This window comes from Homalodisca vitripennis, unplaced genomic scaffold, assembly GCF_021130785.1.
Source record: "Homalodisca vitripennis isolate AUS2020 unplaced genomic scaffold, UT_GWSS_2.1 ScUCBcl_5450;HRSCAF=12168, whole genome shotgun sequence".
In the NCBI taxonomy this organism is placed as follows: Eukaryota; Metazoa; Arthropoda; class Insecta; order Hemiptera; family Cicadellidae; genus Homalodisca; species Homalodisca vitripennis.
Genome location: NW_025781561.1, coordinates 1 through 57,947, shown reverse-complemented (window position 1 = coordinate 57,947; position 57,947 = coordinate 1). Strand labels below are relative to the sequence as shown.

The following is a 57,947-nucleotide window of genomic DNA, read 5'->3' as shown; positions in this document are numbered from 1 at the left end:
TGCGATTAGGCTAAAAGCTTGATAAGGACCAGGATACTTTCGTAGTTTCAGTATAATAATTAAGTCGTTAGACACGCAGGAAGTACTGTTTAACTCCAGTACCTATGGCAGAGACCAGGATCGAGATCATGACTTATAGATCAGTTGCTTTAAATTTAAATTTACAATTTTCTAAGTTGTTTTCTCTAGCCATTCTTCTTACCTAAAGTAGTTCAAACTTAGATTTAGCGATTAATAATTACAGAAAAACGCATTGAAAACAGTTCAGATGTAATAAATGTAATTAATAACAGGATTTTAAGAAATATAAAATTATAATAATGTATTTGTTAGTGAAGTCTATCTTTAATCAAGAAATAACTTTCTTATATTTTGTGACTAAACTGAAAGAACCCTGGTTTATTTATTTAAATCCTTTAAGTACGATAATTTGTACAGAAAGAATCAGTTTACAATCCTATTAAAATCACATCTAAATGTCAAGTCAAGTCAAGTCGCTGTGACTGTAGCTACTGTGCTCTCGGGGTGGAGGACCTCTGCCAGCTTCCTCAAGGCTCGAGGTCAAGCCTTCTACCGAAGTTCCTGATGGTAGGGGAACGTTGGACGAAGCCCTGACTACGGTGTTCCCTCACAAACCAGGGCTTACCCAGTGTGCCCCGCCGGAGACAACACGCACTGGACAAAGCGAGCAACTGCCTCCTTGCGGTCTTGCAGGTGAGGTGGTTACCATGCTGGGGCCGCATATGTGAGCACTGGTCGTATCAGAGCCGTGTAGAGCAGGACCTTCGTCCTGGTCGGTAGCTTCGTGGAGTTGAGCAGGGGGCCGATGCTGCCGAATCCCTTCCTCGCTTGGCCGACAGATCCTCTTGACGAGGGTGTGAAGATCAGCTTGGAGGTCCAGGAGTACCCCCGGTTACTTGACTGAAGCCATCCACGGTATGTCGTTTGCCGTTGAGTGACCGGTGACGGGCGTCCGCTTGTCTCCTTGTCCCTCGTCAAGTTTATGGCTTTAAATTTGTTCAACGTTTGACCTTGATCCCTCCACTTAGTCAACCCAGGGCTCCAGTAGGTGCAGCGTGACGCTGGATCAAGAACCCAGCCCACCCTCAGGATGGCAGAAGTGGCCAGGAGAAGAGCATCCGTCCGCGTACAGGGAGAGCTGCACTCTCGGAGCGTACTCGGAAAGTCGTTTGTGTACCACAGGTACAGGATCGGGCCGAGGACTGAATCCCTGTGCAACACCATATGTCACTGGGCGTGTCCGTGGAGGTGGAATCCGGTCAACGGCTGACGGAGAAGGTCCGGAGGTGGAGATAGCTGTGGAGCAGCTGAAAAAATCGTGCCAGGCAATGGAGATCTAAATGTTTTTAGGTCCATTCATGCATATTTGATAAATAGTGTAAAGATTACTTAAGATAATTAGTTGGTTAAATATGCCAGAGAGACATCTCCAAGTCACTTTATTGTAGTGTAATATTATAAAAAATTTGAAAATAGTGGATTCTAGTTGCCTTAGGAATAAATTGAATAAATTAATTACATTTACATTGTTTACAATGAAAACATAAAAAAGGAAATTGTAACAAATTTTGAAAAGAAATACGGTCTAATAATTTTTAAAATAAGGTAATTAGTTGCTAAAATTACCACCAGAGTCCTTATAAATTTGCAAGACTATTAAAGAAATACAGCTATAGAAATGAACTTATTATAACACATTTTATCGCCTTTATTACATTTTTTAAAAATTAATAATAATACTATACTAATTGCAAGCCTTATTATAATGAATCGTTTTTAGAGAATATTTGTAAAAACATACTTTTAATAATTATAAGTCATGTTGTTTTATTGTAAATTTTTATGTTTTGATTGCAATAGTATAATTTGTTTTTTAAACTCATTATTGTGCGTTCATTATTTAACCACAACAATAATGTTTAATTGTTAATAGAATCGGTTTAAAACTCACCAAACCTTTTAAGCTTTGTTCACCCCAACATATTTGACCAATAGTATTGATTACTTAAAGAATTATAAACGTTAAATATGTCTAAATATGTCATTTTATATCAGTGTAATAATGAACAAATTTAAAAATATAGTGAATTTTTAAAATTAACATAGGATTAGAAATTCCATAAGCTAATTGTATTCGATTGCTTTGTAAACTTAAAAGGTAAATAACGATATTGTACAAATTTTGAAGAGAAATATAAGTCTATAATAGTTGATCTTTAATCAAAACCATACTGGAGCTACCACCAGAAGTCCAAAATTAAAACCTCACAGTCATTCTGAATGAAAATCAATTTCTAAAACTTTTTAGAGACGAAACGTTAAAAGTCCCTCTTTGAGTCAAACAAATTGCTGGACCAACACAAAAGCACTCTTATATATGTAGCAACACTTTAGCGTCAATTGGCGAGATTTTGTACTTTTAGTTAAAAACTTTTTAAATAATTATAATAGAGTTGGATATTGTTTTTTTCTTTACTGTTAAAAAATTACACTTGTAAATTCAATAATTAAGTTTTTTCATTTAAAAAACTATCTATTACTCCATTTACGTAAATAGTTGCCTATAAAAATCATTCATAAATTATCATTAAATTATGTTTATTTTTTTAGCGTGAAATTTTAAAGTCAAACAAACTAACATATAAATATGTATACATGTTAATGTGTCAATTTTTGTAAACATAATATAATTGTGCAAAATTTAATTTGAGATAATTGTGTATTTCCTTAGAAGATGGAATTATGAAATATTTAATAGCATTAAAGATAACTTTCATTTAAGTCACAAATGTCTACAAAACTAAATTGGACTGTAATAATATTACAATACTATGATTGTATGGTATGTTCCTGGAAATTCAGATCAACATTTGCTAAATATTATATTATGGGCTAAATGTTTTAAATTATGGCTATGAGAGTGGTAATGTTTTAATTAAACGAGCAGTACCGAATGCCTACAAATTTTTTTAAGATTTTAGAAAATTTTTTGAGATATTGAGCTAATTTATTATTTATTATGATTAATGATGTAAATTTTGGAAAAAGTGTTTCGTTAATCTTCTTGTAGAGAGACGTAGTCCGGGGCTTAATCATTTAATAGTTCTGTAATAATTATTACGAGGGGGCAAATATGTATAACGTTTAATTTTACAAAAACTCAAGGACATTTTTTATCTGACCAGTTATTGGATAATTTAAATTGCTTAGTATAGGTTTTGTCTAAAATTGATTGTAAAATTGAGTAATAATAACTTTGTGTGTTATACAACTACTTGAATTACGTAATTTTATAGATAACGTATTATGCGTTTACCAAATGAATACATACACCGACTTAATGGTAGAGTATTTTTAATAAGTACTGATTGTTCGAAGGATATTCAAATATAAAATTAATTGTAAAAAACTAATTTTCATTACTAATTAGAGCATTATGTTTAATAATCAAGATGGATGTATTTCTTAAAACTATAAAATTAGGTTAAACAATATTGTGGCCAATTCCTTTTTGCATCTTACAGTGTCCGTGTGCCATGTGTTCCATTCATTCGTTTAGATATTAAACGTGTTTTATCTCCAATTGCACGCTGAAACCATAACTACTACAATCTCCTCCGAGCAGCCTACACAGTAAAATAATGTCATTTCTTCAGTACTATTACAAATTTATATATATACCACGCACGCCGTCATGAAACACTGTGGATACATGCACCAAAATTTGAAGCCCTGTAGAAACATTTTTATCCCTTGATAGAGCCCTTTACCGCCGGACAACGCAATCACACAAAAAAGACATTTTTATAATCAATTAAAAAAAGAAGGGTAATTGTAACTGCGAAATCATTATCAAAAATACTTACGGATAGACGAGATCAATAAATGTGTAACTAAGTCAAATATTACAAAATTATGTTAATTTTTTTTACCAATTTTGTTTTGAACATTTTATTTATTTCAGTATTTCTTAGTTTTCATAGGGGTCAACTATTAAGATAAAGTAAACAAGTTCCCACATTCAGGTTTGAATCCCATCTAAAGACATACACTATAACACAACTCCCATGTATATGTATACAGAATTAAAGTCTCTACAAAACAAGTTATAAGTCAGGTCCCTCTCAGAGATATAAATCAATCCAAATTCTCAAGCCCTTAATTAGGCTTCACTAATAATCAGAAATAAAGATTATGGTGGCTCCAGCCGTTTTTTTAAAATATCATTAGCCGTATTTTTTACAAGGATAAAAATGTTAATCTTTGCATGCAAACTCACAGAATAGTAAATTGGGTTCGAAATTTGTCTTCATGTCTCTTATGAAATAGAACAGATAATTGGCAGCTTTTTTCTGCGAGTCAGCTGTACTTTATTCATAATGAAATCCGATTCATTTTAATAAAGTAAAAATGCCATTCATCACTCGAGGGATGTTGCAAAATAATAATTATTTGTCTGTCCTGTCTGTCCGCAGGATATCTAGAGAACAAAATGATCAGTTGTAGGAACCATTTTCACGAACCTTAATTTACATAATATAGGAAACACCGAGTTTCAATGATGGTAAATGTCACTCCATTATAATTTACCCTCGGCTTTAAAGAATATTTTAATGTTAATGTGTAAAGCTAAACCAGGACAGCACCATAACATTACAAAATAAATAAATTTCGTTTAACAAACGGGGAAAGTTATATCAAATTTTAAGACAGTTAATTTAAAGCATTTATGCCATTCATATTATATGTCTTTACTTAATTAATTTATCCCACACACCTCACTCCCACCATTATATCCATGAAAATCACCACTCGCGTTGGGCAATCTTTCCTGATAGTAGACAAATACTACAGATCTAAATACATTACAAAATTTACATTTCCAAATAAAATAAATCTATTTACTTAGAGGTAGCACTATTTATTATAACATAAAGATGAAAATTTTTTATGCATAAACCACCGTTTGAATGTAAATATTTTCGTATCAGAGCAAAGTTCAGCTTGTAAATCAAGAACCGGTCACAAGTTCCAATACGAAATTGCTACAGAGCACATGATTGAAACATGATTGTTACTTATGTTCTGATCCTTTGACATTTAGCCTGGTCTCTTTCATTTTGTGATGAACGGGTACCGAGAAACACGTAACGGACTTTCTGTTTGACGGTCATACAAGAAACCATAACTTGTATAAGACTTTCAATATTTCATTGCCTCTAATTTTTTATAAGTTATTAGAAAGGCCTATTTGTCTGTGGTTTGTGTTATTAAAAACTGTTTACAGTTTATGAGGTTAATATAAAATAATACTCCAATACAATTGGTTCTTCCAAAAATTAATTTATATTGATATAAACATACGGTATAAATTTCAAATGTACTATGTTAGCTGTTATTGTCCTTGCAACTAGGAAGTGTGACTCTTTTTGAACACTTAAAAACTCTGATAGCCATTACCTTCAGCGTTTGGGTCATTAATTGTCTATATTATATTTCCCATGAGATTTATCTGTTGTTGAAAAAAATAAACAAGTGGACTGAACTTCAGCGAAGAATATCATCATAGCAACTTCTGCCTGTCTGGTCTGTTTGTCCCGCGCTCTTGGGAAAAAATTAACTGATCTATACAGGAGTGCTGAAGGTCTTTAACACGGTTCTAATATCCTTCTGTACTCGTAAAAATTATAAACAAACAACCTCGTACCAGTGACAATAAAGCATAAAATTTAACTTTATCATGCAATTTGGTAGCTCAACAACCACAAAAAATTTGGGATGGCCATCTTAAGCGTCAGTAGATTTAAATCTTAAATTTAAAAACATATCGAAATCTTCCAATATTGATATTAATATGTGCAAGTTTTTAGAATGAGTTAATTATATAAAAATAAAACCATATCAGATGGAACGCTGCAAACATCACACGTTAACTTGTTGAACCTTAATTTGAGTGATATAAGTGGCGGAAAGATAAGTTAAGACATAACAAGATTTCGTCTGTAAAAATTAATTTGTTCGAGAAAATTAATTTTCATGTAATAAAAAAATGTGTTCACGTGTCAAATTCCAAATAATTTGAATAATGAACATGATTATGTGAAACGATTTGTGTTTTATATGAAATGTCTTGTTTATTTTGCCCACAGGACACCTTGAGGAATAAAAAAACGAGTCTATAGTTAGACATGGTGCACAACCTCAGCATACGGTGCTACGTGGATAACGTGATACGCGTTTGTTTGTAGAATTTACTATCAAATTTACAACGGTGCTGAAAGTAGGAACCTTATCCGATAAGACACCTATATCCAGAAAGCCACTTTGTAGATATCCGGAAAGACAACTTTGTAGATATCCGGAAAGGCTCTAGGTAGAGAATGCAGATACGTCTATGAACTGGCGGGAAGGAGATTTGTGATTTAAAATTCTCTCCTTATTAAGATGTATCCTACATTGCATTACGAAAAAGGTATTTGTATTATACAAGTTGGTTTTGGAAACGCTTTGTTCATATAAATATATAAAAGAGTACCGAAATTAGGCTCCTTAACAATTTAATTTCTATTTATAATTACTTGTTCCTGATAAAAAATTTTTAATATTTAGCAAAATCTGGTAAATGTTGTGTTTTAACATGTTTATCTATGTGTAATATACCTCATATCAATATCATAAGTACCGTAACAAAGACTCAATAAGACGAGGCATCTCATAACACAAATTAATACTAAAACCCTTGTAAGAAGCACTCAAGAAAATTGTGTTACAATCTGGAGTAATAAACATTTTGTTATAAATGTCCTACTTATAAATTCATAGTTATTACTAGGAAATATCTAAGTAGAATATTTGTTACGTAAATTTTAAAATCGTAGGACTTTGCTTTCTTCCGGGAATAAAACGTTATTCAGGTCTAACAATTTTAAAATGTATAATCTATATTATTCATGGGAACACTATGGGAAAAGTGATATATTTATTTTAGCACGTTGGAATAAGGCTTTAAGATTCCAAAATCCCATGAATACTGATAATTTAAAAACTCTCCTTTTAAAAATAAACAGAAAAACAAAATAAATTTAAAATAAATCAAGCTAAAAAGCATCAGACGTAACGACAGTCTAGTAACCTTGGACTAACAATACGATTAAAACTCTGTTTCCCAGCTCCGACATAGGAGCCGCTGCTCGCAGGTTGGGATTTATACGGTAGAGCTGATGTGTTGTAAGACTTGATGATGCCCCGGACTTTTCGTATTATTTTTAGAACTGTGGCAAAATTTTTACGACAGCAGAAATTAAAAATTATTTTTAATTAATTTTGAATATTAATAAAGTGTGAACTAGAACTAACTGTGAATTTACAAGTGTACGTAAACATATTCATAAGAAAAACAAAAATCACTATTTTTTTACAAATATAAATTTTTGTTGGCCCTCTCTTTAGCGGGATACAGTTAATTTACTACTAGTCTCGTGTTCCAGGTGAAAAAAATAGTAAATCTAAAATACAAATATATTAATGAAGGGTCAGGAGGTAAGCATCCACTTTCAACTGTATACACACATAACCTGGGTTCCTTGAATACAGTTTTGGATTTTTCAAGAAATTTCGTTAAACACCTATGTTTGGTGTAAGTTTGTGAAAAGGTTTAAACATACTATAAAGTTTATTTTTTTTCAATACATTTTTTTGCCTTGCAACACTTAAACAAACCGTTCAGAAAAATAGACACATCAACCGATAGACTACTATATATATAATATACATATCTAGTACAACATACAATATCTAGTATACAGTATATTATAGTATATATATATATATATTATATATATATAATATACATATATATTTAATGCTCTCATTGCATATAGTTAGCGGAGCGGATATCACACATGTATTTTCGTGTCTAAGGGATGATTTTAAAATTGTCAAATTAAAAATTAAAATAATTGTAAAAAAATCATTTCGTTAAAAAAAACAGAAAAAAAAATTTAAAAAAAAATAAAATTTTCACAACCCGCACCCTTTGAAAGCCGAAAAAACAAAAACCTTTTTCCCGCTGGAAAAAGGGGGTTTGGGGGTTTTGGGTTTTTAACGGGGGGTTTTTAAACTTTTTTACTAGTGACAATTTGATATCAAACTATTGAATAGTGTCCAATTTCCTTATTAGAGAAAATTTTTCAACTATATAATTTAAAACAAATCAGATTGTTTCTGAGTATACTCAATGCAAATTAAGCTCTTACCCTCCTGCGCTATGAACGAAATAATACATTCCTATCTTGAGGTAATTGTTATACAACGTCAACATTTTATATAAATAATGATTTTGAAAAACAAAACTGGATAAACCATTTTAAGTTAGACTATTTTAAAAAAAAACTCTAGCAGTTGACACCTTTTGGTGATAACGAGCGACAGGTATAGTGAATATTTGGCCATCCCCCCCCCCCCTTTCAAAAACTCCGCCACCCACATGTTAAGTGATGCGCTTATCCCCCCCCAAAAAATTTTCCTTTTTTAAAAAACAAAAAAAAAACACGAGGATACCCCCCTCCAGTAGCAGTCTGTGTTAAGGGTGTTACAGTTAATTTGACATAGAATTCTTAACTAGGTGAACCTAGCTTAGCAATTGTAAGATGAAATAATTCCAAACCCATCTTTTAAATATATTAATAAACCTATTTTATAGTAGATATAGTATAACATAACTAAAAATGGAGTGGTTAATATTTATCAAAAATAATTGACCTCTAGCCAGTTAACGAATGGTGGCATGTCAAGAGAAAATGACATGATTATTGGTTTATAAACAAATTTATAAATGATAACGTAGTATATATTGTGTATGTATCAATGACAATTGAGTAAGCGGTTATATGCGAAAGTTAACCCAAATCCTCTGTCTCCATGTTTCTAGAAATTTCCATCTTTATCACCATCTTTTCTCTGTTATATCCTAAACACTGTACGATCTCACGCTGAGAGTTATTTACCTTTGAATTACATAATCTTCGTGCACTCTGAACCTTTGTGACTATCTTAGCCTCTGAAAGCTTCCCTTAACTAGAATTCCCAAACTTCTGGGAAAAACTGAATCTTTGGAGCTCTAGTAGCATTACCACAAACATCTAATATTACACTTGGTCAATAGGATATACAAGCCTCTGTAACCATCTTATTTAAGAAGGACTCAACAATTTTAAAAGGACCAGCTTATGGGTAAAGCTATTTTAAAACTCGTAGACTCAGAAAGCTCCCACCTATGAAAGCCACGATCTGAGGAAATGTAAGACTGATCTAAAGTTGCCCCGTTATATATGCTCCATTATTTGACCTGTATATCTATATACCATATTATCTAAAGATATGACCTCTATTACCTCTTAACCTCTAGGATCCCCTGGAATATCAAAGCTCTAAACCATTTTCAGATATCACACTCCCCTCACCTTGACTGTTATTAGACATGAAGAAATCTCTTCATTTAATAAAACAGGAGAAACATACCCAACAGTTAATAGTTATTCAAATTATAGATTTCCATGGAAACGACAGGGAAAACATTACGAGATATTTAAATTTTGTTGGATAGTACAGTTTTGTTCTTCAAAATTAGTTCAACTTGCAATTAGCCAGAGGAACTACCTCCAGGAACAGGATGAGATGGCGAGAAGCACGAGCAGGACCAGGACCTACATGGATAAGTTTCTTTTATTATTAAGAAATAATACTTTCTGATCTTACTATCTGTTGATACCTAAAGCATTATACATCCTAGTGGTTGGTGCTGTGATTAATAGAATCGATATTAACCACAGCACCGACTATTCAATTAAAAATTAAACGGGATTTTTTAATGTCGAATTTGGGACTCCCATACTTGTTTTGTAAAGATTATTGTATTTTTAAAACTAAATGTATTTGTCTAATCAGATAGTTGTTGATAAACTTGTGTTTTGGGCTGTGTCCTTCCGAAAAAGGTGGTTACGGTGGGGGTAATAAGCCTGGTTTTAAAATAGTTATAAAAAAACAGTTTTATAAAAATAAATTCTTGTTACTTATGTCTAACAGCCATATCTTTGACATTTTCGTAATCTAAATATAGACAATTAAATTAAGTTGTTCAGATTCTACATAAAAACCGTTATATGACTCTTTAGCAGAGGAGCTTAGTTTACCGGCCTTACTACTTACAATATCGATAAAGTCGATATTGAAATGTATACCATAAATCTTTTTATTGCACAATAATTGAAGAGGTAGAGTTTTATACATTCAATGACACACTGGATTCCATTGTTGCTTTGACTAAATTTTTATTTCCCTTTCTTGTATTTAAAATTTTCTATCGTAAGAAATAATTAAATAGCTGTAATTTCACATATAAATGACGCTAACTGAAGAAATAGTTACCAGACATAGTCTTCCATCCTGATAGCTAAGTGGTTACTGTCTCAACCGTATCAACCGTAGGGCCCGAGTTCAAATACCGGTACGGGAACGCTGTTTTCGTACGCTACATGTTGTCTAGCCTTCAGTAGATTTAATCTTTAGTAATTCAGATATAATAGCAATAGAAATATATTTAATAATTTACCGTAAAGATTCCTTTTTTGAAATTTAACTCAAACATTTCCTAGTTCATATATCTGTATGATTCATGCCGACCATTGAGGTTTCTAAATATCTGACATTTACAAATTCACTAATACCGTAAACTAGTTATTGTAAGACGCACTGGCTTAAAAAAATTAGAGCTATTAAAACATTTTTGTAATATACAGGATCCCAGACATAATTAACACATCATTATCATAGAGAAACTGTAATAACTGTATTGATCATAATTTTAGTATATTTACATCTTTCGGAATAAAAGTCTACGTTTAACTGTGTGAAGGTTTTGACAAGTTCTCATTGTATTATAATATTACAAGATAAAATTGTAGAGACTAAGTTTAGCAAAGTTATATTTTTCTAACTAGTGTTAAAACAAAAATTCACTACCTTTTATATGGTCCTGGTAGCTTTACATGTTATATGATATTTTTATAAATATTTAGAAGAATAATTACGGAGTTTACCGTAAAACATTATTACCTTTAAGTTTTTATTCCCTAATCCAGCATTTATAATGTTTAATATTTTCACCACTTCTACTCCCTTAAGAACCTTTTTCATAGCATTGGTCTAGAAATGTCAAAGTCAGATATTTGTGTGATTATACATAAATACAATTTCTCAGAATGCGGAGATGAGTTTAAATGTTTTATGGAGAAGCAGAAAAATGCAATTACGCACGCAGGTGGCCAGCCTGTAGTGTGGGACTCCCCTAAAAACGGAGTTATCCACTAAAAAACCTCCTCTACTCTTTAGTTTTCTAACCTATGACTACGAACTGTTTTAGTAATCATTTCATCGAACCAACTTTTTATGGTAACCTGGAAATTATAAGAAATTATTGTAATACCCTTTGACTTACATACAACAAAATTGTAACCTCAGTACCTCATTTTAAGTTTTAGACAAGTATATACTCGTATAATTTATATGCAAGGCCTTTAACCTAAACGTTCTTTTCCCCTAAACATTTGATTCGTATTTAACCAGAAAATGTGTACCGAGTTACTAAAAAAGACAAAGGTAATTATGATAATTGAATAAAACTATCTTAAGCATTTTACAGCAATAATAAATGTTTTATATTCAAGAACAATTTAAATATTACATTTTCGTATACAGTTCTGATTGACATAAATTTTTAATGATCTACATTTTATACTTTATTGAAATAACGTTTTCCTTAAGCCTCTTATGTGCAGTTGTATCACTAATGAATATAATATACACGAGATCTTTCAAGATGGACACATTTGTTCATAATTCATTTAACACTCAGCACTTAAGAGAAAAATCAGCAAAATAAGATGCGGTGCCCAAAACCAGGTCCAGAACTTACATGGATTAGTTCGTTTTATGATTCTTAAGTCTAATGTTCTCCTTACAGTATGTCTCGTACCCAAAGCAGTTTAAATCCTAGTTTTAGTGGCTATTAATCACAGAAAAAAAAACACTGAAACAGTACATTTCTATGATAATGAGTAAATATAATTTTATATTTTAATACATTTTAATTTCGTAGTTTTCTCGTTTCGAAAAGATTATACTTAACCAATGCATTATGTTTATACTTTTTATGGTAATACTTGTGTTTTGGGCTGTTAATTCTGTGTGTATCAAAGTGTGCAAAAAGAATCAAATCAGAATTTTATGAAAAAAATCTCCCACTTTCCCGCCTCACTTTTAGTGTTCATACATATTCACTAAAAAAATGTATAGTTTAATATGATTTTCCTAAACTAAAAAAAAATATTTAACTTGAGTTAAAAACTGTTTATACTAGCCGTCTAAGAATAATATAGCAAACCAAATTATTTTTATTATATTTAATAATTATTTTTAATTGTGTTGATCAGTTTCAAGATTAATATGGTATATAATGTTCTCGTTCTTTACTTAGTTATGCATTTAACGCTAGAATTCGCTGTAAGAATACAAGAAATATAAAACAGATATTATTATTTAAAAATATATAAGTATCTTAATATTTTCCCAAGTCACTTAAAAGTATATTTTCGATTGTAATAAAAAATTGTTTAATTTTTATTTCATGACAAGGTTGAGTGAGTCATTTTGATGGAAAAAAGCGTCAGCAGAACATCTAAAATGAGTGAGTACTCTGCAGAATTAAACTATTTTAAATTTAGTAGGTATCTTTGTTAATAATGTAAATTGTCAGTATTAACTATTTATGTAGAAGCCACCAGTGAATTAAAAATTGTATTGGCTTATTTGGTATTCTAAGTAAGTAATTATGGGGTTTAGCTTTTAAGCAAATATTTAGATGTACAATTCCGTGGGATTAAAAAATTATTATAAGGGAGAAGAAAAGGTGATATTTAGATTTCAAAGCCGAAATTTGGTTTTTTCTTGCTTCTAAAGTTTGTGACCTGCTTCTATTACTGTATCCTTCTGTTTGAGGAATCCGTATCCTTTGCAATACGTTTTATTCAAAATTAATTGCATTGAACGTGTATCTAATGAAAGAGACTGCCCAAATAAAACTGTCTACGACAAGAACAGTTTTCTGTGTTGATATTCTCAGAGAACATACCGCCATTAAAACCAGTGATATTCCAACATGGCTTACAAACAAGGTAAGATTATACTACATCACGTGTTACGTAACAGGCTTCACTAAAATTGCATGCAAAATTTAAAGCCTATTTCAATGTTGAGGTGTCTTGCAGAAATGTTTACATCCCCAGCTGACAAAAGATACATTTTTTGTGTCTGGGTTAAGTAATATGTAGGCCTATCCATAACGCAATGTCGAATGCCATGTAGGACATGCACTGTCATAGAACTTGCTCTACTCTATGAAGAAACAATTAATAAATTATTCTTTCATAATTGTACATGTGTTATTTTTTCAAATTACTTGTAAAAAAACATATACAATTTTTTAGTTCAGTTATGATTTACAGAAAAAAAAATGTTCCCCTGTACTGTATCTCAACTATAGTATTTTAACACATAAATTACAACTTAGAAATAGCAGCTTGAATCTTAAACATTTTATTTAAACTATATGCAACTTTAATTATAAGTTATATACCCTTATGGAATAAATATTTTAAGTGTTTCTAAGTCAAGCGTTTCCTATTGTTTTATATCTGATTACATAAGTAATCTTTTCCTCTCTTACAGTATGCCCTCAAGAGATGTTTACCAAGGACTAATGGAAAGTTTCTCTTGTTACTCTTTGTTGTATTCATATGTTTATCTTCTGAAAAATTAAAATGTATGTATGTACAACAAGATAGATAGAATTTGGACTAACTGTAGTCGTGATGCAAAATAAACAAAGACAAATATTATAAAACCACAATGTTAAACAACACTGTATAATTTAAATGATTTAATATCTAAGGAAACAGAAAAGGATACAAGTTTTTACATGTTTATATTTAAGTTAAAAGTTTCATGTTTTAGCATTTTCAAAATATTTTCAACTAGCAGCACATCAGTGAAGCACCACCAGGAACACGATGTAATAACCAGAAGCAGGACCAGGGAGAGGATCAGGAAACGCATGGATGAGTGACTGTTATCATTTAGATATTGTTGTTTCCTCTATCTCTTGATACACAAAGCAGTTTAAATCCTAGTTTTATAGTCTAATAATCTGAACAAAAACACTAGAATAATTAGTCTTTTTTGTAATAATTTCAGTAATTTATAAACTATTTTTCCTTTCTTATAAGGAGTGTGCTTATGAGATGGACTTTCTAAACTATGTCTTAGAACAATATTTTTGGCATGTTCGAATGGGCTAATTATTAAAATTAGTTGAATTAGGTTTATGTTAGCTGACAATAATTCAAATGCCTTAATAAATTATGTTTGATTATTTAAAGTAAATACGTTTAAAAACATATTTTGTTGAGTTAAAAAAAATAAATATTGTCTATTGTTAAATTATTTAGATAGTTTCTTAAATTAACACCAGATATCTTTTGTACATTAAATCAAATAAAGGATGGGGATTCGAAGATACATAGTAATAGAAACGCATTGTTATATCCCGTATCGCTATTTAATTCTAATTTAAGTAATAACAAGTAATATAATCTTTTTTCATAATAAAATAAAATGAGTCAATGTGGAGAATAATACGTCAAGCTGAACGTTTAAATCGAGAGGGAAAATTGTTGGAGTAAACTACTTTCATAACGTTGTTAGCAAGTCATTTCAATTGAATAGGATTGTTATTAAATCATAAAACTAAACCAATGGAATTTGTTTTATGTATTACATATTTTGAGTTAATAACAAATAACCTCCCATTAGTTTTAGGTTAACCATTAAAGTTTTCTTTATCAAATATCTGATATAGAATATCCAACAATGGGGTAAACAAGTATAAATAAAATCCGTTACCTTCTTGAAAGTTGAAGGTAGTTAAAACGATAATTTAAATGATCCTTGACATATTTAATACTATTATCTTTTAAACCTTCCTCTTACGAAAGCGACAACTCTCACAACCATCTAAATATAAGGACAATTCACACCATGTTTCAGAACAGCCACACAATTAGCTTGTTTGTACTAAACTGCAACATTTTGTTTTTTCCAAGAGCTAGTGTTTCATTTCTCTCTGAAAACAGTCTGTTTCGACACCTGCAGTAGTGTATTCTCTTCCTTTTTAAGACTAACAATTATCAGGCTACCAATAAGTACATGGATTACTTTTAATATACAGAGTAAGAATTTTCAGAGTTGATATTGTCCTAAAAATACTAGTTAATGGTTAAAACTACTCTTTTTGGGCTACGATAAGTATAGCTTTACTTATAATCTCTTTTAAATTTTATTTGGACAACCTGCTAAAGTCATTGAGAATAAGTGGTCTCTTCGTACAAGGCTATGCAAAATCACGGGATTTCCCGTCATGAATAAGAACATCTCCATAGAATCAGCATATTTAGAGATGATCCGCTTTGTAGATTATTAACCCTCCTTCGGTCGCACCTGAAAACGTTACATGACAGGTCGCACTGTATCAAATTGATACATTTGTATTTAAACTAATTTCACTGGTATTTACTCCAGTATAATCATATAATATTTTTATATTTATAGGTTCTAAAAATATGTCTTATGCTTTTCAAATATCATAGTTGTTTTTTAAATGTAGTTTAAGAAATATTAAAAATATTTTACAAAAAGTGTGCACTCAAACCAAATTGTTATTGAAACGGGAATGGTCGCACTGTATCTATTTGATACACATTTGGTAAAGTACATGGATTTGAAGAAATAACACGCAATAACGATCAGGAATAATGGAATATATTTATATTGAAACTAGTTACATATATTTTGCCATTGTTTAGCCAAACAATTGCAGTACAAAAAGTAGTTGTTTCTGTCGCTAAAAATATAAGATATTTTTTAAAAGGAAAATACAGTACTACCACTTGCTGTATATATCTAATGAACTCAAGAACTTATGTACGAAGGAACACTGTTTTACATGTTCGGATAGCAGCGTACGCACACAACCTCTGTATGTTCATTGCAGATGGTTTTCTTACACTTTCTGCAAAGTTTTTTTTGTAAGTCGGGTTTTCTTATCGAGCTTGCAGAACTCACACCTTGTCCGCTTTCTCTAACTGTGGCCTCTCTCTATTTACATCATTTCCATCCCGGTCAGCGCTGCATATTTTCTTCAGTCCATGTTGAATGTGCAAGGGAATCCCTCCAACTGGTATGGTCTCACACCTTCGTTGAATGTGTTCAGCTACAAGGGAGTTACTGAGTTCTCGTAGAAACAATCTTCTAATTTTGGTGACAACGTCATTTCCAAAAGAAACTACTTGAGCATTGATGCCTGCTACATTCAACAAGGCATAAAAAATTACCATCGGCCATCGGCGGGTACCTCTGGCAACGTTGTACGAAGCACATAACTTGTCAACACAGTCTACACCAGACTTTGTGTTATTGTAGTGCAAGACAATTTCAGGCTTATTTGTGTGAGCATCAATTTCGTCACTGAAATGTAAGCTTGATATCAACAAAACATTTTTGTTTTTTTTTTGGTACATATGATACCATTGTTGAATTTTCACCATACACGAAATAGCTTGACTGCAAAGGTCTTCCTTTTGTACATGTCAGCTCAGAAGGAATACCAGTCCGGTTTTTTTTTTATCGTACCAACAAATGATAATTTTTTTTCTTTCAAATGGTCAACAAGGCTTACCGAACTGAACCAATTATCGGCAGTAATGTTCCTGCCGCTGTTATGTATTGGTTCAACCAATCGCTTAACAACATCGTCCGACTTATTGCTGACCCAGAAAGGGCCATCTGGCTGTTTAGCGCAGTACACTTCAAGATTGCTAGTGTAAAATGTTTTAGTGTCACAAAGAGCAAAGATTTTGATGCCATATTTTGCTGGTTTTGAGGGAATATACTGTTTAAAAGTGGCAACCACCACGAAAGGCTTCCAGTTTTTCATCGATAGTTACATTTTCTCCGTGAGAGTAACATTTTTTACAGTTACCTACGAAGTCTGTAAATATCTCTCTGATAGCGGCTAAGTTATCGATCTCTTTACGCTCGTCTCGAGTACTTCTATCATCAAATCTTAAGCATCTTAGGAGAAATATAACCGTCTGAGACTAAACGTCATTCTGCATTTTTCTATGCCGAAACCATCGGTAGAAAATATCTCATCCAGACTTTGCCTGTTTGACTTAAAAACTCCTAAAAGGTAAAGTATGCCTATGAACGCCTTTATTTCGATCAAGTCAGTGGTTTTGGCATCACGAAGTCTAGTGTACTTTAGCTGTACAAGGGTAATATACTGATTTGTATGCAAAACTATTTTTTCTAACATGGAATCTGTGAAAAAGTTGGACCAACAATCTAATTCGGATTTGCTTTGACGTGCAGACCCAATCACGCCAGGCAGACGTCGCAAAATGTTTTGTGGCTGTGTTCTTTGATTGTACTGCCGAGGTCTTAAGAACCACTTAATTGTATCATTCTTACCCCATTTAGCTGTCAAAAACAAGTTGTCTTGTGCATCTTCTTCGCGAACCTGACGTTGTAGAGGTGGTGGCTGGTTGATCACCTGCGGCTGTGGCTTGTCGATTACCTGCGACTGTGGCTGGTCGATCACCTGCGGCTGTGGCTGGTCGATCACCTGCGGCTGTGGCTGGTCGATCAGCTGCGGCTGTGGCTGGTCGATCACCTGCGGCTGTGGCTGGTCGATCACCTGCGGCTGTGGCTGGTCGATCAGCTGCGGCTGTGGCTGGTCGATCACCTGCGGCTGTGGCTGGACGATCACCTGCGGCTGTGGCTGGTCGATCACCTGCGTCTGTGGTTCATCCAACATCATTAGTTCGTCATCAGCACTCTGTTTCTGTATCGGAGTTTTTCTTCTCTTTCTTCTCAAACCACATCTTCACCGTCTATATCGCTATTATCACCATCAATGTATTCTAACATTTCATTCTCTTCTTCACTTGTATCAAAAATAAGAGGCGATGGACAGTTTCCTGACCGTCATCGGTTTCTAAAGTTCAAACTGTGTTTAGACATTTTTTTTACCTAAAAAGCGCAACAGAAACGATCGCACTGCATCACAATGATACTGTAAATATGATACGTGAACGGTCGCACTGCATCAAATTGATACCGTAAATCTGAAACGGGAATGGTCGCACTGTATCTAATTGATACAGCTCCGTAAACACGCTCCGTTCAAGGTCAGGCGTAGTACTGCCAGTTTAGTGATGAGGAGAGGGAAGCCCATTAGGGAGGGGATGGCAGTATGCGCGCGCATCGTGAAATAGCACGGAGGAGAACGTGCATGCGTATCAAATTGATACAGTGCGACCGATGGAGGGTTTAAGGGAACAGAAGGAAAAACTATCTGCTTCTATTTCACTACCTTGTAGAGTGGTTTATCATTTACATTGTGGTCAAATGTTTTGAACATTCTAAGGAGGCTCTACCTGAATGCCTCGACATGATTTTGAAACTAACGAAGTTAAAATCTGGTTGCCTTTTTATTCTCAATGCTTCAAAGCATACAAAAATCGACCGCCCTTTTATTTTATATACTAAGAAGAAAAAAAGAGACCTTATTATATGGATGCTTCATTACTATAAAATATTTTTACTTCGTTCCCGCTTTTCCTCACAATTATACATCCTAGATGAAAAGTGCCCTCGTTCTACGTAAGCTCCAGAAAAATTAAAAATTCCCTGCTCTACAAATGATCCACAAAGTTATGGGAACATCTACCACTCAACCTCAAAAATAACTGTACCTGACTTTATCAAATCGTATATTTTGTTTTCACTCTGAATACATAAGTAATCTTTCGCCTAAAAGATAAATGTTCAGAGGGATTTTTACAAAGTAACCATTCAAAAATACCATGATGAAATTATATCATAGTAAATAACTTATGACATATATGGTTTTCTATATATGATGTATGTGTATGGGAGATTAGACAAGTAGAAAAGTAATAATTTCTTTTTAGTAGTATCCTTGACATAAAAAGACGCCAAAAGATAAAAGAATAAGACACAAATATGAAATATGATTAACAGTTTCCACTGAAACATTATTTTATATTTATAGAAAAACAAAGGTCTGATATTGTAATGCTTTTGATCAATAAATAGTATTACGAGTATGTTTCAGCATTTTCATAGTCGTACAACTTGCAGCACGTTAGAAAATCACCACATGCAGTACAATGTGATGGTCAGTAGCTAGACAAAGACGAGGACTTACAAGGATGAGTTTACTTCTATTATTGAGTAAAATTACAATTTCTCCTTATAATGACTTGATACCCAACACAATTTACGTTTTAGTTTTAGTGACTATTAAATATAATACAAAACACGTGAACAGTTTATATAAAACGAAGACCGGATTCCAAAGCAAATAGAAGTTTCAAATATAATGTATTATTTTGTTAAATTACATTTATTTTTTCAAAACCTTTTCACGGATTTTCTTTATAGAAAGCTACTAATCTTGTTTTAGGGCTGTTTTAATCCTCTCTGTACTCTAAGCGTGCAGGGAGAATCGGGTTCAAGTATTTTCCAAAATTCTGAGCGTCCACACCAGATTTGAACTGCTTTCCATAGTTGATGACCAATATTTAATATTTTTTGAGAAGAATGTACCAAAAATACGTCTTCGTGCAACTTGTTCGACTTTATTTCGTTAGGCTAAATATTAAGTATAGTTTAAAATTAATGAACATTACCTGTCTAACATTATAAATACACAAATTCACCACGTTTAATGTTTAAAACTCAACAATTTTAAATACGGTTTCAAATAATTTTAAAGAAGGTTCGTAATTAGATATTATTCCCATCTTCTAATGGTATTCTTTCTATCTCTAATAATAAGTGAACTTTTGTGTCGTGGTAAACTAGAATACATCATGCGTATACAAATGCGTCTGCTGAACGTCTAAATTGAAAGGACACCCTTGTAAAGTACAGCATTACCAGAAAGACTCCAGTGCACAGCTTCTTTATAACGTGAATTTCTTACCAGTATCAATAAATGTTAAAAACTTTCCAGCGAGTTGTACTTTTCATTCATTTATTATATATTATACGTCGCCTATTACTTGTTTTAGTTCTGAGACTAACATTTTAATTACATCAGAATAAAAGGCACTTATTAATGGGCAGAATAAGTGATTATTAGTTCTAAACCTTTCCATACGTGTTACTTCCGTTAGTTATGATAGTTTTAATTCCTTGAAGCAATTGAGTTGAATAAAATTACCGTCCTGACTATTATATTTTACGAAATCTCCCTTAAACCATAAAAACCGCTCTAGTTTTTGTTGTCTAATAATGAAAACCATTCTCAGCCATGGTTTAAATTCCAAAAGAACTTTTGAGCAATAAACAATAGGTAAATTTAATTTCCTTTTTACAAATAAACTGATTCAAAATGTCTGGAATCTAATTGACACGTTACTGCAAGGTTTGTTTCATTTTTTCCAGACTCTATTTCCAAAACTAAATAACTACAATGTTATTACAGACATTTTTGGATCTTAAATTCCTACTAATAATTTATAAAAGTTAAACCCACTATTTGGTGTGAAAGGTCAGTGAAAAAACTACTTAAGGATCTCTTCAGGATGGCGTCCTTTCTCCTTGTTAAGGACGATATGTTTAGGTCTGTAACAGTAGAGGTCTTTTCGCACAGGTATATGCAGATGAGATGACATGCTGAATCAAGTATATTGTGTATTACACATGAGTTCAGAACACATAGTTTCAAGGAATTTCCTTCGATTTACTGAAACCATAATTAGTTTACGAAAAATTGTATCGAATGTTGACATAAAATCTAATTAATTTGCAAAATTTTTTGGAAGGTTTTAATAGTTACTTTTTAGTCGTGTTTTAACACACCACAAAATATAAATTTTTTGACAAAAGTATAGATTAGAACATTTCAATTCACAATTAATATCCAACCTAAAAGGAACACTACACTTTAGTCGTGTATAAAGTATCTAAATTCTGAACGTTGCTTTATTAGGTAGAAGTAGAATAAATCCTCTCTACAGATGTACAAAGATTGAAAATCTCGCTCAGCGAGTACACTTGTAATAACTGTGTGTTTAATGTATTACTACAGCTAATGAATTCATAACGATTAAATCGTGCCACTGTTTTAGATAATAAATAGATTGTGCAGTTTATTGTGCTCATAGATTTACCCATAAATACTACCATATTTATCATTCTACTATATATGCTGTTCTATTAACCATATATCGCGTTAATGTGCACTTGTCTCGTGTGTGCATGATAAACAGTCTTGTTCATATATTTTTTAATAACTTTAAAAAAGGAAAAAAAAATTATGTACTGAATTGATAAATTGCACCTACTTTAATAATAATTAGATAATTTAGCTTATAATGTTACACCAAGCAATACCTTAACGAGATTGTTTTAAATATTATTTTTAGATATCATGCTCATTTATGAGCTTCTATACTTTGAAGGCTTCGTAAGGAATTCATTAATATCGTACGACGATAAAACAATGAATAGGATTCTCTCACAATAAGCCTCTGTTACCTCAAATGCTTACGTAATAAGTAAATAATAATATCTCCGGTGTCTAAATTCTACTGTGAGGTACTATATTTATTTGTGACCCACTATGACTTTATTAATTTATAAGGAATTAATTGCTATCGCATGATGATAAATCGACGTACAGGATTGTCTCACAATGTGACTTTGTTGCCTATTGAGACACTTTAACGTTTTGGGAAAGGGCTCACAAGCTAATAATAAGCATATTATAAGATAGCAGAATATACAAATTGGTTTAAAATGTTATTGCTGCCATCCATACGAGTATAAAATTAGCATATCGTACTTGTCATTACTATTTTCCCTTACGTTATGACGTGTTTTCCCTTACATTACGTGACGACACATGATATTTACTCATGAAAATATAAAATTCTGGAATACATTTTTTACTGTGACACTGTTAAAGGTGGAATATTTGTTTTTTTGTTTGTTTGTTTGTTTTTTCTTTTAAGTTAGTTTAATCAAAATGTTTAGGGAATACTTTAAAATACAAATTGCTGTAAGTTTTCTTAGTATCAAATTAATAAACGTATCAAATTTAGTTCAAATATGCACAATGGGGTTAGCGTGATTATTATAAATGTAAAAAATTGGGATTTATAAATAAACTTAAATATCATTATAGATGCATTATATTTATGTTATTTGTGATATTATTGTTTAGAAATTTAAAACCACACTATTGTAGACTAAGTAGCTGTAGTATACAATTTCATTTAGAATTCTGTCCCTGGATATTGTATATAAAAACTAATAATGTAGCACAAATATCATAAGTTAAGACATGGAACTATCTCTTTAAACACTTTTTAATGTTTTATTCACACGTTTGTCACATTAAAATGTTTCTATTTGGATAATCAGATAACGAGTGTTCTGTTTAGGGTTATTAATAGTCGTGACGTCAGCAAATATAAGGGACAGCTAAAACGTAAGCAGAAGTTTACAGAAAATATTGCTTTATATCCATGGAAAAAAATGACATTATAATTTAATGTTTTTAAATAAGTCTAAAGTGTTATGTTTGCTTCATTTTTCAAATTTAGTTAAATTCACAACCAGTCCCGGAAGTAGCACCAGGAACACGATGTGATGTCCAGAAGCAGGACCAGGACCAGGACTTACAAGGATGAGTTACTTTAATTCAATATAAATCATAGTTTATACTCACTATTTATCGTTACACAAAGCAGTTTACATCCTAGTTTAAGCGAGTATTATTCACAACAAAAAGCACCAGAATAGTTCATATTTAGTGCTAACAGAAGTACATAATTCAATTTATTTTTATGTTTTTAAATAAAAGACAATAATTTGTGCTATGTTTAATCCTCTCAGTACCCAAAGAGCACAGGGAGAATTAGTTTACAATATTTAGTACCCAAACATATATTAGAAGTTTTCACGTAGTTTTATAAAAAATATATATATATATAGCTGGTAATGAAAAACATTTTCTTACTCGTTTCATCCAGCAATATTTCTAGAATTTCTATTAAGGAAACTTTTCGTAATGAGTTAATTAGTCAATGATTTTTATTTATCATATAAAAACAATAACTCATTTTTGGTTTGATTGGTATAATTCAATAATTAAAAACTTGGTGCCAAAAAATTGTGACATAATGTGTTCTACAAGTTTTAACTCATTATATTAGTTTCTAAAATTCACGCCAGAGCTCTCTTTCACAGTAAAACAGGTAATAACGGGCAAAGTAAAATTTTACAGTATTTTGAATGCCTAATTATAGTTTCAAAAATAAAATTATAAACACACAAACATTACAATTTTTTCCGTAACTAGTTTCATCAAGAATTAAAATAAGTAGTTTTGGAGATTAATGCGTCAGCTTAAACACCCAAGCACACATTTAAGATATACATGTGAGTTACACAACAGCATCAGTACATACTTCAGTACAAAAGGCAGAGCTCCCAGTGGCTCACACAATACTCTCCCGAACCCAAAAAGTGCACATGAGCAAGTCTCGTATCAAAATAATGCTAATAGTCTTCTTTGAAGTACGAGGTATCGTCCATTTTAATTTTGTACCGCCAGGAAAAACTGTCAACGCAGTCTTTTATCTGGAGGCGATCGAGACTGAAACGCCAGATCGCTCGCGTCCGGCCTCATATTAAAGTCATCTTTAAGCTCCACTACAAATATGCCCACAGCCACACGGCTTCGTCGTTACCATCTAACCTACCCAGAACAAGAATCCCGTGCTGCCCCAACCTTCTTACAACCCCATAGGTCCGTGTGATATTTTTTTACCACCGACTGAAGAGAGAGCTGAGATGAAAGGAATTGGAGTCGGTGGAGAACATCCAAGCTGAAGTTATAATGCTCCTGAGTGTCATTCCAGTCGAGGGGTTCCAGGGTGCTTTCAAAGCAATTGTCTACGCAGGTGTATTGCAGGAGGAGGCTATGTTGAAGTATTTTGTCCATTTGTACCATTTGGATGAATAAATCAGTTTTTTCCTGAATATGATCATTACTTTCATAACGCACCCTGTATCCTCATGTCTCATCAGGTACACAACTGAGAGCACTACGATGTTGACTGACACGATCCAAAAGAACGGCGAACCTACCTATTCTTTCATAACGCAAATGTGGTGGGAAGGGCTGTGTATGTCGAGTTTAGCTCCATTAACACAAGCCTTTAAATTAAAATTGTAATGTAGTAAAAGTACATTAAAGACTGAAGGTGTCTTAGGACTGCAACGTGAAACTATAGGACCAACAACTGCTCAGAGTATAGTTACGTGTAGATTCGCTCCCACAGAAATTTTACCGTTTTTTCTTTGAAATTAAATTAAGAAATACCTCCGTCAATTATTTTCTTTACTAAGCGAATTCATTGTCAAGTTTTCTAACTGATACTTGCAATAGTATCAAAAGCATTTGTTTCTTTTATATTTGACAAAATGATGTCAAAACAAATAATTATTACTACATATAATTATATTTTTTTGATTATTTAAAGTAAATTTCTGCGAATACGTTTCTTATGCGAGAGAAACCCTTGTCTAAAAGGGACATTCCAAAAAACAACAACTTTTGTTTACGTTACCAGAATAATGTCTTATCATCTTCCCAAGTTACAAAAGTATTTTGTAATTACAGTGAAAGGTTTTTACCTCACGTTCAAAGAACTGACGCAGGAGCTGTTAATTTAACTTCCGAGTTACACCCTGCATTACTGGCTTAGATGTTTAAAATTAAATGTATAATTCTACATACGTAAGTGATGCATTAGCTATAAATTTTTACAACTATAAAATATAATATATATTTGAATAACAAAGTGTGCATTGAGCCCAAGATATACAGCTTTGTAAATTGAATTCATTTTTATATTTAGAGGTTCTTTTTAAATATATGTGAGGTAATCCGTAGTTACAAAACATTATATTTCACACATGTAATAATACGATAACCACTGTTAAAATTGTCAAAAAAGTATATAGTCCTTATTTCGATAAAAGTGAGTTACAGTACAAAAAACATGTTCGAGAAGTTAAGATAAGTTTCCAATCCACATCTAGTCCCCTTTGTTGCTGTAGGGTGTGTAGTACTAATTAATTGATATAAACTCTGAGTACATATCAGACCAGGGCATGGTGAGAGAGATTGACTGAATGACTAAGGTTAGAGTAAATCATAAAGATTAGTGTACCAGCGTATTTTAAAGGTTTAAAGATTCGTAGTTCACTCTTTATAAAAATATAAAAATTGGGATGGTTGACAATATCGGTACTAATATTTGGCTGAAAATTGTTAATTTAGTCTTTTAATATCGTTGGCTGACGGTTATGTAACTAACATTTACGTGTCTACGTCTTGATTTAAATGTTTATAATAAATTATTTTAGATAAACACATGGCCTCAAATTTGTTTTATTACTTTTATTACTAGACCAAAGATAGTGTTGGCTGAAAAATGTTCATTTTTGGAGGAAAAATGTAATTACTTCTACAAAACTCAACCCTGTTATAGGTTTAAACACCTGGCCCCTAAAGTAGAAAATAAATAAAACGAAATCTCGTGTGGATGTTTCTAACATTATAATAAAACGTCACTTGCGTGGAAATACAAATAAAATATTTTATTAAAAAATCGAGCTGATATTTTCCTAACAGAAGTATTTATCTAAAATAACTTATATCCAAGGAAACAACAGTGTGTTGAAATGTTCAGTGATATATTTAAAAGTAACTCTAATAGCAGCACCTCGGAGAACCACCGAACAAGGAACACGATGTGTGGCTCAGAGAGAGAACCAGGACCTACAGTGAGTTATTTTTATTGTTGATAGATCATAGTTTCTGCTTTAACTATCCCATGACCTTCAAAGTATGCAGTTTACATCCTGCTCTAATCTAAAACTTGTTGCAGCATAAATCACGAGACCAGTGTGTATATTATTGGGTATACAAAATAATAACAAATACAAACATATAACAAAAATAGTAACGTGATTTAAAATAAATACATATTCATGTTTTTTGATCTTTTACATAATATCATATCTCGCATATCGATGGTTACTATACAAAATAAATCTCATCGGAATGATCTCAGTTAAATTTGCGTTTTGAGCTGTTTTTAATTATCCATGTACCTAAAGCGAGCATAAAGAATCAACTTAATATTTTCCAAGATATTAAACCGCCTTATGAATTTTGAATCTGATGTACACAGTTGATAGAAACAGAATTTTTTAAGAAAGCCATTTCCTTAGCTATGTCTCAGATAATTTCTCGGTATTCGATAGTAGCATAATACTAACTTTGAGGAAAGTAATGTATAATAACTGACAAATTCTAAGAAAGCCCAACTAAATAATTTTTAACTGTTTAAATGTAATAGTTTGTATACTTTTAAATATTTATGACATAAAAATGGTCTAACCCATTGTGTATGGTACTTTCCCATAGTATTTGATACAGACATCGCACAATATAAGTATTATAGTTATCAATGCCGTACTGGTATTCATTAAAATTTTAAAATGTTTAAAACATTCCAAATAATCTACATTATAATTTCCAATTCATGAAAAGAATTGTGTATTATAATAGAAACATTAATGCAATATATCAATATTAATTATGCCATATTAATTCAAAAGGTGCACATCTATTGGGTACATGCCGAAGAAAGAATTACCAGACTGTGGCTAGGCGACATTCTACAGTACTAGTTACTGTCTCAGCTTATCGACTTCAGGGTCTGAGTAAATAATATTCACCTCGCCTGAAGTATAATCATTCATAAATTAACCTACGTTGTTGGTATTTCAATTTCATTACTGAAAAAAAACTAGAACTCGCTTTAGAATTTTTATTTTTGTTTAATGTGTTTGTTTAATATTTCTTAGTTCAGGATATAATTCCTACATTATTTATACAAGTAAAATCACTGAGAATAATGTTCAATAAACATATCCTAAATAAAGGGCCTGATAGTAATGATAAGCTTTTTAAGAAATATAAGTTTAGCCTCAGTACATAATTATACGTGTTGGACGAAAATTTATTCATCTACAACGGCTGTAACCTAAATTTCCTCTTTCCTTACAAATCAATATTTATATCTGTATATGACAAGGAATTGTGCACCTAATTATTACAAACGATAAATTAGAGTTTTGATAATATTATATTTATACTATTTTGAGCTTTTACAGTTGAATTGCCTAATGTATCTAATATACACGAGTTGTTTAAAGATCAATATACTTGGAATATCCTGAATCAAGCTTTTTTATTAGTGATTCAAACGTGTAAAATAATTTTGATTAATTGTTATTTAAAGAAAATTAAAAGTAAAATGTATCGTACACTAAAATATAATTAGATACATAAAAGCGATTTTTTTTGTAGGTTTTATAGATGCAAAGAGACAAATTAGCTACGGGTTAAAAATGTCGTATATAAATGTCTCAGAGCTTTTTATCTGAAAAATAATATATTTCATTTACACTATAGCATAGACAGAGATATTTTTAAAATAATATTTAAAATTCATAATTGTTTCTATAGTATGTATATGGATAGGCAATCACGTGACAAGGACCTGGTTTAAAATATGTAGACCTACTTGTGTTTACGTAAAGAAGCAATGTTTGCGCAAGAGAAACACATGACATGCACGTAAAAAGACTAGGTAACATCAATGAAAACACAACAGAACAGTTAGTTTGATGGTTTTAAATCATTCATAATCTGTGTTCAGAATACATTCAACATGAAGTACGTAAGAGAACATCAGCTGGCATATGATGCGATGACCAGACCAAAAGCAGGACTTACATGGATGGGTTGAGGGTCTAAGTTTCTCCTCATAGTATCTACTGTTACCAAAAGCAGTTTTCATCCTGGTTAATCACTGCACAGAACACTGGAACAGGTCCTATGTAATGATAGTGGTGTAAATTAAATTTTTATCTTTGTATATGTTTGAATTTCGTGATTTTCTTGTTTCATAAATATTATTTTTTACCTATTAATTGTGTTAATAATTTGTATATAAATACTTGTTATTTAAGCTGTTTTTTAATTCTGTCTGCACTAAAAAAGTACAGAAAGAATCGAACCAGAATATAATTCTTCAACGTATTGCACTCCACATTAACAAGCAAGTCAAGTCAAGTCAAGTCGCTGTGACTGTGAGGGGGGGTTAACCCCCACATCTTTCAAGGCCTCTGCCGGTTAGGCTTTTGCCTTGTGTCTCGAGGGTCAAAGCCCTAGTAGCTTTCGCTACCTGTCAGTGGGGTGAATTGTCGTGGTGCAGTCGAAGTTGTAGTCGATGTCATCAGTCATCCATGGGAAGACGCAGTTGGGGGACCTCCTGGGCGCGAAGCTCAAGGATGTGATCCCACGGTGAGGACTCTGCAGCTTCCTCAAGGCTCGATGTCAGGCCTTCTACGAAGCTCCTGATGGTAGGGACGTTGGACGAAGCCCTGACTACGGTGTTCCTCACGAACCAGGGCGACCCAGTGGCCCGCCAGAGACACACGCTCTGGACAGCGAGCAACTGCCTCCTTGCGGTCTTGCAGGTGAGACCAAGCTATATAATATCCGTTCATACATATCTGATAAATAGTGTAAAGATTACTTTGAGAATTATTTACTTAAATATGTCTTAGAGATATCACTCGGTCATTTAATAACGGTACAATATTGAACATGATTTGAAATAAGCGAATGCTAGCTGACTTAGGAATAAAATTAAAATCTTAATAACATTTAATTGTTTACACTAAATAAAATAATAACTATATTATACAAATTTAAGTAGAAATATGGTCTGTAATTGTTGATTTAACCAATTAGTTTCTGAAACCATCACCAGAGCTCTGAAGTTAACCTTCACAGACATTCAGAATTAAATTTGTATTTTTTTTGTTTATTGTCATAGTACAAACAATTATTTTTTCATTTTGTAATACATCTTGTAGTTATTAAACATTTAGTTTCGGAAACAGTACAGTTTTAATAAAATTATTTATCTTTAAAAAACTCCTTTTTTTAAATGAATATAAAACGCAACTGAGAGTAACTTTGTTCCTATTAGTTCAGAGTAAATCAGAAAATAATTAATTTATTTAAAAATATTAATCGGAAATGAAATACTCTATATTATTATTTATGTTAAGAATTAATGTCAGATTACTACGTACAATGCTGCTAAATTACTTAACAAACAGTATGTATTACTAAGTCTCTCATAAAGAGGTTAACGCTATACTTCTAGTCGAAAAGTTGAGAGCTTCTTTGGGCCTAACAGGTTGCAGGAACAAAATTAAATGTCTACCAATGACTTCATGGAAACATAGAAATATTTTGATATCAATTGGGAGATTTATATTTTAAGTTAAGAACTTTATTAATTATACAAGACGTGGAAGTTGTTTTTGTTAGGTTTTAAAAGCTTAACCGTGTTAAGATCAACAATCTTTTTATGTGTCGCTATCTTTTTTACCATTTACGAAAATAATAAATAATAAATTTGATTATTTTTGTAAACGTAATATTATTTTACAGAGCTTAATTGGGATAATTATGTATTCCAGAGAATATGGAATTAAAAATATTTCAAATTTAAAGATAACTTCACTTAAAAAGAAACTCAACCCGGTTTGTGTACATTTGATTGTATATTATTACATCACGCCCCAGGCCTCATAGAGGGATTTGGTGATAGGTTAAATTTGAAAATGAGGTTTTCAATTTTTGTGTTCAGTTTTATCCTTTTGGTTAAATTCGGAAATGAAGTTTACAAATGTCATATCGTGTCGTGTATTGTAGAATAATTAGAAATAGTAAAAGATGTCACGTCGTACAGTTTCCCTGCACGTTGCATCCAAACACTAATAATGTTACACATCTATCAGAGACGGGGAAAAAAAACTTATAAGAATCTTTATAATTAAGTTTTATTTACCCGTTTGTACCTCTAAAATTTATGTGTTGGGGTAATCATACAACAAAAGTTTAGCGTTATTAGTAGTCGTGACGTCAGCAATAAGGGACAGCTAAAACGTAAGCAGCAGTTTTAGTAAAATATTGTATATCCATGGAAACAAAATAGCATTTATAAATTAATGTTTTAAAATAATTCTAAAGTTTTATGTCGCTGCATTTTTCAAATTTCCTTCAACTCACAGCTAGTCGTGGAAGTAGCACCAGTAACACGATGATTAGCCAGAAGCAGGACAAGGACCAGGACTTACAAGGATGAGTTACTTTAATTCAATTTTAATCATAGTTTTTACTTGCTATATCTCGTTATACAAAGCAGTTTACATCCTAGTTTTAGCGATTATTTAGAGCACAAAATGCCACAATAGTTCATATGTAGCGCTAACAGAAGTACAAATTAAATATAGTTAATACACTGTATTTTTAAGTTTTGTGTAAAAGCTACTAATTCGTGTGTAGTGCTATGTATAATCCTCTTATTACCCAAGAGTACAGGGAGAATCAGTTTTTAATATTTCGTATTGAATGGACATTAATAGATAATATTGAAGTTTTAGCGTAATAAAAAAAATATTTGTATATTGTTATGAGAGGCATTTTCTAATTTGTGTTTTACAACAATCTTTCTATCGTTGCTAGTAAGCAAAACATTCGTAATCAGTTCACATTATTCGTTGATGTTTATTTAATATATACAAAAATGATTATTTTTGGTTTGATTGCTATATTTCAAAAAATTAAAAAAATACCAAACAGTTGTGACCAAAATTTGTTCTTGAAGGTTTAACTCATTCTATTAGTTACAGAAATCCACGTCAGAGCTCTCTTTCACAATACAAGAAATAATAACGGGCCAATTTAAAGTGTGCAATATTAGGAATGCATAATTAGATTCTGATACTAAATTTAAAAATTAAATTCCTCTTTGTAAATTATAATAATGAAAGTTCTGTTTCATGACGAAATAAGTCGTTTTGGAGCATAACACACAATCCTCTCCTGAACCCCACAAATTTCACATGAGCATGTCTCGTATCAAAATAATGCTGATAGTCTTCTTTGACGTTCGAGAAATCGTCCATTTTGAGTTTGTACCACAAGCAAAAACTGTCAACCCAGTCTTCTGTCTGGAGGTGCTTGAGACTGAAACGCCAGATGCCCCCCGCCACACAGCATTCGTAGTTGCCAACTACCCTACCAAGAACAAGACCTCCATGGTGCCCCAATCTACTTACAGCTCTGACATAGCTCCATGTGATTTTGTTTTGTTCCACCGACTGAAGAGAGAGCTGATGGGAAAGCACTGGGATTCAGTGGAAAACATCCAAGCTGAAGTTATAAGAGTACTGAGAGGCGTTCCAGTGGAGGAGTTCCAGCGTGCTTTCCAAGTGTGGCAGAATTGTTTAACCAGGTGTATTGATGCAGGAGGAGACTATTTTGAAGTATTTTCACCATTTTATCAATCGGATGATTAAATAATGTATTTTCCAGATAATGGTCATTATTTTTATTATGCACCCTATACACTCATGTCTCATGAAGTGCACAACTAAAAGGACTATGATGTTGACTGACACGATCCAAAAGCACGGTGGAGCTACTTTATCTTTAATAACGCAGATATGGTGGGAAGGGCTGATTCAATACGTATGTTGAGTTTAGCTCGAGTTCACCTTCTTCTGAGTGCAGCGTCTAAAATATGATGCTGTTGAGACTTCTTAAATCTCGAGTCATGTTCATCGAAAGCGATTCAAAAATATTTTGTTGACGAAAGCGAAAAAGGCTAAAAGGAAACCCCCTCATCGGTTTAACCCTCACTGAATCATCCTTGTCACCATACCTGTGTACTGTTTAAAATATTTGGTTGCACGTAAGATTTGCTTATGTGGAAGATGATTGATTTCAGTTGCTGGACGTAAGAGAAAGGTAAACAGGAGCTAAACTAAACACTCACATAGAATTAAAATTTTCCAACCATAGCTGCGCTACTGCGTTGCAAAATCGTACGGATTTGGCTGAGCGTTAGGGAATATGTTTGGTTTTTGTTTGCAACCATAATTGGTGAATTATCAAACATGGCAACACACTGTGTACTATCATGCGATATTGTAATGCCACATTTATTAATAGAGTAAAAAGAAATTATAATATATTGTGCTCAATGTAACTTCCAACTTGCAATAGATGATTCCATTGCACACCTCTGTGGTAGTACCATCGTTTACTTACCAGAAATTTTATTTGAGTACCGATATAAAACTTTGCATGAGGTTTCTACAAAGGCTGAAATCATTGATGAATTATATGGTGGTACCTTAGAATTAGGCTAAGCGTCATAGAAGCCTACCACTTAGTAAGCTCACTCGATTTCTCTTTGGTCACCGTAAGTGTAAAAATATTTTTCCTGTGTGATTGTATGTTTCTCTGTCCACAGGATATCTCGTACGTAAAATAATCTATAGAGTTAAAATCTGGCATGCAAGCCCAGCGAAGCCTATTGCACAAGACATAACATTAATGTGAAGAATATTATAAAATATTAGTGTTAATTTCTCATTTTTTCTGTATCAGGAGTCTAACTTCACTCTCCTCTCCTAAATGTTTGAGCTATTCAGCTTCTAAGAACTGACTGAGAAGTTAGTAATTTAACGTCTATGTTACACCTTTTATTGGATGCATATCTTAGGTATTTAAAATTCAATGCATAACTCTACATACGTTAATGCTGCATTATCTATAAATGTATCAAGGTATAAATATAATATTTATTTTAATAACAGACCATGCAATAAAAGGACATGGTCTTATATATATATATATATATATATATATATATATATATATATATATATATATATACACACAAACACATATAATGTCAATAAACATTGGATTACAAAAAATACTTGCTCCGTTATGTAAATAAAAGATAAATGTAAATTCAGTCAAAAAAAACTTTTTTGCACATTTAGTAATACGAGATCCGATAATATATTTTTTGTATAACAACACTTGGTAAACACACAATGTTTTTTTAATAATTGTCACATTTAACGCCTTTACTCAGAAAAACGTGACCTACAATAGAAAAACTTGTTCGAGAAGTAAAGCAATAGAAGTGTACTATGAACGGCCAGTTCTTTTTGTTGTTGCAGGGATTTGTAGTATTAAGTAATTGATATAAACCCTTAGTTCAAGTCAGGGCACGCTGGGAACGTTTATTGACCTATGTTAGAGTAAAACATAAAAATTCAAATCAAATCAAATTACTCTTTATTTTCAAATATACAATAATTACAATTACATGATTATTATTATTAAAATACCGTCACATGGGCCGAGGCCTGTGCGTGACGGCGAGCTCTTATTTACAAAAATTTTAATAGAACAGACTTTTTTATAAATCCATACAATAAGCAAAATTTAGCTCACACAATCAGTCCCACAAAATAAAATAAAATAAAACTTACGAAAACAAATATCTAAGCAAGCGGTTGAACATATTGTATATGCTGACACGACGGCACAGCAACTGAAAGTAGTTATAGTAAAGTAGTTAATAACGGTAAGTGGGAGTGAAGAGCAGCGTTATCAGAGCCGCAATTAGTATGCAAGTGTATTTTACAAAGAAAGATTTACAGATTTAAATTGCCATAGGTCATCGTTATATAATTATAAAAACTGGAAAGTTTTAATAATATCGGTAACAAATACTTGGCTAAAAATGCTTAATTTAGTCTTTCCATATCGTTTGGTGACGGTGATATCACTATCACTTCCGTGACTGACCGTTATAATTAAATGTTTTTAATAAATCAGTTATTTTTTACAAACAAATCGCTTGATGTTTTTAGTATTTATTTGTATTTCTTTTCTTATATCCCGTACCTAATCTAAACAATTTAATTTTTGGAGAATAGATGTCATCAAATTTACAAGACTTACAGCTGTTTGCTTATACTCGTAAATGCATTAGTCCTAGAGCATAAAAAATACAAAAACATATTGTGGTTACGTCAATAATTATAAAAGAACGTCACTTGCGTAGGATAAAATATGGACATTTTCCTTGAAAGAATCCAGCTGATATGCCCCCTACAGATGTACACATCTAAATTACTTATATCCATAGAAACAACGGAAGAAAAGTTCGGCTTATTTCAATATTCTGAATTGCTCAATACTCTATTCAAAATCCACTCTAATCGCAGCTCCTCGGAAAACCACCGAACAAGGAACACGATGTGAGGCTCAGAGAGAGGACCTGGACCAGAAACTACAGTGAGTTATTTTTATTGTTTGTATATCGTAGTTTCTGCTCTCACTATCTCTTGACATCTAAAGTACGTAGTCTATATCCTAGTTTTCTTGACAATTTATCACAGCACAAATCACTGGACCAGTGCATATATTATTGATTAAAAATAAATAATAATGTCAAAACATTCTAAAATATTAACTTAATTAATATTAAAACAAATGTATGTTTTTGATCTTTCCATTACTTTTATGTCCTTGCACTAGGATGATTACTATGCAAAATAAATCCCTCTGTACGTTCTCCGTAAAAGTTATGGTTTGATTTTTGTTACATTAGGGTTATTAGCTGTTTTTTAATTTCTCATATACCTAATGCGTGCATGCAGAATCGGCTTAATATTTTTCTAAGTTATTCGATAGTCTTATGAATTTTGAATCTGAAATAGTTCATAGCATCATGGAATTGTTTACGAAAACAATTTTTCTTAGCTATGTGAAACATATCTTCCCTGATAGATATAGATATCTTCCCTGTATTCGGTAGTAGCATAAATTTAACATAAATTTGAAAGGAGTTTATAATGACTAATACTAAAATAGACCAATTAAATCATAGTTACTGCTACCAATATTTCTTGGCATCCAAAGTGCGTAGTTTACATTCTAGTTTTAACGACAATTTATCACAGAATAAGTCACAAAACCGGTGCATATATTATTGATTGTATATAAATAATAGCATATAAAAACTAATAGCGTGATTAAAAGCAAACATAAATATATGTTTGTTCATCTTTTCATTACTTTTCGATCATTTGGATGATTACTACACAAAATAAATGCCACTTGATAGTTCTCCGTAAAAGCTATGGTATGTTGGTTAAGTTTTCGCTTAGGGCTGTGTTTAATTCCCCATGTAACTGAAGCGTGCATGGAGATTAGTTTAATATGTAATAGGTATTTAAATACTGTATGAATTTTGAATCTGGTTCATACAGCCGATAGAATCATAGAATTGTTTTAAGTAAACCATTTTCTTATTTGTGTCTCACAGCTATCTTCCCTGTATTCGGTAGTAACATAAATACTAAGATAAAGCTGAAAGTAGTTTATAATGACTGACTAATACTAAAATATACCGATTAATTGTGTTTAAAAATATGCAATAATGTATATACTTGTAAATGTTTTAGATAAAAAAAATATTATTATTTATTTTGTTAGATACATTCCCATAGTACACGAAAAACATTTGGCAAAATAAGTATGACAGTTATAAATGCGTACTGGACATTTTCAAATCCTTAACAATTTTCGCTTAAAGTTAATTATAGTTTCAGTTTCAATAAAAACATTTTGCAATGAAACAACTCTAATGCATTACAGCAATATTAATTATAGTATGTTAATGCAAAAGGTTTAGTTGCGTATCTAGTGGGCAGAATCTACAGACATAACTACGAATGTGCCTAGTAGACACCGTCTACCGTAATTTTTAAGGGCCCGAGTTCGAGTTTTGGTTCGTCCATGCTGTTTTCGTATAGTAACAATAACCTTTACCTTGTCTGAAGTAATAATACAAAAAACGTCTTCGTTAGTATTTTATTTTAAATAACAGCATGTATATTATTAGATTTAATACGTGTTACTTTTAAGCTGGAGGCTTCTAAAACGTTTTAGGGTTATTCACTATTTCTTCACACAAAAACTCAAATAATTATATTGAATATGTATGTTACATCTCTGCCATACTAAAGGGAATTTTATTTCAAACGATATGAAAGTGAGAACAGTTTTGACCATGTATATTTACAGATACTAACAATAAGTGTTCTTAAGATCCGGTTTTTTTTCCATGAAACTGGTTTATTTTCTATGAAGATGTGTACTGTTTCATTTACTCTAAAAGATTCAAAGAATTCCCGTAATGTTTTTATTCCAAAACATCACAAAACCATCAGGTGTCTCTACTGCTGTAATCTTTATTTAAACATTTACCAACATCTGTAGATGTATATATTTTAACATAAAAATGCTACTTTTGATGTTTCTTCTCCTAATACAGCTACACCACAACCCCGTCATGATCTACATTAGTCCTACTTAATTTATATCATATGTAAATTTGGATTATATAAGTATAAACTATTACAAGCGAAAATAAACTCTTAATATAATTATACTGGTATCAATTTTCTATTACATAGTAAAAAGTGATTCTGTTCCTCTTCTTTAGATATATTAGTTCGTTTAGCTGTCAGATAACGACATAATACAGTTATGTAAATATGTAACCGTCATTATGACAGTTACATATTTAACATTAACGATTCTTCGCCCTCAACATATTTTGGAACGGTTGAATTCTTGTTATTATGTTAACAACTATTATGGTACGCAATGGAATATGCCTGTTTTAATCTAAGTCCAAAATAGTTTCTGGGTTTATTTTCTTACATCGTGATAGGTATTGTTTAGCTACTTATCTTCCTCCAGATAAAGGACTGTGATGACAGTTTTCCTTGCGGTACAAACTCAAAATGGACGATTTCTCAAACTTCAACGAAGATTATTAGCATTATATTGATACGAGACATGCTCATGTGAAATTTTTGGGGTTCGGGAGAGGATTGTGTGTTATTCTCCAAAACGACTTATTTTATTTCGTCATGAAACTGAAATTTCATTATTATCATTAAAAAAGAGGCAGTTTAATATTTAAATTTAGTATTATAATGTAATTATGCATTCCTAATATTGCATAATTTAAATTTGCCCATTATTATCTCTTGAATTGTGAAAGAGAGCTCTGGCGGGGATTTCTGTAACTAATAGAATGAGTTAAACCTTCAAGAACAAATTTAAGTCACAGCTGTTTGTTATTGTTTTTAATTTTTGAAATATATCAATCAAACAAAAAATAATCATTTTTTTATATCTTAAATAAACGTCAACGAGTAATGTGAACTGATTACCAATGTTTTGCTTACTATCAACGCTAGAAAAATTGTTTGTAAAACACAAATTATAAAATGCCTCTCATAACAATATAACGCGAAAACTTCAAATATCTATTGGTGTCGATTCAATACGAAATATTGTAAACTGATTCTCCCTGTACTCTTTGGGTACTAAGCGGATTATACGTAGCACCAAACACGAATTAGTAGCTTTTACACAAAACTTAAAAATACAGTGTATTAACTATATTTAATTTGTACTTATGTTAGCGCTACATATGAACTATTGTGGCGTTTTTTGCTGTAAATAATCGCTAAAACTAGGATTTAAACTGCTTTGTATAACTAGAAATAGCAAGTAAAAACTAATATTAAAAGTTAATTAAAGTAACTTATCCTTGTAAGTCCTGGTCCTTGTCCTGCTTCTGGCCAATCATCGTGTCCCTGGTGCTACTTCCACGACTAGCTCTGAGTTGAAGGAAATTTGAAAAATGTAGCGACATAAAACTTTAGACTTAGTTTTTAAACATTAAATTATAAATGCTATTTTGTTTCCATGGATATCAAAATAATATTTTACTGAAACTTCTGCTTACGTTTTAGCTGTCCCTTTATATTGCTGACGTCTCGACTACTAATAACGCTAAACTTTTGTTGTATGATTACCCCAACACATAAATTTTAGAGGCAAAAACGGGTAAATATAACTTAACTATAAAGATTCTTATAAGTTTTTTTTCCACGTCTCTGATAAATGTGTAAAATTATTAGTGTTTTGATGCAACATCCAGGGAAAACTGTACGACATGACATCTTTTACTATTTCTAATTATTGTACAATACACGACACGACATGAGATTTGGAAACATCATTTCCGAATTTAACCAATCACAAAATCCCTCTATGAGGCCTGGGGCGAGTTGTAATAGTCTACAATCAAATGTACACCAACCGGGTTGAGTTCTTTATAAGTGAAGTTATCTTTAAATTTGATATATTTTTAATTCCATATTCTCAGGAATACATAATTATCCCAACTATGTTCTGTAAAATAATATTACGTTTACAAAAAAATCAAATTTATTATATATTATTTTCGTAAATGGTAAAAAAGATAGCGACACATAAAAAAATTGTTGATCTTAACACGGTTAAAGCTTTTAAAACCTAACAAAAAACAATTTCCACCTCTTGTATAGCTAATACAGTTCTTAACTTAAAATATAAATCTCCCAATTCATATTAAAAATATTTCTATGTTTCCATGAAGTCATTGGTAGACATTTAATTTTGTTCCTGCAACCTGTTAGGCCCAAAGAAGCTCTCGACGTTTCGACTAGAATTTTAGCGTTAACCTCTTTATGAGAGACTTAGTAATACATGCTGTTTGTTAAGTAATTTAGTAGCATTGTACGTAGGAATCAGAAATTAAGTAATATAAATAAGTAAGTAACATAAATAATAATATATATATAGAGTATTTCAGTTACGATTCATATTTTTAAATAAACTAATTATTTTCTGATTTACTCTTAACTAATAGGAACAAAGTTACTCTCAGTTACGTTTTATATTTATTTAAAAAAAGGAGTTTTTAAAGATAAATAATTGTATTAAAACTTTACTTTTTCCGAAACTAAATGTTTAATAACTACAAGATGTATTACAAAATGAAAAAATAATTGTTTGTACTATGACAATAAACAAAAAAAATACAAATTTAATTCTGAATGTCTGTGAAGGTTAACTTCTGAGCTCTGGTGATGGTTTCAGAATCTAATTGGTTAAATCAACAATTACAGACTATATTTCTACTTAAATTTGTATAATATAGTTATTATTTTATTGAGTGTAAACAATTAAATGTTATTAAGATATTAATGTTATTCCCAAGTCAACTAGTATTCGCTTATTTAAATCATTTTCAATAGTGTACCGTTATTAAATGCCCGAGTGATATCTCTAAGACATACTTAAGTAAATAATTCTCCAAGTAATCTTTACACTATTTATCAGATATGTATGAACGGATATTATATAGCTTTGTGGATGTGTCGAAATTGATTGTAAACTGATTCTTTCTGTACTCTTATAGTACTGAAAGGATTTAAAAACACAAATCTCAAGTTCTAATTTTAGTTCACATAATAAACAAAAATAATCCTTCAAATGATCTTTACACTTTTTATGAGATATATATAAACAAATAGTATATAACTTGACGATGTTTTGAAAATGATTGTGAACTGATTATTTCTGCACACCAAGAGTACTGAGAGGATTTAAAAACTTAAATCTCAGGTTTTTCTAGCTCACAAAATATACGAAATGTATTTGTTGATCAAGCTAATCTTCCTCATTGTATAAACCCTGTTAATTGCAAACGCGTTATAACTAAATAAAACTGTTTCACTGTCCACTGTACATTTAAACTGCAAATATGTAATTCCTTAGAGGAAGAAAAATACTATTTTTATAACTTATAAGAATTATTTGAAAACTTGTGGTCAAATTAAAGGTTAAAAAACTTTTATTGGTTTTTCAAATATTTTATTTTGATTTGTTTGCAATTATTGCATCCTGTTTACGACTAATAAAATGAAAGCTTTAACTATTTTATAACCATTTCGCAATGTCAAACCACTACCCTAACACTAATAGGGTAGTCACACTAGATTAATTAATTTTCCTAATTTATTGCATAGTTGACTTAGATTACTCTCTTGTAGTTTAAGGAATTATAATTTTAATTTTACTGCGCAAGTTACGTCAACAAACTATGTTTCATATTCAAATATAGAAGGTATTTTGCTCAATACCACTGTAAAAATATTAGAGAAGTGAAAAAAATAAGCTGTTATATAGTTTATTTGGTGCTTAAAGAGGCCTCTGACCGTATCTGCACAAGACTTAAATTCTTTCAGCAAATGCATTCTCTCTTTTTATTTAGAAACCATTTTAATTCAGTTATTTTATTTGGAATATTTTAATCGAGTGTTCTACAATACGGTATGCTATTGAAGTTACATCAACATTTAATTAAAATATGAAAATATAATTATTGAAATTTTCATTTATAACTAGCACCCGTGTATATTAAGATTAATGTAAGTGAACAGCGCGTCCGATTCGGTACTCAAACTCTGACACTTTACGTGGTATAGCCGACTCGGTTAATACATACTACCAAGACAGTGGAATATGTCTACCAGGCACATTCTAGTAATATTTCATCAGCGTGTGCCTAATAGATGAGAAGTTGCAGGTATTGTAATACTGTCCCGAAAAGAATATTTAAAATTATTTAATGCGTAAGTTTTTAATCAATAAAAGCCATAATGGTGTCCAAACTGAGAGTGAGTGATTAAACTCTCGACAGAAGAGAGTTCTAGTGTACGATTCAGTAACTATTTCATAAAAATTAAAGTCATAGAATATTTTCTCTTTTCAAAACTACCCTATACTGTTTTTTATATGTAATTGAAACAGTGTAACATGATATAGTCGATCACTGATATTATTATTCAGCTAGCATACACTTATATTACTTAAATTTCAATATTTATCCATGAAAATACGTCAGAAAGAAGGCGGTTTGACGTAAGTAAGAAAATATTTCTCTTATATAAGTATTGGTTTTTTCATGAAATATTTAAAAACAGGTACAATTTTACCATGCGTAAAAATCTTCTTTATCTTATATTACAAAACGATTCTCTTTGTATTCTTTGTGTACAGAGCGGATTATAATTAGCCTAAAACACAACATTTGCAGTTTTTAAACAAAGCTATGACAACCTTAATAAGTCAAGAAATCAAATCAACGAAATAATTAACACGTATTTTAATGTTGCTATTTAGTACTAGTGTTGTCACTAACTATTCCGGTGTTCTGTCACTAAAATAGGGTGTGTAAACTGCTTTGTTATTGAGAGATAGAAAAGCAGATGCTGTGAATTCTAAGAAAATATTAAAAGTAACTCATCTGTAAGTTCTGGTCCTGGTCCTGGCCATAATGTATCCTGGAGGAGTTTCCCGGCCGTACTCGAAATAGAACAATTTTCATCATAAACTGAGCTATAGAAAAATTACTGAACAAAATGTTGTATCGTTTCGTTTCTATAGATATACATAATTTTATATATTTTAACTGTTGAGTAAGTTTCAAATGTTTTCCTTCTTTTCTTTTAATCATGAATCGTGCAGGCTTGTATTCTTTATGCCACGTCTCTTACCGAAAAGGAACAAAATTCCCGTACAAACAAGTCGTACATTCTTTAGTTACAAGTACACCAATAAACATATTTATATCATGCTTGTTTCGAAATCCAAACCACATGCACGTTTGACATGGCATGTTAATATACAGCTACATCTACAAAACCTACATAACATCCTATCAGATTCAAGTAGTCTGCCATACAATGCACTTTTAAATGTCAACTGTATATTATGCATCTGAAACTTATAGATTTAAAGTAAAGCATACATAATTCAGGTTGAACAATTATAGTGCAAATAAATGTCCATCCATATCAGAAGAATAAAAAACAATTTACTTTATTTTTATACTGATTTTTTAAAGTTAATATGACTTTACTCTAACATTCTTGTAAGCTAACTCACATTTGGGCTAAGTAGGTGTTTATAATTTTTATTTTTCTGCAAGATAAAAATATGTAAACGTATGGCTAGTTAATTAATCAAGAAGGTGTTGTTGCTACTGTGTCGCCAAACATTTAACAAGTATGAGTTTGCTCATTTTTAATGTTACGTTCCAGTGGGATAATACTTGTATGGGACTTCTAAAAACCTAGAGTTCTAGAACCTGGAATGTCTGGTTTAAAAACGATTCTGGCTCAAATTATTTATATTTTTAGTTGCAAATTTTAATTTGCCTAAGTGCATCGTTTAAGAAGATACAGGCATAAGAAGGTCGAGAAACCTATTAAAAAAAAAACGTATATTTCCGACCTTTATAATTCATCTATGACCACGACAAAACATTATTTCCATAAATCCCTCACCATTGAAGATAATAAATTTGGTGAAATTTATCCAGCCCCTAGAGGCGTGCGCGTAAGAAGAGAAAGCCAGCTCTGAGCCAGCCTCTCCAATCAAAGCCGGTCTATTTACGTGTGGCACACCCTTGTCTAGGCTGGCAAGTATCATTGACTCATAGGGAACGAACACTACAAACTCCAACAGTCATCTCCCGCAGTAGATCAGACCTATCGAATTACCTTGCAAAATCTCGACATTTTAAGTTAGTCATGTACTACTCCTGGATATCCATAAGGTTGTACAGATTTAAGTGACATCGGTTTTTGCTGTACCTAGTGTGTGTTCAACCGGAAGGTATAAACCAACCAGAAGTGAACCCTCTGGGGAAAGTAAATGTATAAATAAATATTACTGTGTTAGAGCTAGCAGATACATTACATGAATTCCTCACATTTTTTCAAAGGAAATGAGTACACATCATCAGACTAAACTAAACAAAATTTTCATGGAAAAAACGAGATCTTAGGAACACAATTTATTTTATGCTCTCTAAATAAACATGCTTGAAACTGCTCTCACTTTCATATTTTCTTTATAACATTCCATTTATAGCATGAGAGAGACGTAGTAACTCACATATTTAATACAGTTATTTGAGTTTTTGTAAATCAATAGTTTTAGTAGCTTTCAGCTTAAACGTAACAGGTATTTAATAAGTATTGAAATCTATTATTTGAAGCCATTCATAAATTTAATACCTATAAATTCAAGTATATGAACAGTTATAATTACTGAACTGGAAATAAATTAAACCAATTCAACAAAAAGTTTAATTCTGCAGCGAGTTTTAGGTTTTATTGATACTGTTATTTAAATTCAAATACTAACGAAGAAGAATTTTTATGTATGTAGTTTGTATTTTTTACTATGCGGAAACAGCGTGTACAAACCAGAACTCGAACTCTGGCCCTTGAGTTGATAAGTTGAGACAGAATTATTCAGCTACGTTAGAAGACGTCTACTAGGCACATTGTAGTAATTTTTCAGCATTAGCCAAATAGATATGCAAGTGCACCTTTGCATTAATATGCTATAATTATTATTGCTATATAATGGAAAGTTCTTATCATGAAAAATAAATTATAATATAGTTCAAGCAAAGAGTTGTCAAATTACAGATTTAATATTTAAGTATTTTAAAATAGCAATGGCGTCCTGTACAGAATTACTGGATTCATTGATTTTTGTTTTGTGCACAAAGAGAAGTACGAAAACAATATGGGTTAAAATAATAATAATAATAATTCTTTATTTTGTCAAAAACACAGAATATACATTTTGCATATAAATATTCATGCATAATAAAATACATACATACATTTACATAGTATAAATCAAAATAAATGTTCTTACATTAAGTAACTACAATATGTTCATTTTAAGATGCAAAAACAGTCTCAATAAAAGATAATATAACTTTAAAAAAAAACTGTATTTAAGAGAAGACAAAATAGGAACCCCATAGGTAAAACCAGTATTGGGATCTCCATCACTTAACTAAAGCAAAAAAATCGGCTAGCAGCGACACGCAACTCGTATTAGGAAAAAAAAATTTATTTTACTCAAAAAATAATCTCTGTTTAATAACTCTGTGCTTTAAATTACACAACTAAATTTATCCCTTCAAAAAAGTAACTGTACAGCAATAACAAAATAAACTATTATTACAGAGGGAATAAAAAAAAAGATAATAATAATAAAATCTACACAACAAGTCTACACTAATTTAAATTGTGACATTTAACCAGTTGTCTATATTTTGTTGCTCAAACAACCAAATTTTTAGATTTTTTCAAGAACTCATTTAGTTTTGTAAATTGGTTTATTTTCGGAGTTATTAAATTAAACAAACGCGGTGCCACACTAGTATAAAAACTTTTGATGTACTGTTAAATGAGACTTTGGCACAAACACTACTTGATATTTTCTTAAATTATAGGTCATTTGGCGAGCCACGGAAAATGAGGTGCTTCTAATGTAAAAGATTTTTAGTACTTTAAAAATGTATAAATGACGCAGTGGAAGAATCTTTAGGTTTGAGAAATTTGGCCATGTATGTTCAAATTTTTCTCTACGCACGATTAGTCTCATGAAACTTTTTTGAAAAATTATAATGGTATACAAAGTTGAGCAGTAGGTCCCTCCCCAGCATGTAATGCCATAAGAAAGCCTAGAGCCAACGAGAGCATGGTAAACCCCAACCAACACTTCAACACTCCTACACATCTGCTGAAGTAAATACATGCTCCTTAGACTAAGATACAACTCTTTTTTAAATTTGTTTATATGTTCTTTCCAGGTTAAACTGCTATCAATAACCAAACCCAAGTATTTTATACTTTTAACTTGTTCTAATTGTAAGCAATTACAATCATTACAACGTAAATGAAAACATCTGAAATCATGAAATTTCAATGGTATGTTAAAAGTTAAAACATTTTTCAGACTAAATATTATAAATTTGGTTTTTTCACTAAGAATCATGAAATGTTTATCAAACCACACCCTTAAATAATATAAATCTCTTGACATATCACTATGCAAAGCCTCAAGGTCAAAGTTATCATAAATAAAAGCAGCATCATCCGCAAAGGCAACGAGTCTGCCCTTAAAGCGTCCATCGCACAACTCATTAATGTACATTAAAAAAAGGATAGGCCCCAGGACTGAGCCCTGAGGCACTCCAAAATCAACAGAACCTGCATCACTTAGGGTATTGCCAATTCGAACCCTTTGCTCCCTCTCAGAAAGATAGCTGGAAAACCAGTCATGTGATAATCCCCTAATACCCGCTATCCACAGCTTCTCCAACAATATTTTATGATTAATGGTATCGAAAGCTTTTGTTATGTCAACGAATAATGCAGAAACTTTTTTATTATTGTTAATTGAGCTATAAACAGCCTCCATAAAATGAAGTAAGGCATCATCAGTAGACATGCCTTCTCGGAAACCAAACTGGTGTTACTGAAAAAGTTATGTTTATTTAAAAAGTCAACTAAACGCCTTTTCACTATCTTCTCAAGTACTTTAGCAAATACTGACAGCAGGGATATTGGGCGGAAACAATTGGGCTGTGTAAAATCCCCCTTTTTAAAAATTGGGATCACAATTGCCTTTTTTAAGCAAAGTGGAAACTCCCCAGTTGACAAACTAAAATTATACATGTATTCTAGAACATTTACAATATTAAGTGCTATACATTTAAGAACTGTAGAGCCTATCATATCAAAACCTGGTGCTTTATTGTTCTTCAAGCTCGCAATTATTTGTAGGATCTCTACAGTAGATGTTGGACACATAAAAAATGATTCTAAGGTAATCCTTTGAATGAATGTGTTGTTATAATCAGTGACTAGATCAAGATAGTCATTATTTACTTTTGTTTGTAATTTATGTGTAACACTTAAAAAATGATAATTAAATTCATTAGCTATTTGAAAACTATCAGTGACCATACCATTCACTCCAAAAATTTCATTTATATCCCTTCTATTTTGTCGCTCTCCAATCAAACTATTCACTACTTTCCATTGAGATTTCATATCATTTGAGGCATTGTTAAACTGAGATCTATAGTAAAATTCTTTGGCAGCTCTTATGTCTAAGTTTAGTCGGTTTCTAAAATTAATATAATACCTTCTTAATTTATCATTATTTGGATGGTTCATTAGCAATCTGTATATTTTTTCCTCTTTTGTAACCTTATCAGTAATCCGTCAGTAGCCCGAGGTTTTAGTTTAGATATTTTTTTTATTTAATATCCTTTGGGACTTTGAAGCTTCTAATTTTGATTCTAAAATATTTAAGAAAAATTGAAACGCATCTGACACATTATTCTTAGTAAAAACATCAGCCCCATCCACTGTACTGAGTTCCACCACAAGCCTATCCATGTTTATTTTACTGTAGCATTCTGCAAACCTTTCTTGAAACAGACTTGATAAAATTAATAGAAAAAACAACTGTTGAGTGATCCGTGATGTCATAGTGAAAAACTTTAGCTTTATATTCAAAATTAATGGAGCTATTATTTAAGAACCGTACAAAAACATGGTCCAAACAAGTAGCCGAATTTCCACTTATGCGAGTAGGCTCATTAATTAAACTAATCATACCCTTGCTAGCTAAAAGGCTTAAATAATTATCAATATCTACGGTTCTGACACAAAATGTTGCAATTAATATCCCCAGCATAAACAATATTACGACCATTCAAGTATGTTAAAATAGTATCTAAATCATTAATAAATTCAAATTGTGATTTACTATGAAAGCGATAGACAGCTAGTACGGTGAATCCTTCCCGGTCATTGACCCTGACGTCCAGCTGTAGAATGTCAGCTGACTGAACAGCTATCTCTCTCACTCCACTGCACTGATAACAGTCTCGGACAAAAATTACTGTACCCCCTGCCCTGTACTCCTCATTACACTTTGCAAAAGCGTTGTAACCTTCTATTTTGTATAGATTTAATTCTACTTTACTAATCCACGTTTCTGTTAAAATAATCATATCAGGGAATAGGCTAGCTGACTCCAGGTCGCTTAAAAAGATATTAAAGTTTTGCCTCATACTTCTAATGTTTTGATTAACTATGGTAAACATGCTATTATCAGTATAAAAATTTTAAAATAAACAAAAAAACTTTAAGCCACTTGTTTTGGAGCCTCAGTATATTAAAAACAAGCTTTAAACAGGAATAAAAAATATGTAGGCCTACCCACTACACAGTAAGCAGAATATATAGGCCCACTTTTGTTAATTAATACAGAAAACAAAACATCAAACAGTATTCACCCCTTATATAATCCAGAATAAACCTAAAACCTACATCTTTACCAGACTTATATAAGATAATACATGTGAAAAAATAAGTTAACTTACAATACAACAGAGAAAATAAAACTAAGCTCACAGTTTGGCTAGATCTGCTTGAGAAGTTATCACTTTCACAGGAGCTTTTTCGGGCTTTCTCATAAGGATCTTGCCTCCCCGTATCCATAAGTATGTGTATTGTTTTTCTCCTTTCACAACTCTAGCTGCATTCAGATGTCGGCGCCTTCCGGGACATAGGCTTTCATTTATGTAGATAGGCTGAGCAGGGCTTGCTGTTAGGCCTATGTGGTGAGTAGAAAAATTCCTCTTCACACGTCTTCGTTGCAGCAGAGATTCAGCGTCCATACGTCGAGTCATCTTAACTATTATTCCGGGAGGTTTGTCAGTTCCATCCCTACTTCGTAACCTGTGGCAAGCACTAACCATAGAAGTTTCAATGGTTAGATCTAATGCCTTCCCCACCGACTTGACTACTTCCAACACTTGTTCGCCTTTTTCAACTGGCACACCATGTATTTCGATAGTGTCCCTTCTCGAATATTGTTCACTGTCCTCTATACGGCTTTCGAGCATAGACACTCTGTTCTTTAGTTCGCTATTTTCAGCAGTTAGTTTGTTTACGAGCTCTAGCAAAGCCGCCATTTCTTCATTCTGTTTACTGACTAAACTTTTAGTTTCCTTTATTTCCTCAAAGGCAGTGTTGATTGACTTACCTAGGTTAGTTTCAATCCCCTTTAAGTCCTTTCTGAGGTCAGTCACAAGACTGTAGATATCGTCATACGTTATTGACGATCCGGATCTAGACTCAATAGCCATACTCTTACGACGCTCCTTCGAGCAGGGAGAGCACCGCCAGATAGATTGGTTATCTTCATAATATTTAATGTCTTCAGGAGTCAGATCAACACACTTGCCATGAAAAGGCTTTTTACATTCAACACAGTCCACTTTAACAGAGTTCTTGCCAGTCTTAGATATGGGCTTCAAACACTTAACACAATCTGCCATGATGTAGGCAAATATTAGACTTAGGCTAGCAGAAATTGAAAAATAAACAAGCAACAATAGATAAATAGGTCACAAATAAAGTATACTTCACAACCGATATAACGAGTTTTGAGCTCAAAACATCGCACAGAACACAATGACTTGTAACTTTTGAGGTTATGTTAGCGAGCACTGCTACACACGTCTGTCTGCTGCCGTGACTGACTCATGACTGAATAATGTTTATTTGCTAACCTGTTCACAGTTATTTAAATTATTACACGTAAACACTTAAACAATAAACATAACCTACTCAGGTGATTATTGGTCAGACAGAAAAGTGTATTAGTTGCAAGTATTAAAAGATTAGTTACAAGAACTTTTGATAAAACTTAAGCTAACTAGTAACGAGTAATAGACTTGCGAAAATATGTAGTATTTAAAATAAAAATTATAACGAGACAGTTTTATGACAGTCAGCCTTATTCCGAGATTGGACCTGCACCATCATATATAACTCATTTTTCTTCATGTAGAAATTTCATTCAAAGTTTTATACCAGTTTTCTGGTAAGCAAGTGAAAGGCGAGAGTGCGATAAAGTCCAATATTGTCACTAACGTTTAAAATTGGCTGCAATATATTATAATTTATTTTTAAACCGCGAATAAAAATGTAACTTCTTAAAATCTTACATAATAGTACTCAATTTTTTACATATTTATTTCTTCAATATTTTCTCGTTTCCATCATGGTTACCTATAAGAACTTTGCAAAAGTATTAGCTGATGCTCATCCAAATCCAATTGTTTAACAGGTACTAATATAAAACACAGTGTTCCTCAAATATAATATATACTTCAAGAATTTTTTTAAATCTAAAACGAGTTCGTTTTGGGGCTATCGTACAGACCGACAGACAGACAAAATTAAAATATTTCAAGCCTCACGAGTAATGAGTTTCACTAAAGCTCAGCGAATTATTTAATTTTTAAAAATATAACAGAACTAACATAAGTGGAATACAATGAGTCAATATAAGGACGCAGAGCTGAACATAACGTATAGCTATACTATTATAACTTAATTTAAATCGTGGAATTAAGGGTTTAAACTCAAAATATGTGCTTTATGATAACTGTTAATTTTGAGTAACACAAACATCACATAAAACCTCAACCTAAGCTCTGAATTTAATTTTAAGAATAAGATTAAAACATATTTTATAATAACCCAAAAAATGTCTAAGGACCCATTCTATTAAGTCTATTAATAACTATTTTATTACAATACAAACTTAATTTTAAACTTATAGCTAATATAAATGTTAAGCCATCATGCGAGTTACTTTATCTGCATGTTTATCGAGCCGTTACGTTTCTCAATGAAATTCACCGTTACAATGTTCCAGTTAGTTAGGAACCATTTGTGATATGTCTGTGAAGTAGAGTGATAACTATATTATTTATTCAATATTGAGTATTTGTGTACTTATTGAAAAACAGTATTCATCTCAGTTTCCAATTGGAAATGTTTGAGATTCTTCAAAAATTTAGTTTACAATATACATACTTTATTTCAAAAATATCTTTAAGTAATAAAGTTTATAGTATAACCACGTTATGGGCTTATTAAACAACACCAGAAATACTGAATATCAAACTTTACTAGCATATATTTAGTTGAATGTAATATTTTTGTGTATGTGACAACCAGTGCCTCAGTTACCCTGGTCCCGGTATCTGGACCACAAATTAGATAGCTTGTGTCTTCTGAACAAACATTTTGATTGTTCCTATCTGATTTTGCAGCAGGTTGGCTTTCCTGTCAGTGTGTGATGAAAATTATATTCCGATAAAAAATTGTAGTGGAAAATGTCATAACAAGTAGGAATGGGCATTATTTTCAAATATAGTATTTTTGACTTTTTTCAGAGTACAATTATTATTAATAGTGTAAGTGAACCATGTAAAGGTGACAAAGGAATCTAAGGAGTTGTTTCTATAACTGTATCATAACAATCGGCAAGATATAACCTCTTGTAAAGTAAAAGAAAGATCTCGTGGTAATCTCATCAACTAATTGAATAAAGTAAAAGATATAGACTATAATTCTCCTCAAATCTGTACAACAAAGTTTTTAGAAATGATTGAGTTTAAACAAATTAACGCAATACGTTATGAGTTTTAATCTGAGGTCAGCTAAAATTCACTAGTTTTCAATTTAAAAAAAATTTTACACTGCTATATAATGCCTGAAAAATGTCTCGTCACATAGAAGTAAATAATTCTCTTAGTACTCTTTTAATTTGTTAAACTATGTGATAGTGGACCATAAAACATTTGGATTTGGTAAATATGTAATTGTAGACTGATTATTTCTGTACATTTATAGTACTGAAGGGATTTTAAACTATAAAAAACAATTTTTTTCTGCTTACGCGTGAAACATAATTATATGTTAATCAACTTAAGTATCACTTCACAAGAAAATGAGTTCATTGCCAAAGTCCTTAACATTAAAATCCTCTTAAGTGAAAATGCGTTATAATAACATAGGAACTGTTTCACTGTTTTTTTTGTGATTGATAATCACAAGATTAGAATGTGAACTGCTTTGGGTAAAAAGTTAGAGAAGATCTTTTAATTGTAAATTATTAAGCAACTCGTCCATAAATCTTTATCTCAAACCTGGTCTTCGCAAGCGTACTCCTGGTGTAGATTTTCCACGCCCTAACGTCTTTGAACATTAAGGGGCGTCCGGGGGCCATATGCTGCGCATGTTAAATTAGTCATTATAAGGTACACATATCTCTAAAACCTTACGACGTAACCTACTATAATTTTTTTTATTTTGTTATGTATGTCTTTTAGAGTATTTATGGCACAGAAATTTCTAAAATAACTTTATTTAGGTATTTTAACAAATTTTTCTAAAATTTACTTTTTTTATTCGAAAATTTTGACTTTGCAACCATGTAGAATTGGTTTTAGGTTTTAAAACCAAATTTCCTGTGCTGTAAATAAAAACCATGAAATTGTTAACAAAACAAAACAAAAACTATACTAATATCTCGAGTATTTTAGAAGATATGGGTACCGAAGTGTAAAAAAACAAGTTTTTCGGGAATTCCATTTTTTCTAGGCTATAACCTAAACAATAGTGACTCATGTATCTCAGTGCATTCCAGCTGCATAGGCTAGGTTATCTGGATCCTCCTGCTGCTCATATATATCCTACAGACGTATTTTAGCTGCCTCCCGCTTCTGCCGACACTTTTCAATCTATTATTTTGCGCCTTTCTTATGCGCATCCTGTTGAATCGCTTCATAACCTCAACACAGTTTTTGCCTGGCATTATACCTACTTTCTTGAGTACTTCACATTGAACAATGTTTCCTTTGTTAAAACAGGGAATGGCTTCGTAAACACAAACTCAAGGGCCTTTTTCATAACTAAAGTTGATTTTGGAATACGCGACCACACCACACTGTTTAGCGACTCGCCCGGATTTTGGGTCTGTCCATGAAGACATTTCTCCAGCAGCGTGGAGTTAGCTAAGTCCTTGAAAATTTGTTTAACCTGTTCCATTACTACAGGGGCAATGTGGAAGTGTTCATTGTGGTCATAGGCTGCTTTCTTCTAGATAGCTTGTTGGTATTTGCACCACGTATCAGCAGTTTTCGGACACAAACTGAGCGCTGGTTCTTTATTTGTTGAAATGAGATGGAAATACTCCGCCCAAACAGCCCTCTTCATATTTTCCAGACTGTAAAAATTTCTTCTAATGGCCAGCCCATAGTATAATTTAATTTAATTTATAGCCTCAAGAGTCAACCTACCTTTCCCCCCAATAGTTTTATCATCAGGAAGTGTAAACAACACAATTCACAAAGCAAATAACACAGAAAATTTGGTTATAACAGATGACAACAAATGAGAAAAAACCATATGACAGTAAAGAACAAACAAAGTTACCAACACAACAAGTATGTGTAGCTTATATTATTACAACTGTAGTATGTATAAACATACGTCCCTCGCCCTAACGCCCCTGCCAGCGACAAACACAGTACATACCATTACAAATAAATTAATTACATAAGGTTGCACTCGTCCAAATTGTATGTATGATATGTCAAATTACTCGTAAGATTCCAAAGTATACAAAAATGTCAAAAAATAAAAATTGAAATTTTTACCCAAAATGGACCCCGGACGCCCCTTAAACTGAACAATTAAAAAAGTCCTGGTCTTTATCAAGCTTTTGGCCATTGTACTTGTTCCTGGTCGCGCTTCTTCAACCTAATGTAGTAGGTATAAGTTTAAGGGAACTGTTAGCCAAAAAATAAATAAAATAATATTTTTTTTATTTTTCTTATTTTTCTTTGGAATATAATGATTTCATTGCAGTAATTTGTTTTTTTCATATGATTACTATAAGTTGGTAAAAAAAGTATTATTGAAACCCTTTCATGTCATTTTTCGACACTAACTGAACATCAGTCATGTTCCACTAGCTAACACTTTCATATATTTCATTGTTTTGCTGTATTTAAATTTTTATGTTGGCTATACTGTCTAGCATCTTTATTTCAGGTTACTATTATTGTTACTACTGTCAAAAGAGGATGGGAAAGCGGCTTTTAAAATTAAAATCTGTCTCGGGTAAAGTAAAACTTGAGGATGGTAAGGTATTAGGTGGGCAGGGTAGGCTAAGTGAGCCTAATATTCAAAAACTGCAGACCTATTATGGCCTGGCCATAAGGCGAAATGTGCAGTGTTGAAGAGATGAGAAAGGCAATATGGGCAGTGTACTTTCACACGATGTCATCAAATGATAAACCTACTCATCAGCTATGCCCTAAAGACAATGAGACATGGTGTAAATATAACCTGAGTTTACTTACCAATGAAATGTATGACCATGATAAACATTTTCACATCCCTGAGTGTCTTATGAGTTTTTATAAAACCCATATTCAAAGACCTTTCAGAAACCAAACTGTTGGAGCGATGTTTGAAAGAGAAAACTCAAAACCAAAATGAGTCATTGAATAGTGTCATTTGGTCCCTAATACCAAAAAGAACTTTTGTAACTCTGCCTACCCTTAAATTTGGAGTTTACTCTGCAGTTTATAGCTTTAATGACGGCTTTTCTAGTAAATTACAAGTTTTGGAAGCATTAAAACCTACGTCCAGGGAAAAGTTTTGTAAAAGCGATGCAGCGCCTAGAAATAGTGCGAGTGAAGGAAGCGGACAAGAAAGTTCAAGAACTAGAAAAGTAAATAAGGAACAAGAGAGCTTTGAAAATAAAACGCCTTGAAGACATGTTTACACAAAGTGAAGACCCAGATAATCCATCCTACAGCTCAGGAAACTACTAGGCTATTGAAGTTAAAGATATTTTATCGATTCCCGTAAATTGTTTTTTTCTATTTAAATGCAAGTTTTCTCAGCCATTTATGAACTTAGACCTCTCAAATTGTTACCACTTGTACTTTGTACTATAATCTAGGTCCTGACCAAAGGGTTTTACAAAATAAAAAGTATTATCTTAGAAATAAAATATATTTTGTGATTTTTTTAGTTTTAAAAAGGTGAATATTTTTTAATTAGTTTTTTAATACTAAAAGATGATAAATTGTAATTTTGGTTGGTCACGAACTATAAAAAGTGTGCTTTAAAAGACAAAAAAAATCAAAGCTCTCATGACTCATTATTTTAGAAACCTGCTTTAAGTTTATATCGACTAAGATAGGCGGTAACAGTCCCCTTAACGAACTGTGTAAATAAAACATATGTATTTATCGAAAACTGTGATACCTGTCGTGTGTTGTTTCCATGGATAAAAATATTAATAAGTACACTTTTGCGTATATTTCACACCTTTTTTCTCTTTGTTTCAGTTTTTGCCTCTACTTGCTTGTTTACGTTATGACTATTATTAGCATTAAGTACATGTTATTATTTCATGTTCAATGAAATCTTACGCATTAAATATATTCCAATATTTATGGATGTTATAAACGTGAAATGAATTTTACTTTAAAAATTATTTATTCATAATAATAACCTTTTCCAACAATTCACCTATACTATGTACTGTTTTCTTTCATCATTGAGAAATCTTATACAGGTGATTTTTGCAATGAATAAACTTTAAATATTCCGAGTCATGTTTTAATATATTTTTATTTCTGTAATATGGCCTGTAATAATTTTAGGAGAAGTTTAAAAGTGCAATGTTTGGTATACTACGTAAATTAGGTAATGTAAAAATCTACAATCTGAAAAATCAATTTTTTTGTTAATAGAGAAATTAGCAATAGCTTAAACGGTTATATCGATAAAGATTTCAGGCTAATATGTCTTACAGCAATATATTGACACAAACAAACATAATCTGATAAGGGAACAAATCTTTAATATAGGGTGTTATTCAAATGTTTACATGGTAGGTACTCATATTAGTATATAATCCAATAGCATGTATTTCTTTAAACTTTTAATACTACAAATGACTAATTAAAAACATTATTACAGGTAAAACTACCTTTTTCAGATCAGAAATGATTGTACACCGCTTGCCACTATATCTTTTGGGTACAAAGAGGATGAAATAAAGTACAAAACAAAAATTAGCAGGTCTATACAAAACGTACCTTATAATGTTTCAACTATAATATAAACCCAATAAAAAATCTGTATAATATGTAAATTTTTCTAGTACTATATGATGTGATAAATATTCGATAAAACTAAGACCTAAACTGTTTTAGGTAACAAGTGATATTGCGATGATAAACTGTAATGAAAGTACCTCATCCATGTAAGTACTGGTCCTGGTCCTGGCCATCAAATACTGTTCCTGGCTCTACTTCCCCGACTAGTTGTGAGTTGGACGAAGATTAAACACGGTGCGACATTTCACTTTCAAATTATTAACTAAAATATAAAATTATATACCTACGTTGTTTCCATGGATATTAAATAATATGTTATGTATCCTTTTGCACGTTTCTCATATGCTTTTCTTATCTTTGCGACGTCACGACTGATACTAACATTTAAACCATTTCTTGTTTACACAAACACATGCATTCTAAGGGGACAAACGTTTGAATAAAACACAATAACATAAGTTATAATATGTCTTTCCCTGCCTCAAGTTATGTGCTAAATTTATATTTATACATTATTATCTAGGGATAATATTCGACATGAAATTTCATACTCTTGCTAATAATTAGTCTACATAACGTGCTTTTATATCTATAAAAAAATTATATAACTAATCACATACAAAAATGCATCACTAACCATATAAAAATGTATGCTTGTGTTAAAATGCGAACTTTTTAGAAGATTTTAGGATGAATATACCTCAAAGTAAAAGTGAGACATCGGAGGGCTTATTACTTACTTATTATGTCAGAGTCTCAGGTAACAAAGGGACATTGTGAGAGAATGTATATAGCTTTAATATCAAATACTTGCAATGAAAGGCTTGAAAAGCTTGAAAACCTATAAATGAGTAAACCTATAATAATTTAATGTTAAATTAGGGCAATATAGTTAAGGTATTACATCATGTAGGTTTGTTAGCGAAATACCTTAACTATTAATTATGCAGATTAAAGGTTAATAATACATTTAAGTAATTCAATGAAACATTTAGAGGATCCTTTGTTTTTATTTCCTACAAATAAAGGAAACAGGCAGTTTATTTAGTATACACAAAATCCGTGCACATGAACCACAGATGGATGGACTGGGTATACGGGCAAGTAACGCAACGGTTTGATTTACAAAATATTATATTTTTATTTTATGAGTATTCCATATAATAGAGTTAATTACAAAATATCCGTATTGCCTAAACCAGTGAAAGGAGTATATGACTATTGAAAAACTATTTAATGATTTTAATTCCTCGGTAGTATTAAACAAATTCTAATAACTATAAATTTAAGTAAATTTAGGAAAAATATAAGTATATTTAGGTAAAACTCGTCTTTGCTGGGCATAATTTTTATGTGTTTTTGTACATTTACTGCTAGAAAACTATATTTTTACTTGTTATACATAATTTTAAACAATAAATATAACAAATTTAAAATAAATTTAAAATTTATAAGCAGCTGAATGTATTTGAGCTTTATGTCCCAGATGTTTAACAGATATTTCGTGTGCTAAATTTTATTTTACAACTCTTTATTAATTACAGAGTTTTAATATTAAAAATTAAGTATTAAAAGTGTAAATAATCATATTTTTTTTTAAAGAACCCTATCATACATGTCCTTTAATTTTAATGCGTTACAATTAATTGTAAAATACAAAATTAATTGGTTTTGAAACATATTATAATGTTTATTCGAAATTTTTTTAAGCCAAACAATTAGAATCTTACAGGACAAAAATATCAAAACTTAAATGTATCGAATTCTTTTTATATCCTTGTATTCTTAATACGAAGGAATTACAGAGCTCAAGTGTGGTGTTGGCCTGCGAAACAGAATGAAGTATCCCCTAAAATTAAATTTAGAAAAATTAAGTATATCTGTAAAAAATTTTACTCTAGTACTCTTATCCCGAAATTGTTCATGGATCCTCATGAAAAGTTTTCCACGTTAGTCTAAGCATACATACATGCATGGTCGTGCTTTTTCGGTCGCTTGAATGCTTAGTAAGCTAATTTAATTTGTCATTTTTTAGTTTTTATTTTGTGTAGTATTTATAGGTTTCAAAAGGTTGACACGCTAATATATTTCTTTACTTAAAACTTAAAATTTAATTTGTGGAATTGCATTGGTCTCTTAATCCAATATTTATAACAAAAACCTGATATCATATTTTTCCTTTAAATGTATATTCAATTGTAAACTATAATTAAAACTAGGGAAATATTATTTAATACAAACATATTTTTAAATACATACATACGTACAATAATACATTAACATAAGGTATTTTAGCTAACTAACGAACTATTATCATCATAAATTCCCTCACAAAAATCAAAATTGGAATGAACCCCGCCTTCCCTACAAGGAAGGGTTTTAAAGCAGATGTTACAATCTTGATTGTGTGTCCTATTAACTATTGTTTTAGTGTTTTGCATGGTTACTTTTTACTATGTAAATATGCATGAGCAGTGGCTAAAGGATACAATTAAAGAGTATGTAGCATCTTGCACCTGAATGAGTGAATATATTCATGTCGTTAAAATGGTTGTCCTAAAAAGAGAAAGTTAACGAAAACCTATACATTTTTTTATTTAGCGTAAAATAAAGGCGCATATGTATAATACATTGATACAATTGTGTTTCCGGAAATATAAATACTTCTAAGAAAAATGATCGTTTATAGCCTTGGCCGGTCATAAAATTATTTCATTTAGAAGCCTATACGTGTTTTTATAAGTCATAAGATTTCAGTTTACATTGTATAGCACATAAACCTGCTTTTTTCGATTGAAGGGATATAGGAATTTACCTTAAGAACAGAAAACACACTAAAACTTTCTGTGGCGTTGTTATGAAGGGTTAAAA

General features: G+C 31.6%; 1 protein-coding gene across 1 annotated transcript; it reads right to left on the bottom strand.

Moving 5' to 3' along the window:
• Nucleotides 1-47,480: 47,480 nt before the first annotated feature.
• Nucleotides 47,481-48,413, bottom strand: LOC124373388. Its single transcript, XM_046831759.1, has one exon. It carries the CDS (start codon nucleotides 48,411-48,413, stop codon nucleotides 47,481-47,483), a length of 933 nt encoding a protein of 310 aa, XP_046687715.1.
• Between the last annotated feature and the right edge of the window lie 9,534 nt (nucleotides 48,414-57,947).

Coding starts and splice junctions, on each gene's coding strand:
- LOC124373388 (XM_046831759.1), bottom strand. CDS start 48,413: ATGGCAGATTGTGTTAAGTGTTTGAAGCCCATATCTAAGACTGGCAAG.